The sequence below is a fragment of the Astatotilapia calliptera genome, chromosome 16, assembly GCF_900246225.1.
Source record: "Astatotilapia calliptera chromosome 16, fAstCal1.2, whole genome shotgun sequence".
Lineage (NCBI taxonomy): Eukaryota > Metazoa > Chordata > Actinopteri > Cichliformes > Cichlidae > Astatotilapia > Astatotilapia calliptera.
In genome coordinates, this window is record NC_039317.1 from 5702366 (window position 1) to 5774454 (window position 72089).

General features: G+C 40.2%; 4 protein-coding genes across 5 annotated transcripts; 2 read left to right on the top strand and 2 right to left on the bottom strand.

Moving 5' to 3' along the window:
- Window positions 1-1079: 1079 nt before the first annotated feature.
- Window positions 1080-15542, top strand: LOC113008136 (TGF-beta receptor type-2-like). The gene is made up of 9 exons (XM_026145316.1): window positions 1080-1242; window positions 7504-7660; window positions 9650-9858; window positions 10016-10764; window positions 12165-12302; window positions 12436-12577; window positions 13694-13821; window positions 14113-14262; window positions 15256-15542. The coding sequence occupies exons 1-9, from the start codon at window positions 1089-1091 to the stop codon at window positions 15388-15390; spliced, it is 1962 nt and encodes a 653-aa protein (XP_026001101.1). The 5' UTR covers window positions 1080-1088; the 3' UTR covers window positions 15391-15542.
- A 3078-nt stretch (window positions 15543-18620) lies between these two features.
- lmln (leishmanolysin-like (metallopeptidase M8 family)) lies at window positions 18621-28874 on the top strand. Of its 2 annotated transcripts, XM_026145709.1 has the most exons (16): window positions 18626-19090; window positions 20069-20172; window positions 20299-20329; window positions 20757-20839; window positions 21634-21751; window positions 22105-22283; window positions 22471-22576; window positions 22931-23025; window positions 23105-23222; window positions 23530-23637; window positions 23729-23916; window positions 24163-24295; window positions 24499-24658; window positions 25876-26006; window positions 27017-27227; window positions 27513-28874. In XM_026145709.1, the coding sequence occupies exons 1-16, from the start codon at window positions 18953-18955 to the stop codon at window positions 27611-27613; spliced, it is 2004 nt and encodes a 667-aa protein (XP_026001494.1). In that variant the 5' UTR covers window positions 18626-18952; the 3' UTR covers window positions 27614-28874. The 2 variants fall into 2 exon arrangements, with proteins under 2 accessions (XP_026001495.1, XP_026001494.1); XM_026145710.1 differs by lacking the exon at window positions 27513-28874 and having other exon boundaries at window positions 18621-19090; window positions 27084-27161.
- Window positions 28875-49204: 20330 nt separating this feature from the next.
- Window positions 49205-50131, bottom strand: LOC113008088 (olfactory receptor 11A1-like). The gene has a single exon (XM_026145245.1). The coding sequence runs from the start codon at window positions 50129-50131 to the stop codon at window positions 49205-49207; it is 927 nt and encodes a 308-aa protein (XP_026001030.1).
- A 16279-nt stretch (window positions 50132-66410) lies between these two features.
- Window positions 66411-67846, bottom strand: LOC113008051 (olfactory receptor 6N2-like). Its single transcript, XM_026145183.1, has one exon. The coding sequence runs from the start codon at window positions 67329-67331 to the stop codon at window positions 66411-66413; it is 921 nt and encodes a 306-aa protein (XP_026000968.1). The 5' UTR covers window positions 67332-67846.
- Window positions 67847-72089: the final 4243 nt, after the last annotated feature.

Consider the following 72089-nt stretch of genomic DNA (forward strand, 5'->3'; position numbering starts at 1 on the left):
CTCACTGAGCCCTCACATCACTGTGGTTTGAGCATAACCTGACTAATGAGCTGGAATAAACCTGTTAGTGCTCACAGTCTCACCCACCGTTTCTTCTTCAGATTGGTTTAATAGAAATGCAAAGTTCTGTGAAGAAACTTTTAAAACTCTAAACTGAGATAATAAAAAAATGAAAAAAATGGACAAGGATGAACAATGGTAAAAAGTAAATAAATAAAATGTATTATAATATACAGAACTTACCTAGAATATATTTTCTGAGACTAAGAAAAAAATCATGCAACATAATAAATGCATTACAATGAAAGTTTGATTTTGCTCTATTAAAAAAAGACTAGAAAAATAGTTTCATAAACATTCTTGGTGCTGTTTGGCCAAGAATTTGAATTAAGTAAGTAATCTCACTGCATTTAACAGGCTGTCAAAACAGGACTGATACGTTTGGATTTTTCCTGCTTTTAAATATGTAAAGTGTAAAATTATATCATGAACAATATCAAATCATTTTCTTTGATGCCCATTTATTTTCCTTCTGTAACAATAAGATAAATGCGAAATATTAAATTAAATTATAATTAATTATAATGAATGCAGTAATAACAAAACAGTAATAATAATAACATAAAAGAGCAATAAAAACAACATTTCCTGTTTTCAAAATTAAACTGTTGAAAATAATTACCCAAAAATTTACCATTGTTTAAATGCTCATGGACCTAACTGCAAATGAGTACAAATAATAAACACACGATGACACTATGTTTTTTTTTGTAATTTTTTAAAGAAATTACAAGGAAAGAAATTCTTAATGAAAAAGTGATGTAAAGTCATAAAAAGGGCATCTGCTTTAATTGTTTGTTTTTAAAATACGTTTTCAAAAAGTATTTACGATGATTTTTGTTTGCGGATTTTTTTGAAAGCAGGACTTTGCTGTAATGGAGTACTTTTACACTGAGTGAATACTGTTTCCACCGCTGTGTGTCACATGTGGAGAAATGAGACACAGAAACAGAGGCAGTAGAAGGGGGCGGGGCCAGCCCACATCTGGATGAAAAACATCTGGGCTCCCTCTCTCTTTCTCTGCGTACATGAGAGGCTCTCCGCTGACACCGGGGGCTGAAGACCGAAGCACCAACACACCGACTGACCGGGGTCCCCTGAGTTTCATCGACTTACTTTGCCGGAAGATGATGGCTCAGTGCAGGACGATTTGGACCGGGATCCTCGTCCTCCTGACTGCCTGTGAGTGCTGCCTGATTTCTGGGCTGTTTCTCTCTTTTCCTCGGAGCTGGAGGGCCGAGAGGAGGGCATGACAGAGAGGAGGGACGTTTTGTTTTGGAAAAGCTACTCAGATCCGTTATCTTGGTTGAAATGACTATACAGCACATGAAGAAATACTCATGTGTTATCAAGTGAGAGTGGAAGATTCATGTAGCAATAAAAGTTGCAACGAAGGTATCAGATTCATGTAGCTTAGTTGCAGTGTCAACAGAGAAGTACACAAATATCATTCATGTAATTTAGTTTATCAGCTTTGTGTATTGTCAGCAGTCCACAAATATTATCAGCTCCATCAGCAGATAAGATGCTAAATGTGACTGTCTTCTGATTCAAACCATGGATCCTGAGCCATTAAAGTCTCAGCAGCATTTTCCTGTTTATTCTCTTTTAATCTCTCTCTGATACTCTAAAAGTCCTGAATGAAAAATGTTACCTAAGTAAAACGTAGTCTAAAACATAGTCTTAATTTAAACATATTCATTTAAATGTACTCAGTACAAAGATATGACCCATGTGAATATTACAGATGTTATGTACTCCTGAACATTGTGTTTTACACTATTTTACTCTTGCTGGTTGGAGTGGATTTGATTTATTTCATGTGGGATTCTAAATAATGTCTGCACCATTTCATATTCAAATACGTTTCTCAACAAATCAGTTCGCTTGACTTCCTGGTTTTCTAAGTCATAATATCAATAATTCAAACTTCAAAAAAGGCGAAATAAGTTGTTAAAATATTTCAAAATAAAAGCATGAAATGGTCAGCATTTTTGTTTTGGCAGTTATCGAAAAAGATATCTTTTCTATCAACAATCAAATTCCATTTCAGCTTTAGTCTTGTATATATTATATTTCTTGTTAGACATGGTTCAATCTATAGCAAAACATGCAGTAAAACAGACAGTAACTGCCTTCAAAATGCAGAAATGGATTCTCTTCTTGAATAAATGTGCTTTCCACCATGGTCATTATGCATGCAGTTCCTGTTAAAGGGCAGCTTATTATCTCATATCTAACAAAGAGTGAGTGTATCTGAAAGTCCTCATGAATGGCTACACACACAGTCACATCTTGGCGCTGTTTAAGACATTGGAGAAGACACAGACTGGCACTAAAAGAAAGAGTGTGTTAATGCTTTTGGACACTTTTCTTGTACTTACAGAAGAAATTGAACAGAATACATATTTCAAAAAGATAAATTCCCAAACGAACAACAGTACAAAGGGAGTGCTGAAAAGAATCCACTTATGTGGGGATTTACAGACTTTTGTTTCTTTTGTGCACAAAATAATTCAAATCACATACAGACAGAATGTTAAACTGCATCTGACAACATGCTCCACAAAAAGCTGTCTAAGTCATCAGAGTAAAAAACAAAAAAGGCTGTTGTGTCAAATACAAATATCCTGTCACTTCAGTCTGATTTACTGCACATAGTGACAAATACAGCATCTCAAAGATGTCTCAGAGCACCATCCATGCATAAATATCAACTTTTCATTGTTCCAGTCTCTCATACAGCATGAGGTTGTTTTTAAAAAAAATTGTTTTATGATTTTACTCACATTTGAGGAGCTTTTGTTTGCATCCAGATTTACTGCCTGTGTGAAAAGTGCAAAATGCTGAAATGTAGTATTGAACCCGTTGGTATGTTTCTTTAAATTTTAATTCAATGATGGGAATAAAGAACATGAGCAGTACTAGTCCCCAATCATGGAAGGGATTAATAACAAAAAGGAAAAGGTAAAGATTATGACCAAACAATAGCGATAAAAAAAAAAATCCAGGCATATGAGGCAGGTTGGAGCAACTTAAAGTAGATCTTTAATTCAGTTGGAAGCAAGCATAAAACAATACTGACTTACAAGCTGATGTGCATGATTTAATTCGTTTATATGAGTCTCTGTTGTAGTCGTTCATTGTAATTTTTCTCTTAAATAATGTTTTGAAGATGAGAACACCAGAAACTCCCAACTCTGGAAACTACTCGTCTACTAATATTCTACTAAGTATTTATGTCGCCTCACTCAAATTCATCATTAAATTCAAAACAAACATTAATGGCTACTGGCTTCAACACAATCCTGTGGGACTCCTGCTTGTGTGTTTACTCACATTAATTAAGAGAAAAATTAGATGGTAAATTACGTAGCATAAATACTTTGCAAATCTGTAAACAATGATAGTTTTAAATTTCATAATAATGCAACAACGAAACAGTCTGTTATCTGGCTAGTTTCTCAGAGCCAAACTTGAAGTCTCTATGTTTATAGTCTTAGGACTAAGATAAGCCAGCAAGCTGCCGGCTGAATGCATCAGTAATTGGAACATTTAACCATGGATGCAAATGAAGGTATTTTACAAAATGTCAGACCTTTCTGTCAACATAATGTAAATAAAAATCAGTTTGTTTTGCGCGTGTTGCACATGAGTGCAACATGCATATGTGTATAAGCTTAAATCTCCTGTTTGTGTGTGTGTGTCTATCTGTGTGTGTGTCTTAAGTAAAGTTGGAGTTGTGATAGGGAGGGCCTCCTCCTCCTCCGAGTAGCATGGAGCGCTCACATTTCCCATGAGCCTTTGAGGGAGGAGTGTTGGATGCTAACTTGGCTCTCGATGCAGTTCACTTCTGGCTTCAATTTATTCCTGGAGGCACACACACACACACACACACACACACACACACACACACACACACACACACACACACACACACACACAGACATATACTCACATGTGTGTACTTCTAACTCTTGAGGGTCTTAATGCAGTCCAGGCCACCTACCCTAACCTCAACCATATTATAGCTGCAGAGGGTGGGACAAGTATTTAGAACTTTTGCTTTAGTAATTCAATCATGTAAATGTCCTGTTACCAGTGAAATCACGCATGCGAAGCTTTACATAATTAAATACCAAAAAATAAAAGCACTTACCATGCATGATTAGTTATTTGCATTATGGCTATAAATGCATTAATATATTTATGTATTGCGGCTATAACAGATGCTGCCTGTAACTGCTGGATACTGCTGGGTAACATTATGACATGATAATACACCATCATTTACATGTTGATGTATTTTTACTCCAAACTGTAATTAACCATTAAATAACATGATATTTACCTCTCAAATATTTGGGAGTGTGTTTAATATTGTGTGATATTTGTTGTGCTTATTCTACTTTGTTTTTGTAGGGTTACTGATATTTTAAATGGCCTTTTTAGGTATCCATGCTGTCACAGCTGCATGAGTATAAATGAATGATGGTGCAAGAAAGTGGTAGTAGCACTCGACCTGAAAGCAAACTATACTCTAGCCTACTTAATAACATTAGTTTGTTTTTTATTTTATATTACAATGATAGTATTATTAACATGTTATTAAAGTTAACATCATGTAATAGGTTTAGTTTTTGTATGATGTTAGACTTTGTATCTGAAAAAGTAAATTAACTGCAGACAGCCTTTGAAGACGGGTCCCTAAATTGGGACCAGTTGAAAGTTACTAACTTTCCACAAATGTCCACATACCCAGTCTCTAAAACTCGTACTGACCCTTACAAAGATAAACATTTGAGTACACGCAGAGCCTGTGATGCTGATTCAAGCTTTTTACATCCCAACTCTTTCTTCCTTTGTCTTCAGCCCAGTTTGGAAGAAACATCTGGAACTGCTTCGCCTTTGTGTGTGTGTGTGTGTGTGTGTGTGTGTGTGTGTGTGTGTGTGTGTGTGTGTGTGTGTGTGTGTGCGCGCGTGTATTTGTATGTGTGTTTGTATGTGCATTTGTGTGTTACAGAGTTAATGAACTGCTGTGTGTTTATGTGTACTACTCTGTATGTGTGTGTAGAGCATTTCTAATTATAATGCATTGTGGTTGGGTTTGTGTGTGTAATTGAGTACATGTTTACATAGATATCCATGCAACACTGGGATTTCTATTTGTGTATGCCTGTGTCGTTGAGAGGACCCATTTTAGCTTTCCATTTTATGCCACTTTATGTTGTTACTACACACTTGAATTATAAATATCATACCCTGTACTCCACTCTACTTTTTACTTAATAATTTTTTACTGCTTCTGTTACTTTAGTTACTTTGTAGATGGTATAAAGACAGAACCTCAATATATATGAATTAAACTGCGCTGCAGAATGGCTACTTTGCATTTACATGACTTTTACCTTCAGCAGAACGTTTTTACACAGCAGCATCATTAAAACTTTGACTCTTCTGGGAATGCATGATATCATAAGTACAGCATGTTTGTTGCTTGGGCCATTATATCTGTGTCATCTGGGTGGGATGGCAATCTGGCAGAGCAACACACGCATATGCAAGCTCAAGCATAGTGTAAAGATATTCACTTACTCTACAGACAAATACACAACAACCACATAGTACAAATACCAAAGCCTAAAACCGCACACAAAGAAATAAAGTCTGCTTATTTCTTTGAGAGACTGCTTGCTAACAGTTTTCAGCTCCAAAGGGACACACCCATATCCTGCTCTAAGTCACATTCACTTTATGTAATTCTGTACGTGGCAGAGCTGATGCAGTAGGATGTTTTGAACTTTACTATGTTGGAACCTCCAGCTAAAACCGAGAACACAGCTGTCTGTTGCCCTCAACACTTTCAGCTGTCATTATATTATCACATATCACAAGCCTCAAAGCTAATCTCCTCTGTGACCTAAGCAATGTCATGCTATATGTACGCAATGTTATTAATGAAGTAGGATTTTTGGGTTACCAGTCAGGCAGGGGTTGACACAGAAGTCACATATGTCTTTTATGTTTCATGTAAAACCTTTTTTACTCTGTGCCACACTGATCCATTTCCATAAAAGTCATAACACTGTGTAAAAAGGAATTAAAAGCACAGTGCAATGATCTCTTAGTCATTTGATGCAGATTGTTAACTGAACATGTTAAATGCAGAAATGTTGATTTGATTTGATTTGAAAACAGATGGTACATCCCAGAAATAATTGGAATTGTTACCAACAGGTGAGTAACACTAGCATCAAAGAGTGTTTCAGAAGTAAGGGTGGGAGGAGGTTAAGCAATGTGTGAGGAACTGTGCAGCCAAATAGTTGTATGTATGATATATAAAATCTAGAAGAATTAAAGGAAAGCTCGTTAAAGGATAATCCAATGAAATCCCCTTGTGAGAAGGGTATGAGGCTGGAAACCAGTACTGAAAGGCTTCAGCACGGCATTAAAATCAGACACACGCTCAGGAACACTTGTGAAAACAAAACGTGTGCGCACAAATGTAAGTTAAAGCTCTGCCATGCATTGCATATAAATGACATTTGTGGCCCATGGACTGATTTGAATGTCACATCCATCGGGCCAGAGATGAGTGACACCATTCACCTTGTGATCCATGGAGCACCAGCATATAAACAGTTTGAAAATGGTCTGCCTGTTTTAATTTTTATCCTAAGATATACTTTAGTGAATAAGTAGCATTTTTGTGCCTTTTTCAAATTGTGAAACCCGGATGAGATCACTAACTCCACTGCCTAAAACGTTTTATACCAGCGGTCCTCAATCCCCGGTAACGGTCCGTGAGTCGTTTGGTACCGGGCCGCGAGAGTTGAGGGTCAGGTGTGAAATTTGTGGTTTTCAGATTTTTCCTCATTAACTCGGTCTCCCTGGGTCTTTTCCCGTGTTGTAGTTGTGTCTTATTTTGAAATAAATGTTTACGCGTTGCCATAGCGACCAGAGAGCATTAAGGGACAGAGAGGACGACGTCACTCTCAGTGTTGTTGGCGCATTTCAGGAGGACGCTGCTAATAAAGTAACACAATTACACAGTGAATTTGCGTTTATTATTATATTTACAAAATACCACAGTTTTTGTCTTGGTCGTATCATTTTATTTTGTTGTATTCATCCGTGACACCTTAAAGGCCGGTCCGTGAAAATATTGTTTGACGTTAAACCGGTCCGTGGCGCAAGAAAGATTGGGGCCGGTGTTTTATACAACAGAATGGGAGTGGAAACAGGAAATAAACAGGGATCTTGTTAAAGCGTTGTGTTTGTCGACACCAACTTCATACTATATGTGTTTATACTAAACCATAAACCTCTGGTCCTGCAGCATAATTCCCACGGCTGCTACAGATGAGCTTTGGGATTGGCTGAAATGACTCATGTTATTATTTTTCCTGCTGATTTCTGATTCATCCTTTTCTTACCCTGAAGGTCTTCCAGTTGATGTCCAGTCTTTAAGCCACCTGAGCTTCAATTTATGCAGGTGGTGTGAGGTATCCACGCCGGTGTGCGAAGGCAACATATGCTCCAGCAACTGCAACTTGAGCTCTTTCTGCAACACCACTGAAGAGATCTGCATGGCCATATGGTGAGACCCTTTTTGAGTAACTTATATTCCTATAATTTGTTTTGTCTGTCTTCTGTGGGGAAACTTACAGAGCCTATGACCTAACCTGTATATAGGTAACTACATGAGAAAATAGACACATGGTAGTTTTTACCTTTCTCAGTTTGATGTTTTCTAGCTGACTGTTTTGTTATTTGTTTAATACAGCACATCCTGAAGCCTCTAACATCCATAGAAATGCTATAAAATGACCATGCCCACATTGTTATTCTTCAGCACTGTCCCATGAGTCTGCAGATAAGAGAACAGTACAGCCGAGCTGGTTCAATATGGTGTCGATCAGTATTATGAAACATCCTGAAGTGATTTCTCTCAGCGTGCTACTGTTGGACTTAAATGAAAACACACACAGTCTCATACGCACGAACGCAAACAAAACATGTGACCACAGTTTGGCCTTTTTCATAGTTGTTGGTTAATTTTTCTATTAGAGAGAATCTCTGTAGCTTCAAAACTTCACGCCAGCTTTCTGCTGCTGCTTTCTTCATGACTGGAAAGTTTTTGCTGATTGGTAGTTTTGTTTGGATAGCAGTCCTACACTGTGATCCCCTCACTACACCCCCCCCCCCCCCTCTCATTTCCTGTGCACGTGAGCCAGCCTGACCCTCCCAGCTCTCTGAAGGAAACCAGCAATAGAGAACTGACAGAAGAAAAGAGGAGAAGAAAATTGGTTTATTCAGGGCAAATATACACAGTCTGTAGACTCTCTGTCAGGAACACGGTGTTTGTGTGAACTCCACTTCACTGGTGTCATCTTTGCATCAGTGGTGCAAAGATTCAAAACTCTGTTTACTCACGTACTGTAGCTCAGTGAAGGTTTGAGGTACTTTTATTTTCTGCTTTACTCTTTGATGTGTTTATTGGATGAAGATGAAAAAATACTACCAAAAATGGTCAAAAGCAACAACAAACAAACAACCCTACAGATTGTTGAACAGCTGGCTTGTGAGCAGACTTTGGGATGAGCTTAGAGATTGCTTTTATTAACATTATTAATAATGCAGTAGCCAGTAGCCAGTATTCTATTATTCTCTTGTATTGTAAAAAAGACCCCGGACTCAGGCCTCTTCAAGCGTTAGTTTATAGAAAACTACAAGACATGAGAACATCACCATGTAGCTGTGGTCTTGTACAAGCCCAAATCGGGTGTAATAAACAAATCAGTGATTCTCTGAAATGATTGTTTTTCAAAAGAAAAAAAATGTTATAGTATAATAGCTTTAATAAAATTAGCTTAGATGCAAATTAACATTCCAGGAGTTAGTCTGTATGTTCTCCCTGTGCTCATGTAGTTTCCTAGCTTCCTTTCACAGTCCAAAGACATGTATATTAGGTTAACTGGTGATTGTAAGTTGTACATCGATGTTAGTTTGAATATTGTCTGTCTCTCTGAATTAGCCCAGCAGCAAACTCTCAACTCATCCTGGGTGTACTATACCTTTTGCCAGCTGGAAAACGCCCCAGCCCTGGCTGAACTGGATAAGTGGAGGAAGATGGGGTGCATTTTCTTTTTGGACAGTTACACATTAACATATTTAACAGCAGGGGTAATAGAAGGGCTGAACTTCCATCCACTTTCTTCTGCTTGTCCAGTCCATAGTGAGAGGGACTGGGTACATCCTCAACAGGTTGCTGGTCTGCAAGTCTCCTTGCTAGTCTCGTGACTGTCCTCAGTCAGTGCTGTCTTGATGACTGTATAAATGGCTTCAAAGATAAATGTATGAATGTAATAAATGGCAGAGCACAGAGCAGTGTTGACCTTCAGCTTTGTGATGCAATCCGTGGCTGTTCACAAGCCAAGTGGGCATGAAGTCTAAATCTGCTGAGCGTCAGGCTGGAAAGATGATGTCTCATCTCTCTCACATCAGCAGGATGTAAACTCCTCTTTAAGTAAAGCCAGTCACATGCATTACTTTCTAATGTTTCTAATTTTTTTGTCTGCTCTTCCAGGAGGAAGGCAAACAACACAATGACAGTGTACACAATGTGTCACCACCCAAATCTGCCACTGGATGGTATCAGTCCTGACCTGCTGCAGACCTTCACTTCCAGGGAGTGTCGTATGGTCCCACAGGCTGCAAATGACTCCATGATGGTCTGTGGATGTCAGGGTGAACATGAATGTAACGACAAACTTGTCTTCGACAAGGGAGCAAATGGTGAAGAGAAGGAGGAACGAGGGAGTGTGGGAAAGAATAAATGCATGAAAAGATAAATATGTGAATATAATGAAATCCAGCTAGGTGGATGAATAGATAAAACAATGAACAGGTAGCTAAATCAGTGGTTAACTGATAAAATCCTCTGTTCCTGCAGGATTCTTACCGCTCCAAAGTAAGGATGTGATCCCTGTGGTAGTGGTTAGTTTGGTGCCCCCTATTCTGGTGGCCATAGTTGCCATTGCTGCCTTCTATTTCTACCGCATACGTCGTCCTGACAAACCAGCTCCATCAGTATGCCCTGACTGGCCCACTAAACGCACCCCTGAGCTTTACCAGGCCTTGGATCTACCATGTGGGGGCCTGGGTGCTCAGGGAGAAGGTGGAGGAGGAGGTGTGACTGATGCTGAACAGGATGAGTCGAACACCAAGGTTCAACCTCTTAACAGTGACACTATCAGCGGTATGACCAGTTGGCAGGGCCAGCCAGCTGAACTGCTACCTATCAAACTGGATGTGCTGGTGGGGAAGGGGCGCTTTGCCGAAGTGTGGAGGGGATGGCTGCTCCAGGGCGAAAAAGGTGGAGTTAATAGCTATGAAACTGTGGCGGTGAAGGTGTTTCCGGATGTGGAGTACGCCTCATGGAGAAATGAATGCTCCATCTTTGCTGACCCCAAGCTACAGCACGATAATGTGATTCAGTTCCTAGCAGCTGAGGAAAGGGGCCTGTCGGGCCACACCCCACACACCTACTGGCTGGTTTTAGCCTATCACAGCCTAGGAAATCTGCAGGACTTCCTCACAGCTAACATATTGAGCTGGGAAGAACTTGTTGCCATGGCAGGCAGCATTGCTAAAGGATTAGCTCACCTTCATAGTGACACAACACTCAGTGGGCTACCAAAGGTAAATTTAACCTATTATCTTCTAAGATTTATTATTATTGATGGTCCCAACGAAGAGCTGAAGGGAATCCACCATGAAGTTTAGATTCAGTTCAATTCCATTTGTATAGCACCAAATAATAACAACAGTAGTCTCAAGATGCTTCAAAGGGAAAGGGAATGAGCCAGAATTTTAAACGACTTACTAACAATTAAACTACAATAGTGGTATCAAACACCGAAGCTGAAGACCCTATCTCCCATAGGAACCACAAGTAAGCCCACAGTCTGGGATAATATGTTGCTATAAGGTCTTTAAGATATTATTGAGCATGATTGTTCTAGAAAGAAATATAACTCCTGAAAATAATCAAATTAATTATTAGTCATCAAGTATTAACTTTGATTTTAGTACATTGCATGGATGAATTTTGAGTTGCATGGCTTTGATTAAATAAGTTGCAGTTATTCAAGGATTTGAACGCCAGCAATGAAATGTTTGTATGCTTTGTATGTTTATGAATTACCCCCTTTTTACATTACAAAGGTTTCAATGCCATTTACTAACTTCTAAAGCAGATTTAATGGAACAAATGCTGGCTGAGAGATTGCATTTACAAAGAAGCTGGTTAAAACTAGACTTGCTTAAGTGAAGCTTTGGCTCTATACGCACACCTACAGTCATTCATGAAATGCCAGATCAGATTTCTAACTTACGGTAGTCCTGACCACCGCACAGTACACTTAACCCACACTGGATACATATATGACTCAGGGTGATTATAGTGGTTATTATGCCAAAGGGAAGTGTGGCTAAAATCATTTGTTTACAACTCAGATAAACAACGGTAAAAAGTATACTTCGTCTTGGTTAACCAAACACAAGGCCTATGCTCTTTAGCTTCTTCTTCTCTTTTTTTCAATCTTTGCTCTACAGCTTCTTCCTAATATCCAAACTTAAGGACACAAGTGTATATTCTTGCATTGCCAGGTAGTAGACTGCTGTATCTATGTCAGTAAATTAACAACACATAATTCACTGAACTCATAGAGGATGATAAGGTGCCCTTGTCAGACCAAGGCCTAAGCATATAATGCAATTTAATTACTGTTTCCTCCAGGTTCACATAGATTTGGACAAAGCCATTTAAATTGACAAATGCTAGCCAAGAAAACTCTACCAGCATATTTTAAATCAATGCTGCCTATTGTGAATGAAATCATGCATTGTTTGAAACCTCAAAGCCTCATGATTCATTGTATGGATGTGGACCATGATACAGATACCACAGCAGCAATATTTTCACAAAACAGATTTATCTCTATCTGATATGAATATATATGAATCTCTAGGATTGATTTTGGGCACAGTTTTTGGCTCCTTGCTGAAGTTGTTGTTTTGAGCATTGCTTGTTTTTGTAGGTACCAGTGGCCCATCGGGACCTCAAGAGCAGTAACATCCTGGTAAAGAGCAGGAAAGAGTGCGCACTGTGTGACTTTGGTCTGGCTTTAAGACTGGACCTGTCCCTTACAGTTGATGACTATGCCAACAGTGGACAGGTAATCTGTGCATATCTGTGCAGTTTGTGTTTGAATATTTTTATTAAATACACCCATGACCCAAACTATTATGCCTACCTGTCTGATGTGCTGTTTGCATGGCACCAAAAAAAGAGTTTATCATTCTGTCTAGGTGGGGACAGCTCGCTACATGGCTCCCGAGGTCCTTGAGTCCAGGGTGAACCTGGAGGATCTCGAGGCCTTTAAACAGATGGATGTTTATTCCATGGCTCTAGTGTTGTGGGAGATGGCCTCTCGATGCAATGCAATTGGAGGTATGTGTTCTTTTCTGTGTTTCTGTAGATCAAGAGAACAAATCCTTCATAGAGAGGACCTGCCACCCCATGTTTTTCACAGTTTAGGTTAAGGCCCAAGACCATACAAAGATGTGATGCCAGTCATTGTGCAGTCCTATGTTAAAAAAAGAAGGAGGTGATCAATCAGAGTCCAAAAGGAGGCTATGACCACAGAAGTAAACTAAATGTGTTCTGCTGTGCTTACCACAAGGAGGGAAAAAAGTAAAAGAAAACAAAACAGATTCAGTATGCAACCTTTGACTTACTGATATCCAACCCATGGAGACTTCCTTTATGAATGAAGAGGTGGAGTTAGTTTAGTTTTTTGGAGCCCGTTTGTATGTTTGCTTTGACTGGAAGTGAACCAAAACCAAAGTCTCTGACTTTCTCCAGTTGCTTCACGGCATAGCACCCCCTGGCTGTAATGCTCAGCCTGCTTCCTGCACTTTCTTTGTTTAAAACTGATCTTGCGTGGCCCAAAGTGCTTTCCTTGCCTACAGCTTGTGTGGTTGATATAGTTAGCATATGTAATTTGATACACAAATATAATGACATGTAATCTTTCTAAATCTGTAGGGTAAAAGTGCTTAATTCTGCTTTGCTTTCCACTGTTTTTTTCAAACGGGGAAAGACTAGATCTCTGTCTTATCAAAAAAAAAGGGAAAAAAGAAAAAAAGAGGTGACGTGGGACAGATGTTCTTAGTTTTTTGCATGTGTCCAAAACCTCTTTGCACTCTTCACTGTTCTTTAGAGCTTAGCACAAAAACGGCGTGTTGACGTGTGCATAAAAGTGAAATGATGGCTACTGTCCCCGGAACTTGATTTAAGCATGACCTCCGGTTGAAGACTGAAATTTCGATCTTGGAAGTTTGCTCCAAAGTGTGGGGGGAGTGGTGCAGCTGAACTAAAGGTAGTCCCTGTGACAACAGCTGCAAGTTCAGTTACAGGTCAGACAACTCCCATTGCAGAAAAAAAAGTTTATGATAAATGTGTGTGTGTGTGTGTGTGTGTGTGTGTGTGTGTGTGTGTGTGTGCGTGCGTGTGTGTGTGTGTGTGTGTGTGTACGTGCATGCGTGTGTGTGTGTATTGCTGCAGAGGTAAAGAGCTATGAGCCAGCATTTGGCTCCAAGGTTTGTGAGCAGCCCTGTGTGGATAGCATGAGAGATCTGGTGTTGAGAGACCGAGGACGTCCGGACATCCCACTAGCATGGACGCAGCACCAGGTCAGTAAAAAAGTAAAAGTGCAGTAAAAATCATGTAGAGACACAGACAAACTGAAAGTTTAGGCTTATGGCCACTGTCAACTGCCCACTCACAATTCAGCCAATCATATACCAGGGAATTCATTTTTTACATGGTTTATTTCAGGGTGTAAAAACTCACAAATCAATTACAAAGATATTCAAAATGTGCCTAATCGTGACCAAATCAGATTGTAAGAGTTGCTTGTTACAAGCTTATAGTCATCACTGTCTTCAAATGAAGCCTTTGGATCTAACGCTGATCTTCTTTAGGGGATGAACATCTTCTGTTCCACCATCACTGAGTGCTGGGATCACGACCCCGAGGCTAGGCTCACGGCTCACTGCGTGGTCGAGCGCTTCAGCGCCCTGGAGCAGGCGGAAGATGACGACAGGGTGGGAGACGAAGAAGACGAGGAAGAAGTAAGTCAGGAGTAAGAAGACGAGGTGAAACTCTGGCAAGAGAATGAAGCAGAGAGAAAAATAGACTTGGAGACGCCTCATGCTCCGTCTCCTCGAGGAGAGGAGATCTCTTTTCTTCCAGATTGAAAGGGAGGACATGCCTGAGGTTCACTGCTTCACACTGGTTTTCCCCCTAACGAGTCTTCATGGTTCGCTGTGTTTGCATTGTCGGAGAAACACGTGTTTTTTTCTGCTAATCTTCAATGAGACACTGATAGAGAATGAATTGTTAAGTCACTAAAACTGACAAGAATCTAAACCACAGTTACAGTTAAAGCAGTTTTTGACTGATAGTTAGGATTATCTAATTTGCCACAATAAGGATATTCAAAAAGTCAATATTAGCAAGAGTGGACCACTTCATAGACATTGCCCCAGTTTGCTCAGATGGAAGTTTAGCTCAGTCTCAACAGATGGGAATGGACCACTGGTGCAGACTGGAACATCTCAACATGGAGAGGGATTTTACACAAACTTTTAAACTCACAGTCGTATAGTCTGGAGAATCTTTAGGTAGTGTTATCTTTCTCAAATAAAATGTGAAGAAAATAAGTTTTCCCACAAGAATATATAAATAAATAGAACAAAATGGTCCAACATATAGTATGACAAACCTTTATATGAACCAAAGAATAATTCATTGTTGTGCAATTTGGTTGAACTTGTGTAAAGCAAAAAATCTATACCAGCAACCCCATGACTGCACTGTTGCCATTTTATATTGACTTCTAGAGAGACAATCATAAAGAAAAGAATGGCCCCAAATTTCATGTTTTTTAGACTGTACATTTTCTGAGATATTTCAAGCACACCCACTCTTGGTGCCATTTTTACCCCTTTGCTTTGTCGTGTAGTGATCTGGCAGTGCGAACACAGCCGTTGTCACCCAACAGAGGGATTTTGTTTATTACGAATTTGTGTGTTTTCTCTTTGTTGCTTCCTGGATGTTTCCAGCAAAAGACCAGAGGAGACAGAAATGAACCAAAGACTGACTGTGCCTTAAACGACAGACCTACTTCTTCGCAAACGTTTGCTGAGGATGTGACACCCGAATCAGTCATAGATCTGCTGGCAGTTGCTGATCGCTGAACAGTTTGAAAAAGATTTGATTTGTTGGAGCTGGTCTCCATTTTGTCACGGTATTATTCTTTTATACTGGCTGTGACATGTGACTTATCATTGCTATACTATAACCTACTACTGTAGGTCATGTGACTATAACCTACATTTATGAATAAACAGGAGAGAAAAATCTTTTTCCTGGTTTTATGTTTGTTTGATAAAAAAAATCTTAAAAAATAAATTTGACTTTTTTCATCTACACAGTTTCATCCCTTGGTGTATTTTCTTCTTTTCAATTACTTCTCTGAAAGACATTACTATAAATGCTGATAATATAAACTTATCTGCCACTCAATTCTATACATCTTGCTATCACTGGTTTGAACCCCTTTTTTGCTGTTTGAGTGGCCTCATATGGATTTAAAATAAGATTCTCCGAGGTGCTGGAAACATTTCTCTGAGATTTTGGTCCATGTTGACATGACAGCTTAAAAATAACCTACACACCATTACACCACCAGCAGTAGCCTAAACCATTGATACAAGGGAGGATGGAGCCATGCATTTGCATTAATTACACTAAATTTCACAGCAGAAATTGAGACTCAGACCAGGGAACTTCTTTCCAATCTGGTGCTTGACTTTGGTGAGCCTGTGCAAATTGCAGTCCCAGTTTTCTGTCCTTTGCTGACAGGAGTGGCACCTGGTGTGGTCTTTTGCTGTTAGAACCCATCTGCTTGTGCTTTCAGAGATGCTCTTCTGCATACCTTGGATGTAACAAGCGGTTGCTTGAGTTACTGTTAACTTTCTATCAGTTTGAAGTGGTTTGCCTTTCTCCTCTGACCTCGGGCTTTTTGGCTTAAAGAACTGCCTCACACTGGATATTTTTTATTTTTCAGACCATTCTCTGTGAGCCCTGGAGAGGCTCTGTGGGAATATCCCAGTAGATCACCAGTTTATGAATTACTCAGATCAGCCTGTCTGGCACCACCAAGCATGCCACATTCAAAGTCACCTAAAATCACATTCTGATGCTTGTCTGTATACTTGAAGGCATTGAGTTCCTGCCGTGTGATTGGCTGATTAGATTTAGATTAGATCAGACATTTACCTTAATGAGCATGTTATATACCCGAGAGTAAGGCTACGGGACGTGGAATAACAATGGTATAACAGGGAAAAGAAAAAGCCAAGCAGAACAAATTGTGAAAAACTAAGTTTAAATTAATAAAGGAGTCAACTCAAAAAGTCGGCAACACCGCTATTTCAACTAAACAAACGACATCCACAAACTAAAACACACCAAGGAAAGATAAAGGAGATGGTTAACCAAATTAAAGGTTCACTTCTGCTACCAGTGGATACCAGCTACTCATTAGAAGCTCAAAGAAAACAAAGTTTCATTAAGACAAGCTGAATACACCACTAATGCTCACTAAGAGGGGTCCACACACTGACTGAGCTGCTCTTTAGTAGCCAGCTGTGCACTGGCTCCTCAGGAGGGATGGATGGCAGCTGAGCTCCTGAATGACAATCTAGTGTCTAAAAACCTATATGTTGAAAAACAATATAGTATTGTTCATTATAAAAAATAAAGTTTTAAAACTTTTAAAACCATTTTTATGGTGGATACAAAGCTAAGTAACAATGTTTCTAGCTTGTTTCTATCTGACAAAAGATATTCCACCTAAAGATAATGCACCATATATAATAAAAATGATTATTTGTTTGAATTATCTATGTTCTGTTTTAGCCTACATTTGTTTACACTGAAAAAAAATATGCCCATTAGCCAGCAGAAGTTGTTGTGTACCTGTGAATGTAAAGATGAAATCCATTTTACTACTGGCTAAAAAACAAAAATTTAATGTGATGATTCAGAAGTAAGTTCTTCCACTTTCTGATCATTTCTGAACCCTTTTTTAAAAAATAAATAAATGTTTGTTCAAATTTAGGAATGAACACTTCATACGCTATTTCATCCTAGTTTGTTTATAAAAGAATAAAAATCTGTTGATTCTGTTTGTTGTGGGAGACAAGAGACAAAGATCGAATAGGTTAGATTGCTTTCAAAAAGGAAAGGGAGAGTAAGTGTCGCAGGATTGTTAGAGATAAACTAACACAGACATTGATCAACAAACGTATAAAATATAAAATGTCAGAAAATATTGAAAATATACAGTGTGTATATCATCATATCCTTACCAAGCAATCCTTTTGAAGCCGGTGCTTCTGTAGATTTATGTTTTCTTATTTTTTCTTTTTTAACCATAATGAAAATGCAAATCTCCAACATCACAGAAGAAACAAATGAAAGGGAAGCTGAAAACCACAAAAACTTTACAGCAGCATTTTATGGGTTGGGCTGGGCACTGAGATGGTTTTGGAGCCGGCTAAGCAAAACAGAATTTTTCATTAAAGCCTGAAAAATACAATAACCATAACACATGAGAAATAAATACCTATTACAATGAAAGAAATGATCACTTAACATAAAAAAACGTACCAAATATGCATGTTTTTGGTGCTACAATTTGACTTAAAATGTTCCGTTAAAATGAAAATTTTAAGTCATTACCATGTAACACTGGAGTTTTCCACCTTCCTAACAGAGTGAAACAAGAGCTAATACAATCAAACAGACACAGGGTGGATTCTCATTAGCTACAGCGATCAGAGATGGTCTAAGTGTAAGCCATGATGGGCATTCAGATGTAATCACATTTACCTCATGTGTTTGATGTTTTGGTGCCACAGAGCGTGGGAACACAGCATCACATGGTGGAAAAAGTGAAAAGCTTTACAGACCTGCCTTAAGAAAAGAGGCAGGCATTAACTTTGAAGTGAAGGGAGCCATAATGAACCTAACCCATTTTCTTCAAATTTTTGGTTAAGCATGATGTCTTCACAATTCACAAGAATAATACCCAAAAGTTTTTCTTAATTTTTTTTTCTCCCATGTCCCTTGCGGGGCTCCGTAAAATTATGTCTCAAGTACATTTTTTAGACGGATTCTAACTTTTTATGGATTTGTGAATCTGTATCGCTGCTATAAATAATTAAACTTATGAAAAATATTGTATATAATAAAAAAATATTATACAAGCTTTTAAAGCAAATGCCTTTCTAAACTCACTAAAAAAAGATAAAACGTTGTTATTTATTTCCTTTGCCCCTTTGAGAGAGGAAAAAGATGTACCATATCTGTTGAATATACCTCATCCTACTAAAATATGATCTTTGGAGCGCTGTCTTCCTTCATTTGGGGGAGTGAATCATCTTGACAACAGACGATCTTCGGAGTGCACCCTCAGCTGACATAAGCTACAAACCAGGACCGCCGCAGCTGTCAGGCGTATGTTTATCCCCTCACCGGCCGGCGTTACTGCTTTTACTGCTCTTTTCACTTCGGGTATAACTTATTTGAATTTGTTCGCTTGTTTTTCATTTATTTTTTGCGGGATGTTAACATGTTTTGATTCACCGCGCAAGCGATGAACGAAACGAAAGTAGAAGGGACCGGACCGACACCGGCGAAGATTCTGTTGACTTCGGGCTGCCAAGCCCCTTTTGTCGGGCAGGTTGGAGGATGGAGCTGAGGTTAAGCCGGGATGGCAAGCCGTCCGTGTCCTGGCTCCTCCTCAGCCCAGCCCTTTTCTTTTCCCTTCTGGCCGTGCTAGTGAGCTGTCACGGTTCCTGCAAACACCGAGTCCCTTCTCCCAACGAGGTGAGCCTCGGCTGTCTCTGCCACAGCTTAGCTAAGCTAGATCTGTAACAGCAGAGGCTAAGCTAGCACGTTAGCTGCGTCGGCTATTTAAGATGGTATTAAATATTATACAGTGTAATAAGACTTTATCGCCTCGGTACGTGGAAAATGAATAGTTGACAATCCCCAGCACGATGTGAAGGACGTGTTTTTGTGATAAATACAACGAAAGCGTGTTGTTCAGTTGGTTCCTCACTAAGACTTGATGTGCAGTTTGATAGCAAGCTTACAGGCTAACAGTGATGCCACTGTGGTATACAAAGCTTGTACTGTGTTCACTGTACAGCTTCTGTCATGCACATTTAGACTATGAAAGCAGCTTTCAGATCACATGCCACTGTCTATAAATCAGTTTCAGCTGTTCAGCTTCAGCCTTTTCCCCTTTAAACAGCCAAAATGACATCTGGCTAGATTAATTATTTCTTAATTTATTAATTCAAAATACAGCTGCACTCTGTACCCCAAACATTGTATTCACAGAAGACAGGTATTTTTAACTAAATGTACACAAAACCCATTCACAGTGAAATGGACAGATTAGGTTTTTAATAACTAACTAAAAGGCGAGTTTGTGACTCTCAGTTTTTAGCCATTAAAAAAATAAACAGAAAAGCTTATTGGACGTCGTTTGTAAGGTGGAGCGCTTTACCTATTCTGAAGGTATTTCCAGAATCCTTAAAGGCTCTGATCACCAGCATCAAATATAATACTTGCTTCTGATTGAGAGGAAGTTGAACTGTGTTTTGAGCATTTCAGTTTCTCAGTTATCATAAACACATTTTTGTACTGCAATTTCTACTCTTGATAGTTGGCATATGTTCCAATACTATACCAATAATAGTTTTGTAAAACACTAAACACATCTATTGTTAGTAGTATTGGTTGATTTAGTTCTCCTCTTATAAATTGCAATTCTCATTTTCTGCTATCCTGTTTCAGATTGTCCACCATGTTTACTTGAAGCCTGAGCGTTTGACTAAGAGAAGCTCTCCAGAAGACCTTCAGCTGAAAATAAAGATCATCTATGACAGCAGTGTTGACCAGTAAGTGCTACAGCAACTCAAAGGATTAAAAAACAAAACAAAAAGCCAAACAGAGCAACTGTCACCATTTTTCTAGCATCCATATGCCAGGTTTGTGTGTGTAACAAGTATGCTCTCCATCCACAGACTTACTGCAGACAAAAGGAGACTTGTGAAGGTGAGGACACACCTGAGCACTTTATACAATAAATGTTTTGTAATAGTTAAAGTCTAACTATAACCTTGTAAAATAACACATTTCAACCACAGAGAAATTGGTATAAATAAAAGTGGAAATTAAGAGTCAACTTGTTGTGGTTTTCCCGATTTTGATTTTTAAGCAGTAAATAGGGTTTTCTGTTAAATCTTACATTCAAAGTCCAGTATCCACAAGAACTGCAACATGAGGACATCATCAGTGGTTTTAACATTCAGCCGTGCCTTCTGCTGTTTGTTTTGGTTCTCAGCTGTGAGGTTCAAGTGCAGCACTCGTGAAAAACATTAGCAGTAGTTGAAGTGATGTCGGATTGGGCTTTGCAGCATTGTTGGCTGTGATCAGAGGTGTAACAGATTGAAAATGTGTTACTCCATGTGTCCCTCTCTAGGATAAGCTCTTTCCTCAGGCCATCGCTTACCTGCAGAGGGCTTTCAGTGTCAGGCGCAGAGTGGGGCCTGTACTGCTCAGCAGGTATGTAGTCCCTGCCGTCACTATTTTAGCTACACATGTGCACAAATTTTCAGTTCAGTAATATAAAAGAAAGTATAAAACAATAGTCTAGAGTAATTTAGATTTTTAAATATGTTCCACATACTGTCATAAGAGGTTTAAAGGTATTTTATTTAAGTAAAAGCATTAATATCAAAGTGTGTGCATATGTATTTTATTTTATTTTTTAAAGAAAGAATGAAACTACAATGACATCACCCAGTGGTTTTGGGATTCTGCCTTTTGAAGATACAACGTTAGCATTTTGTTGCTTGCCATGTAGATTCTTTGGCTCTGTGATCAAATTTGGATCAGAGTGCAAAGTGCTAAGCAGTCAGCTAACAAACACTTGGTCAGAAACCTGCATCCACAAGTTGTGCGGGTGCAATGGGCAAACACAGATAGCTGACAACTGGTGGTAAGTGACAGATTAATAAATACTACAGTGTCACTCACCAAAAACTGTAGCACAAACCTCTTTAATTGGGCTGTTTCATGGATTAAGTCGTGTTATTTGTGTGATGATTTGAAGAAGAGTCACCAAACACACCAAGACCAGTTGACTGAGGCCTAGCAGGTGTCAATTAGCTCCAGTGTAAGCACTCCTATAAATCAAAGCACCCCCTTAATAAAATCCAGATGAGTAATTTAATCAAGTGCTGTGTGTTTATGTTATACTATTTAATTGCCAGAAAGTTGTTTAAATGTTTGTTTCTCTTGGATTTCTGGGAACCACATCTGTGGTTATATTTAATTAACTGTTTCTGTTATCTCAGACAATGTGCAACCAACCAGTACATGAGGAAGAGAGATGACCCTCATCGCTACTGCCAGGACGCCTGTGCAAACCTTACGCGATGTGGGCCCGTCATTGTACCACAGCACCACCTGCAGGTCAGAGCGTGCATAGATAGATTACTGATCACACACGACAAGGACTCTAGCCTTGTTAGCAGCTGTTTTCTGTTTTTATTTGGAACATATGAAGTGTTAATTCATTGCTAATTAACATTAAAATATTGACCAAGCATGCATTGACCAAAATGTATATAATGTTACTGCTGTAGTTGAATTCTACAGATAACACATAACCAGACAGTGCTGTTGACCATTTTCCCCATGATTTAAAAAAAATTCTGACCAACTTTTAACCGACAGTGTTTTTATGCTAAGATGTGAACACTGTTGTCCATCCTCACTGGTTCAGTGTGCTCTCTGCTCACTCCAATGTCGTGTTTCTCTTCTAGCAATGCAAGGTGTGCAGTGAGTCTGGGAAGTCATGTGGCCCTACAGGGCCCCCAGATGGGCCTGGAGTCGAAGGGTCCGATTTTGTGCTGTACGTCAGCGGTGTCACCACAGAACGCTGTGGGCAGGAGAACATAGTGGCCTATGCTGCTTACTGCCAGCTGGAGGCGGAGCTGGATAGGTGGGAGGATAAAAACCTTACTTAGTGTTAATTTAAAAAATAAACTAAAAATACAATCCAGTCTTTAAATAAAGTCTCATTTTTTTGCTTAATAAGCAATGAACTGTCATCTTGGTAACAGAAATAAATCAAACTGTCAGAATATCACAGTATAAACTAATGTTTGTCAGGGTGTTTTTCCTTTTAGACCTATAGCAGGCTACGCCAACCTGTGCCCTGCTATGATCTCCTCTCAACCTCAGGAGTTTGAAGGGATGCTGTCCACAGTCAAACATGAAATCATCCACGCTCTGGTCAGTACCACTTGTCACTGCTGTTGAGCTTCCCGTGGGTGAATTAGGTTCACACAGATTGCTCAAAAGACATTTTTGAACCATATTTTCGTAGGCAGATTTTTAACATTTGAATACATTTGGAGATGCTTTACTGTTGACCAACAACAGTTTGCCAAAGCTGAACTTAAAAGCTAAAAATTGATGTGGGTTTATTTTTACCTCGTGAGCATATTAATAAAAAATGCAAGATTTTGCCCAGAAGATGTGCTGCTATAAATATTCTTGTAATTTGGTGCTAAATAGACTCTTGTTGAGTAATTTGTGCATGTGTGAAATCTGTCACTGACTGGAGTTTCTCCTTACGTCCTCTAGGGGTTTTCAGCCGGTCTGTTTGCTTTCTACCACGATGATGAGGGCAAACCTCTGACTCCTCGTTTTGCAAGCGGCCTGCCCGCCTTCAACGAGAGGTGATTACACTATATGTAATGGTCATCTATGATTTCTAGTGTTCAAGCTCTAACTTCTAATCCTATACCTGTGCATCAGTCTGGGTCTGTACCAGTGGAGCGATGCCGTTATCAGAAGAGTTACCAGACTGTGGGACATCAGAGGAGGCGTGATGGTCCGACACCAAGTGCATGTCCTTGTCACTCCTCGTGTTGTGGTAAGAAGCTTCAATATTAAGAAAACTGGTTAGTTTCGTAACTCTTCTTCTGTTTATGTGAGTCTAGAAAAAGATCATGTACTGTCATTTTGCACCTCTTAGCTGTAGTTTTGACTGTGCTTATAAAAACAATTGTTTTACAAAGATTTATACACACCAGGAGTTGTTGAAGGAATGTAATATATAGGTCTGATTAGAAAGAGTGGACAAACTTGAACCTATGAGATTGTTATTGGAGGCCAGTTTAGGTGTTATAGTTGATGTCAAGTAATAACTAAGTAGTATGTGTCTTCCTTTCTGTTTCCAGGAGGAGGCGAGGAAACATTTTAATTGCCCCATCCTGGAGGGGATGGAGCTGGAGAACCAAGGAGGGACAGGAACCGAACTAAACCATTGGGAAAAGAGACTCTTAGAGGTCAGCACATGTTTTCTCGTGGCTTTTTGGTAGCCAGTAGTTTGGGCTTCTCCGTTGTGTTCATCCATTTTTTTTTTCTCATTCATCCCAGAATGAGGCAATGACGGGCTCCCACACTCAGAACCGAGTATTTTCTCGGCTGACGCTGGCTATCATGGAGGACAGCGGATGGTACCGCGCCAACTACAGCCTGGCTCAGAGGCTGGACTGGGGCCGTGGTCTCGGCTGCGACTTTGTCATGAAGAGCTGCAAATTCTGGATGGACAAGCAGAGACAGAGGTCACAGAAACATAAACTCTGTGTCAAACAGAGTTGAAGTTTTTTTTTTTGCTATTTTTTTCCCTCATGATCACAAAGCTCATGGTTTTAGTTTGAAGCTGGCACCAATGGTTGAAAAAATGACCAAGTTTAACACACTGAAAAAGGGGCATATGTATATGTTGCAGATAAATTCTGTACTGTACCAGGTACCCACAGTAATGGCATATCTAACTAGCAGCATTTATCATGTACTTGTTGTTGCAGAAGACACGCTGTAACTCCGTACTGTGACACAGTGCGAGCCTCTCCTCTGCAGCTCACCTGCAGACAGGATCAGCTGGCTGTGGCTGTGTGCAACTTGCAAAAATACCCACAAGAACTGCCACTTAAGTACCAGGTATGCAAGCCCCCCACCACTACCAATATTGATATGTTTGTGATTGTTCTGCTGAAACTAGTGGATGTGTTATTTCTTTTTTTCTTATATAAAATGCCTGACAAGGTTATTTATAGCTACCACACAGTGCTGTATGTGCATGTTACAGTAAGCTCTGCTGTGTTCAGTGAGTGTGCTGTGGGTAACTATATGTGCTGTGTCAGTATTTCGAGCGGATCCCTGACGTGGCTGCTGATCAGCTGTCGTTCTTTGGGGGTGCTGTGGAGATCGCGGACTACTGTCCATTTAGTCAGGAGTTCAGCTGGCACCTCAGTGGAGAATACCAGAGAAACTCCTACTGCAGAGTGTCTGAGAACCAGCCAGGTACTGCTTATACTGCTGTTTCTACTGCTGCCTTTAGTCTAGTGCTGTTTTAAATCAAACTCTGTGAACAGCTGTAGTACAGGGAGGGAGGTTAGAATAGTTTCCTAATATATTTCTTATTCTTCTGTGCCTTAAACGCAGGTCACACACACACACCCGATTATTTAAAAAAATAAATAAATAAATAAATAAAAATATGCAAAGAAACCACTCACTAGACTAATTACAGCAATTACCTTTACTCTTTCAAGTATTGAATTTCAAAAAGCGACTTCATATAAAGATGCATAAGATGATCCTAAAGCTCCTTAGGACTAGAACTAATCCTGGTTTGGACACCTTAAGGCCCTTTCACATAGGACACGGCACGTGCAGCAAGGAGTACTCACAGTCAAGTTCAACTTTGAACTTTGACCACTGTTTTCAGTGGCCAGATCAGACAGATGCATGGTGTTCATTTTTAAGTAATTTTATTTTTATTATAATTTTCAATAATTTTTAAATAATTTGTTAAAATCAAAAAGAGCTTGACAGAGAAGTAGCTCACCACCATTTAGCATAAATCCATAAGAACACATGTCTGCCCAGTTTCACTGTCAGGAACGTGAAACCTATTCTGTCATAGGTGTGACTGAGAGCTCATCAGTAAAGACGGTGGTCCCCACCCTTTTTTGCTCCATGGACCGGTTTAATGTCAGACAATATTTTCATGGACAGCCTTTAAGGTGTCTCTGATAAATACAACAAAATAAAATGATACGACCAAGACAAAAACTGTGGTATTTTGTAAATATAATAATAAACGCCAACTCACTGTAATTGTGTTACTTTATTAGCAGCGTCTTCCTGAAATGTGCCAACAACATGGAGAGTAACATCCTCCTCTCTGCCACTTAATGCTCTCTGGTCGCTATGGTAATGCGTAAATATTTCTTTCAAAATAAGATGCACAACTATAATACGGAAAATGACCCAGGGAAACCGAATTAACGATAAAAACCCCGAAAACCATAAATCTCACACCCGAGCCTCAACTCTCGTGGTCCGGTACCAAACGACTCACAGACCAGTACCGGTCCATGGCCCGGGGGTTGGGGACCACTGAGTAAAGACATTTGGAGGAATCCTTGTATAAAATCTGTTTTGATCTGCTGTTGTTGATGCTGTTTCTATGACATATGTGAGCTTTCTATCTGTGGTTTTCTCTGTTTGTTCAGACTGGTGGAGAAATTATGGAGCAGAGCAGTATGGACCAGACTCTGTGTGTCTGTACCAGAAATCAGCCTTTGTGATGGAGCAGTGCACTCGGAAGATGACGTACCCTGACTGGGGCTCCGGATGCTACAAGGTGCTGACATGTACATATACTTATGTATGTTTCTGTGAATTTTTAAGATCCCCTTTACAGCTCAGTGGAGAAGGTGACATCTGTAGGTTGAGACTTTTACCTTCTAGAAATCTGTAGATAGGGCTGTTCAATATAACGATATATATCGGATGATGATATAAAAACATCTATAGTTTCATTTTACACTATCGTTTGTTTCGTGGTGTCTTAAATAAACAGTTTACAGCAATATTTTTTTTCATCGTTTTGATGGTCACGGTAGTGGCTATATTAATTTCTTAAATTATTTCTTAATTTCTTTCTCTTATATTTAATGTAACCACACTACAGACAGACAAGGGGCTGTTTTTACGTGCTGTTATTTACAACGACGGTAAAACCATCCCGTGGCTCTGCGTGTTTGTTTTCCATGTACACCTTTCACAATAAAGCTCAAGATCCTGTTGAGACTTTTCAAAATAAACTGAATCACAGGAAAAAGTATGCAGAGAGTTTACGGATGAGAAGGAGGAAAAAAAAAAAAAAAAAAGAGCCGTCAGGTGCTAAAAAATAAACCTTAGACTCAAACTTTGAAAGAAAATGGTGGCCGTTACAACTTATGTCTTATGTCATGCATCGGTTAAAACACTCGAATCCAGCTACATGACGCCCAGCTGGAAAAACTTCATGCAAGTCGAGTTGCCAGAGATTCACAGAATTTACAGAAAATATTACATTTTTGTGATTTATATCCTTGTCAGGACGATAAATGTCTCATATCGGGATATGAGATTTTTGTCATATCGCACTGCCCCATCTGTAGATTTTAATTTTATTTATGTATGACAAACAGATTAATAGTTCAGGTTAAATAAATTAAATCCCTTTTTGTTGTCCCAAACTGCTTTAGTGGGCTCTCAAAAGGTTTTTATACAAAGGGAAAAAAAATCCCTAATAAACTTAGAGAAATGAGAGGAAAGTGCATGTCGCTGTGTGTTTTGGGTCTGTGTCACACCCTCTCTGTGCTGCAGGTGTCGTGCTCAGCTCAGGGCCTCATGGTGTTCGTTCAGGATCGTTCCTTCCTCTGTGTCCGTAAAGGTCAGCTGCTGAGCATCAGCGTACGCGTTAACGAGTGGGTTTACAACGGTGTCCTCATCTGCCCCGCCTGCACCGACTTCTGTGATGACTGCCCCCTACCCTACCATCTCCCACCCATCAACACCTCCAGGAGCAACCCAATTGGTCAGTCAGTGGACCAGCTGATTTAAATGCTTCTCTTCCTGTCCCATGGTGAAGCTGTCTGCCTTTTAGATTTCAACTGATGGTTGAATGAAGTTGTTTAATGAGTGAAGAAATGGGAAAAGATATAAATGAGAACAAAGTAAAGAAATCTGTGAGGAAAGCACTGAAAGGGAAAGATAAAACTTAAGATGTATGTATAATTAAATACTCAATGTGTGTAGAATATAATTCTGTTATGTAAAACAAACATGATTTGATAGATGTTATTTTCTGTCTTTCTTTTAGATCCATGCTCCAGTTCTCCAGGTTTGGCCACCACTCTGTGGCTCCTGCTGCTCAACCTGTTTCCTCTAGTGGCTGGACTGCTGCTCTGCCACTGCAGCTGATAAAACACACACACACCAAACACACCAAGGTAGCTGAACAGTCCTCTATACCATAGTCACTTGAGGACTTGGACTGCAGATGTTTTTCCTCTTTGTTTTACTCATTACCTCCTCCTTCCTTCCCTTCCGCACTTGCGTTCCTTTCTTTGCCATTCTCAGCCTGTTTTCTCATTTTGTTCTGTGACTGCATCCTCATGCATCTCTCAGCACAGTCAGGTATCCTTTTGCTGAAGGTCCATTCAGTTGTCCCTCACCAGATTTACATGCACTTAAGTAATCAGGTTATAGCCAGCTTTCATTTGAACAGGATTTATCTGACTGACACACACAGCCAAAACTCTGTCAGTTATCAACATGGAAAGCAGCTAAATGGCAGCTAATACTGTTATTTGTGGGCGAATTATTGGCAAAAAGAGCAAGTTGGATCGACAGGGACCATTTTTATGGCAGAGCAATGGAACATGAAAAATAAGCAGTGTAATTTGTCCTTTTCAGTGAGGCAGGGATTACTCACATTACATATACTCAGAATGCACTAACACCACTTTTTTATTATCAAGACCATGATACATATATGTACTTACAATACACCTATTATTGTTGTTGTTAATATTGTTATTATTATTATTATTATTATTATTATTATTATTATTATTATTATTATCAACAACAACAACCTCTTCAAAACAAAAGTCTAGCATGATAGAAATAAGTTTTTGTATGTAAAAAATAATGAATAAAAAGCCAAATATTTGCAAATTTTAGCATCTTGTATTCAAAGATCTGCTTATTTCTCATGTTTTCACACACAGGGTTTAGTGCAAAACGAGACATTGATCAGTATGTTTCATATGCTAATCGATTAATGAACAGTAATTTAAGGTTATTTTAGGATTAAGAATTTTAAAGTGATTTTATAATGAATCATTTATGTAATTTGAAATGAAATTTGTCAGCCCTTTTATAATAATTGACCAGTTGTTACTACAGCTTGCTTTTCAGATGGTCAGCTAACATATCCAAAGTTGTAATAGTGTAATATTGTTTTGTGTACACTTGAAATTGTATTCACAGATATTTTTAAGGACGTCATTGAATGTTTAACCAGGTTACTGTATATATGTTTAATATGTTTCTGATTTCTGCTGGAACCAGGTTGCTTGCGGTGATTTGGTTACTTAAGTGCATGAAAATGGTTAATTCAATTCAGCATGTAGAGTGTCTGCAGCATCATTATTCCCTAAAAAAACACATTTTAGTTCTGGACACTTGTTTATTTTCAATTTTTTTGTTCTTTTTTTTTTTTTTTTTTTTTACTGTGAGCTGTGGAAACCTGATAGATTCACATTGGTTTCTGCCTAAATTTCACAACTTTACTTCAGCTTTGGGATCATCGTACTTCGTCAGATTCCTTTTTCTTACAGTGTAGTGATGGAAGCGGGATGTCTGTATTTTTTAGCTGATCTCTTCAAACTAATTTCAAGATTGTGACAAACTGACTGTCGATCGACAATACCACAATGGTGCAAACTACCTGCAAACTTCTTCCTCTTAACTGAAACAACACGAGGCTCTGTGCAGTTTGCTGAACTCTGGTGGCAGCAGAAGGTAACTGTTCAAAGTTTTTTAAGCTTACAGGATCTTTTATGCTGAAAACTCTTTCTGTAAATATAAATATGAGACCGGACAGGAATATGGTGGAAGGACTTCCCCTGCCACCTCCTGACAGGTCACTTGAGCTTAAATTCATTACCTCATTTTCTTCTAAGAGTCATTTTATCCTTATTTAAGATATGTAGCTGTTCAGATGTAGGTATGGATCTTCTTTGGAGTACAGATTGATAATGTTGATGATCGTTTCTCTCTACATGATGAGCTCAAGCGTTTGCATTCAAGGCCTTTGCTTTTTGCAAGTAGAAGTTTTGCTGATGACGATGCTGTACATTCACTTTACTATAATTATTTTCCAACCTCACAAATATATAGGAATTTATTTGTTGTAAAAAGCAAATGAATTTTCTGTTGTTGTTTTTTTTTTTTTTTTTTTTTTTTTTTTTTTTTGGATAATCAGTCAACTCAGATTAACACCTTAACAACTCAGATTGTCAAGCCTGCTGCTGCTGGCTTGGTGGAAGGTCTTTACTGAGGAGTAATATCTAAAAAATGTTTCCCATAGGTTTCATTTCATTGTGTCCTCAGCAGGGCCAAAACCCAGCAACGTTTCCGCAAATGAGTCCACTGACATTTCAAAAGCACAAAGCTCTCAAATTTCCTCCTGAGTTCAAAACCAAGACTGGATTTGTCCTCGTTCCATTGGTCTTAAAATTACGTGACTGCTTATTTCTGTTAATTATTGGCCAAAAATTACAAACCAAATGGCCTGTTTACAGTTAGCTTAGGTGGTGATGCAATGAGCTAAACTAAGATTTGGCAGGAATCCAGTGGTGCTTAATATCATAAACCTGCTATGGAAACACTTTTACTGTTTAAATACAGATTATGTTTGGCTCTTTGTTTCTGTAATGACGGGGACTCTTTCTCTCAGCAGTTCATACATTTGTTGGATTAGCGATTGTTTTCAGTTTATGGCCCAGAGTGAGAAGGGCTCCTACATTTGTGGTTCATTAAACTCTTTTGCATGAGCCAATTGAGAACAGCCTCTGAAGCCACAATGGCAATGCTTTAGGATAAAAGTGCAAATTTCTGTTTGTTTGTTTTTTGTGGTGGAGAGTGGTGTGGAGAATGAATGTCTGAAATAATGATTCGCTCCTTTTTTCCAATGAATCTGCAATGTTTTGCTCTTATTTATGCAAAAACAAACAAAGACACAAAACAAACTCAAAATGACACAAAATTATTAACAAACTTATTATTAACAAATTTTTGATTACCTTAAAAAGTACGTTGAGACACAATTCTACCAGTTCAGTGAGGAGAGAAGAACAATAAAGACACAAAAATGACCTTCCATAGAAAACAAAAACCTATAAAATCACCACACAGATGCAAAATAAGCACATGAGCATGCTAAATGTCTCCAATAGTGGAAACGTGACCATGAAAGCCCTGAAAATGTTTTGAAATGAGATGCAAATTAAAATTGCAAAGAAACTGTGACTTGCACATAAATTTAAGTTAGTAGCGTGGGTACAAAATAATTTTCGGACCGTAATGAAAAGAAAATAATTCAGCACTCAAAGAAAATATAATCTAACATTAAACAACTTGGTTTAGTGATTGATGTTAATAATCTGGCTCATTTCCTCGACTAATGGAGCTCATTACATTCATTTAAGACTGACTTTGCATTTCTGTGTTTGCACTAAAAGAACTGGCCTTAATGTGCGGGGATGTCTCTGTCTGAAAGCTGATGCCAGGAGAGGTTTTATTATTATCTGAAGCCCACAAATGACGTTTGCCACCAGGTCGGTCATGCATGTGTGTCTGTGTTGTGTAAGAATGTTTTAATTGATAACACTGTCAGTAATGTGTCCGGGAACATGATTTATATGATGTAAGTGTTTCGAGTCATGCGCTGTAGAGTTTGTGTCGTTGGTGTTAGTCCTGTGCAGACCTGACCTCAGTTTACTTTGATCATGTTAAAAGTGAATTTTAGCTAAAACTGACTGAACTGTAAGAGTTTGTGATTTACTTTTACTTGTTTGAAATTACTGTTCAATGTGATGACTGAACTTGCACTAAGTTGAGGGGGGAAGAAAAAAATCAGATCCCACGTCAGTGTTGGTGAAACACGCAGAAATGTGATGCTTCTGTTTCCAGTTAATTTTATGCAGAAATGAGGCTGTTGAGAAAACAGCCGATCTTTTCAGTGAGACACTTTGTGTTACTAAAATGATCTTTGTTATATTTATTTTATTTTTTAGGAAAAGGGCTGCTTTGTAAGACAAATCAAGACTTTTGTCTCAGAATAAAAACTGTCTGTATCCCTGAAGACGTCTGTGTCTGTCATGCTTAATAAAATTACATTTATTCATTATATTAAACCAAACAACAGAAAGTTTAATGCTCCTAAAAGTTTGGAACTGAAACTGATATGTAAAACCAACCAGTGTCTCCACCTAACAGCCACAGAATTAAACAGGATTGTAGATTACTGGAAAATTATTTTTGACAGAGAAGGAATTAAGGCTATAGTGGGAATATCAAACACTAGGTTTAAAAAAAACTAACAAATTTCCTATTTGGTATAACTTGTTCTGGCTTATCTCACATGGTGATGAAATCCTTTAAAAGTTGGACTCAAAAGTTATTTTTTTTCCCCCACAGAATAATCAGAGAACAGATCAAACTAATGGTTGTTTCTGTTCCTCTCCATCAGAAACATTAAACTGGTGCAGTTGGTTGCTTTTCATATGGAATGACCCATCTATCGCCTGGATATTCTACTGTAAAATGTGACAGATTTGAACTCTGATGAACCCAACTGCTATCTGTCATTCAGTTAATTAATAAAACCCACGTAGCCGGTCATTGGACTGAAAGTTTATTGAACACAAAAATTACCATGCTTTACAATGCAGAAAGAGAAATATCAACGTAAAATATGCTGTACAGATTTTTACAGTCATTCACCAAGAGAAATTGAATGGCCTCACCGCTTAGAGCCTCACTCCTTTAAGGTATGTGTGTTCTGTCTTAAATCTTATATCACTGAGTAATATTATGCTGTACGTCTCTTACTAAAGTTAAATGCCATTTAAAAACCATCTCTCAAGATTTTCAGTACAAGAATAAAAAGAAAAAGGTCTATTTGGTCCGCGTGTTATCCAAGTATTTAAACCCACCAATTCATTCTCTAAATAATTCTGTTGGCTCAGGTTGGAATTAAGAGAGACAGATTAGAGCCGCTAGGTGAATGCTTACTGGCTAGTGGGTAGTTTGCTTGGTACATTGGATCCACAACTGTCCAAATGTTACGTGTTTGGTTAAAAACTGTATCAGTCCAGTATTCCTATGCCGTTTCCAAAAACATAGAAATAATTCCCTGCAAATTAGATTGGGGGGGGGGAAATATCTTATGAGTTATAAAACATGTTTGTTCAACTGAGAAATCCCTGAAAGTTAGCGAAATTTTAAATAATAAAATAGTAATAATTTAGCCTAGAGAAATTTTAATTTGTGTCTGCACTTACAGACTTAAGACAGGAAGGTTCATACTGTGGAGATCAGGGGAATTATTTTGCTGCTATTGTTAATAATCATCATCATTACCATTGCATTAATAATACAGTTTACAGTATTGATATTGTATTCAGATGTTTAAACATATTGGTACCCAATTAGCCTTTATTACAGGTGCAGTTATAACCACTTTAAACTGTTGAGTTAAATCAATAATCTTAAATGCTTTTGAATGCTTGTTATAATCTTAAATGTGTATGTGCTGATTCTGATAAAAGAAAGGCCTAACTCTGAGTACACTCTGTGCCAAAGTAGACAGGAAGCGCAGGCTTTTGCAGAGCGTGCTTGTGAAAGTGAAAGTTACTTTGAGGAGCTGATTGAATGATGCTATTTGAATAACCTGGTTATTCAAATTGTCTTTTATACTTTTATATTCTTTGATTAAGCTTTTAGTAGAGGTTCTTGCAGGATGTGGGCCTGATGTTTCAGACGATAAGCGTGTGTCCGGCAGCGACAGAAAGACAACTGGCAGGGAGACGAGGCGATGTTCTTTTCAAACTGTGTTAAAAGTCATTGTGGTTTTGATTTGATGTAAGCATGTATTGTATCTGATGACGCATGAGGGGGCGTTAACCCTGATGAATCAAAAGCAATCTGAAGTGTCTTTTGGGTGGAGATCTACAGCTGATGTTTTGCAGTGTACATCTCACCACGCTGCGTGTGTTCATTAAAATCATCGTTTGACTCCACCCGGCCAGATCATTGTTGTTATTGGATTACCTCCTGTATCCCTCCTTAATATTTGAACCCTTAACAATACCCATGTTTTATCATCTGGTTTACTTCACTAAAGAAGCAAAAATGCGAAGGAAGGCGATAACTGGATAAAATGTCATCCTCTTTCTCCTCAGCTTAATCTACTGAACTGAAGTCAGAGCTCTAACACATGAAATGTGTAAAACATGTTCATTTTTTCCTGTTTTCATCACAATTACTTATTGTTAGCAGATTAAACATGCGACCCTACTACCTACAGACAGCTAACAATGAGCTGGCTAAAACACAGCAGCAATAAGCTAATGCTATATTACCTAATGTTAGACTCAAGTGTCCTAAAAATCACATTTTCCCTCCAATAAACAATTTGATTACATTCTCACATTGTATGAGAGTTTATTCGCTAAGAGTCTGAATTTAACAAAGTTAGCTCCACTTCAAAGTGTCACTAACAAGGGCAGCACTTATTGACAGAGAAGTTCAGGATATCTTGAACAACACTGCAGTATCATTTTCAGACAGAAATGAGCTTCAGTGACTCATCGACTCATATTGGACTCAACCACAAAGTTTTGCGTTTTCCTCCATAGATGTCGATACATATTGCTACTGCTGAGCTAAACAGCGGACTGACAGCACACACTCACTACAGATAAATGGAAACCACCTTAGTTGGGATTGTGTATTTGAACTGGGAGGGGTACGAAAACAGAAATGGGTTGAATGCAGTCTGCTATGTACTGACATCTAGTGTTGAGATTTTGCACACTGTAACTTTAATCTTGATTAATATTCACAATAAAAATATTAATCAAACATTTTGAAGTCTGTATGTGTTTCATAGTGTCTAACTGTCCTGGTACATTTAAACCTAACAATTACTACATGATGGAAACACGTCATGTTATCTCTTTTAATAAAGTTTGTGTATGTATACACAGGTCATGCTGATATTGAACAAAAAACACAAAGATCAGATGTTAATCAGATTTATTTGCTCTCTTTCCTTCTTAAACATGTTTTTAATGTTAGTTATGATTCAGAATTGGTGACTGACCCTTTCTCACTGTCCCTCTTCCCTTCTGTTTTTCTTTTTCTTCATCTTTCTTTCTCCCTTTCCTATCCCTCAGTCATGTCTGTCCCGTCTGTAACAACTGAAAATAAAATAAAATAAACAATAACAACAAAGGACGATCAAATGGACCAATACGGCAAGGCAGTGATGATCCATATGGCAAAGTAATTCTGACAGCTAAAGAACTAAATGGAACAGGCAAAAAAAGAATTGGTGACTGAAACAAGTATGACACATACGGACATCAGGAAATAAAGACACAATAGATATAACCTCGGTAAATGAAATTGGTGTACACTAGGCCAAAGCAATGGTTTTGACTGGAACAGTGTTAACCCCCTGGGTTTGATGTCATTAATCAAATAAAATTTAAAATAAGTAATTTATTAAATGTTTGAACAGAAATATTTAAATCTTTATTTAGTTCACTAATTCCAATTTTAAATAACTGACACATTTAATTATTTAATGGTGTATTTAATTCATTTATGTATTTAATTTTGTCACTCCTTGCCCCCTAATATTAATATTAGTTGTAAATAAGAAAACACACAAAGACAAAAAAGTACCCCAAATTGGATTAAAGTCATATTTCACCAATATCTTTTCCTTGGGACCCAGTTTTTAAACACCTGAAACCTTTGACTCAGATATAATGTGTTGTGAGACACGTGTGGCTCCTGAGCCACTGTGTGTGAATCACAGCATTCGGTAATGTCCATGACCCACACATTGGATTCCAACTCACTGTTCATCTAAGACCTGAAGTCAGGATAGCTGTCATAATTTATTGACAGCTCCATTACATGTGTGTGTCACAGGTCGTCTAGAAACCCGACATAACCACAGTTAATGCCTTTTATGCATTCATCATTTGCTAGAAGGTATTGAAAACTGAATAACCTGGCGCAAATTTGTTCACGTTTGCTACCTCACGGTCCGATTTTGAGTGCGCATGCATTGGCACCATCTCCTTCCAGGTAACAAGGAAATTAAATCATTCAGATGGGTTCCTGATTGGCAGAGCTAACTCGAAAAAAAAATTACTCTTTTTTTTTTTTTTTTTTTTTTTGCCTGTCCCGTTTGGCTCTTTTGCCATCAGAATTGTTGTCTAAAGGCAAACAAAGATGCCCAACGGATTTACTTTACCAAATTGACCATCCCAGCCTTGCCGTAATGGTCCATTTGATTCACCTTTTATTGTTTATTTTATTTTCACTTACTGAATACGGGACAGACTTGACTGGGGGAAAGAAGGGGAGAAAGAAAGAGGGAAAGAGAAACAGCTGAGAAGAGGGACAGGGGAGAAGGGCAAAAGACAAAAACCAACAGAATGAGCAGAAAAAAAAGAAAAAAAAAGGCATATATCAATCACCTGGATCACCTGCTGAGAAAGAAAAAAGAAAACAAGCAGAAGAGAACAAGAGTAATAGAATAAACAACATCACAATGATATATGGGAATATGACAGTAAATACTAAATATTAAACATTATTGTGCAGCACATAAGATCAACAGAACACAGTGTGCTTTGAGGTAGGAGCCAAAAAGGGTGTAGTTTGTGGGTGTGATCACCCGTGTGTACACCTGTGAGCAAAAAAAATTACTCTAAATTTTGCGTTATGGATAGCTTTTTTTCTCTAAAGAGTGATACATGTGCCAGAAATGGCTGCCCCTGCTTCCTCCTCTGGATGCTTCTGAATTGAAGATTCACTTGTCCTCCTCCAAAAGGTCCAGGTGGTGGTACCAAATGAGAAGGAGGGGAAGAGGGACTTTAGGAGAGTCCATATCAATAAAAGCTGAGCAGGAGCTAAGAGCATGAACTATGAGAGGCTGAAAACAGAGCAGGAACTATGAACTAGGGGATTCAGAGCTAAGAGGGAAGTGGCAAATAACATGAACTGTGAGGGGACACTACACAGCAAATCCAGCATGTCCAAATTAACACTGTCGGATTTGATTTCAACACTATTAAAGTGTCTATATGGGTCCACACCAGAGAGTGTTAATTTAACTCTTTTTGGAGAGTTGGTACGTTAACTCTGATTTAGTGTTAAACACCAAATCTGTCTGGAGTTGATCATTTAACACTTGGTGTTAAGAGTTTATTTATTAACCCTCAAAGAGTATTTTAGTTTAACTAAGAGTTATCTTCTAATTCATTCTAAAAAGCGGGAATTTTACTGTTCTGAACTTCTAGAAATTTCTTTTGGAAATAAACATTTACTAAAAAGATGCAATGGTTTTTGAAAAACATTTATTCTGAACTGTGCACCACAATTTCAAAACATTTTCTGAAAGATGTAACAGTATACATGTTCTCACTTTCATTAGAATTTTGTTTATCAAAAGGTCTGACATGGTAAATGCAAATAACAGCGTTCTCATCACTTATTTCTTCAATACAATATGCATGTCCTTCATTCATCCCTTCGTGGAACTTCAACGCACTTCTGCTCTCCCCCATATTCCATCTTCACAAGCATATCCTGTGCGGAGATCGAATAAAAATTAGTTGACACTAATTAATGGCACAAATAATCCAGTAAACAATTGCAGCACAGTAAAAAAAAAAGGAATCCTCTTTGAGCCATTACTTGTGTAAAGTATTTTCCCAAAAGACAAAGACACAGGCAACAGGTAATACTGAACTAAATGTAAAACCTCAACCTTTTTAATTTTTACCTAAACCGTGTGCACAAAACTCTGGAGGGATCTATGCTAACGTAGAACCCAGTCAGGACGTCAGCTACTGCTGTTTGCTCGTTTTTTTTTTTATGGGCGATCGTTTTCAGGCTTCAAGTAGCACCATTATACCAACATTTCACATTCTAGACATTGTTTTAGGTGTATTTGACCAAACGTTTGATTGAAAATTCACATGCAAGCTTTTTTTCAAGGCTGTGGTATTTGCCCGCAAACAATACCTTTCAGCTAGCTAAAACAGAATATTATGCTATCACCGAGCAACATGGCTAATGCCTTTCACACAGCTTTGTCTCAACTCCAAAGAGCCACAGAAGTAAAAGCTCATAATAATAATTGAAACAATCTTTGAAAAAATGACTTACCAAGCATGGCAAACAACTCAAATATGTAGAGCAAAATGTTCTGAAACGGCTTCACCTCAGCTTCGATTGGAGCCGTGCTGGGGGCGGAGTCTGTGAATTCACTCTATTGGTGTCATAGCCCCTCTAGGAGTTCAGAATTAAGAGGTCAAGAGTTAATGTTTCCATTGTAACACCTCCAGATTTGACAGAGAAACACTCATTTTTAACACTCGATTTTAACTACTATCATTTTACACCTCAGAGTTACATTAAAAGAATGTGACTCTGCTTAGAGTAAAATTAACTCTACTTTTGCAAGAAGACTATTAACACCAAAACATTTAACACTTTTGAATTTGCTGTGTATGAAGGCAGAGTGCGGGAACTTGATGGGGGAAACTGTGGCAGGTCATGGGCACTGTAACAAAAGGAGAGGAGAGTCAGGGGATTCAGAAGCACAGAGAATCGTTTGTCCAATTAATTAGCCATGATGCCTTACTTAGTTGCAGGTGGAGAGAAGTTGGAATTTTGGACTCCCCCAGACCTCTGTCTCACACCTTACCCTTCAAGCAGTAGTACAGGGAGGCAGACAGATCAACTTTTACTGATATTTTTTTTAAACAAAGACAGCTATACACAGTGTCACTGACCTGTGAGTGCAGCTCTTCAGTCTCCTTTGTTATTTGATCCCGTTTCCAGACTAGACCATCAACTTGCATGATTATTTTGCACATTTTTGTCAGCACTCGGATTGGCCTTGGTATCAGAGGCTGCTATTAAATTCTCTTTGTCCTCGCATTCCGGAACTTTGGCGCATTCCGGAATTCCGAACATTCCGGAACTTTGGCGCATTCCGGAATTCCAAACATTCCGGAATTCCGAACATTCCGGAACTTTGGCGCATTCCGGAATTCCAAACATTCAGGAACTTTGGCGCATTCCGGAATTCCGAACATTCCAGAACTTTTGCGCATTCCGGATTTCCGAACATTCCGGAACTTTGGCGCATTCCGGAATTCCGAACATTCCGGAACTTTGGCGCATTCCGGAATTCCGAACATTCCGGAACTTTGGCGCATTCCGGAATTCCAAACATTCCGGAACTTTGACGCATTCCGGAATACTGAACATTCCGGAATTCCGAACATTCCGGAACTTTGGCGCATTCCGGAATTCTGAACATTCCGGAATTCTGAACATTCCGGAATTCCGAGCATTCCGGAACTTTTGCGCATTCCGGAATTCCGAACATTCCGGAACTTTGGCGCATTCCGGAATTCTGAACATTCCGGAACTTTGGCGCATTCCGGAATACTGAACATTCCGGAATTCCGAACATTCCGGAATTCCGAACATTCCGGAACTTTGGTGCATTCCGGAATTCCGAACATTCCGGAACTTTTGCACATTCCGGAATTCCGAACATTCCGGAACTTTGGCGCATTCCGGAATTCCGAACATTCCGGAACTTTGGCGCATTCCGGAATTCTGGAACATTCCGGAACTTTGGCGCATTCCGGAATACTGAACATTCCGGGAATTACCGAACATTCCGGAATTCCGAACATTCCGGAACTTTGGTGCATTCCGGAATTCCGAACATTCCGGAACTTTGGCGCATTCCGGAATTCCAAACATTCCGGAACTTTGGCGCATTCCGGAATTCCAAACATTCCGGAACTTTGGCGCATTCGGGAATTCCGAACATTCCGGAACTTTGGCGCATTCCGGAATTCCAAACATTCCGGATTCGAACATTCCGGAACTTGGCGCATTCCGGAATTCCGAACATCCGGACTTTGGCGCATTCCGAATTCAACATTCCGGAACCACATTCCGGAACTTTGGCTTCCGCGATTCCGGAATTCCGAAACATTCCGGAACCTTGGTGCATTCCGGAATTCTGAACATCCGGATTTTTGCGCATTCCGGATTCGAAAATTCCGGAACTTTGGCGCATTCCGGAATTTCCGAACATTCCGGAACTTTCCGACATTCCGGAATTCCGAACATTCCGGACGGAAACTTTGGCGCATTCCGGAATTCCGAACATTCCGGAACTTTGCGCATTCCGGATTCCACATTCCGGAATTCCGAAACATTCCGGAACTTTGGCCGCATTCCGGAATTCCAACATTCCGACTTTGGCGCATTCCGGAATTCCGAACATTCCGGAACTTTGGCGCATTCCGGAATTCTGAACATTCCGGAACTTTGGCGCATTCCGGAATACTGAACATTCCGGAATTTCGCGAACATTCCGGAATTCCGAACATTCCGGAACTTTGGCGCATTCCGGAATTCCGACGAACATTCCGGAACTTTGGCGCATTCCGGAATTCCGAAACATTCCGGAACTTTGGCGCATTCCGGAATTCCAAACATTCCGGAACTTTGGCGGCATTCCGGAATTCCGAACATTCCGGAACTTTTGGCGCATTCCGGAATTCCGAACATTCCGGAACTTTGGCGCATTCCGGAATCAAACATTCCGGAACTTTGGCGCATTCCGGAATTCGCATTCCGGAAACATTCCGGAACTTTGGCGCATTCCGGAATTCCAAACATTCCGGAATTCCGAACATTCCGGAACTTTGGCGCATTCCGGAATTCCGAACATTCCGGAACTTTGGCGCATTCCGGAATTCTGAACATTCCGGAACTTTGGCGCATTCCGGAATACTGAACATTCCGGAATTCCGAACATTCCGGAATTCCGAACATTCCGGAACTTTGGCGCATTCCGGAATTCCAAACATTCCGGAACTTTGGCGCATTCCGGAATTCTGAACATTCCGGAACTTTTGCGCATTCCGGAATTCCGAACATTCCGGAACTTTGGCGCATTCCGGAATTCCAAACATTCCGGAACTTTGGCGCATTCCGGAATTCCAAACATTCCGGAACTTTGGCGCATTCCGGAATTCCGAACATTCCGGAACTTTGGCGCATTCCGGAATTCCAAACATTCCGGAACTTTGGCGCATTCCGGAATTCCGAACATTCCGGAACTTTGGCGCATTCCGGAATTCCAAACATTCCGGAATTCCGAACATTCCGGAACTTTGGCGCATTCCGGAATTCCGAACATTCCGGAACTTTGGCGCATTCCGGAATTCCAAACATTCCGGAATTCCGAACATTCCGGAACTTTGGCGCATTCCGGAATTCCGAACATTCCGGAACTTTGGCGCATTCCGGAATTCTGAACATTCCGGAACTTTGGCGCATTCCGGAATTCTGAACATTCCGGAACTTTTGCGCATTCCGGAATTCCGAACATTCCGGAACTTTGGCGCATTCCGGAATTCCAAACATTCCGGAACTTTGGCGCATTCCGGAATTCTGAACATTCCGGAACTTTTGCGCATTCCGGAATTCCGAACATTCCGGAACTTTGGCGCATTCCGGAATTCGGAACATTCCGGAACTTTGGCGCATTCCGGAATTCCGAACATTCCGGAACTTTGGCGCATTCCGGAATTCCGAACATTCCGGAATTCCGAACATTCCGGAATTCCGAACATTCCGGAACTTTGGTGCATTCCGGAATTCCAAACATTCCGGAACTTTGGCGCATTCCGGAATTCCGAACATTCCGGAACTTTGGCGCATTCCGGAATTCCGAACATTCCGGAACTTTGGCGCATTCCGGAATTCTGAACATTCCGGAACTTTTGCGCATTCCGGAATTCCGAACATTCCGGAACTTTGGCGCATTCCGGAATTCTGAACATTCCGGAACTTTGGCGCATTCCGGAATTCCGAACATTCCGGAACTTTGGCGCATTCCGGAATTCTGAACATTCCGGAACTTTGGCGCATTCCGGAATACTGAACATTCCGGAATTCCGAACATTCCGGAATTCCGAACATTCCGGAACTTTGGCGCATTCCGGAATTCCGAACATTCCGGAACTTTGGCGCATTCCGGAATTCTGAACATTCCGGAACTTTGGCGCATTCCGGAATTCCGAACATTCCGGAACTTTGGCGCATTCCGGAATTCCGAACATTCCGGAACTTTGGCGCATTCCGGAATTCCGAACATTCCGGAATTCCGAACATTCCGGAATTCCGAACATTCCGGAACTTTGGTGCATTCCGGAATTCCGAACATTCCGGAACTTTTGCACATTCCGGAATTCTGAACATTCCGGAACTTTGGCGCATTCCGGAATACTGAACATTCCGGAATTCCAAACATTCCGGAATTCGGAACATTCCGGAACTTTGGCGCATTCCGGAATTCTGAACATTCCGGAACTTTGGCGCATTCCGGAATTCCGAACATTCCGGAATTCCGAACATTCCGGAACTTTGGCGCATTCCGGAATTCCGAACATTCCGGAACTTTGGCGCATTCCGGAATTCTGAACATTCCGGAACTTTGGCGCATTCCGGAATTCCGAACATTCCGGAACTTTGGCGCATTCCGGAATTCCGAACATTCCGGAATTCCGAACATTCCGGAACTTTGGCGCATTCCGGAACTTTGGCGCATTCCGGAACTCCGAACATTCCAAAATTCCGAACATTCCGGAACTTTGGCGCATTCCGGAATTCCGAACATTCCGGAACCATGGCGCATTCCGGAATTCCGAACATTCCGGAACTTTGGCGCATTCCGGAATTCCGAACAGTCGTATTCCAATTGACTCCAGGAAGTCAGTAATGTGTTGCCGGCAGGCAATGTTGTGCTGGGGGAGTCTGCCGGGCGACTCCTTTTTGATAACGGGGTCTCATTTTTTGCCGGGGAAGATGCGCTCTTGACCTTCTTCATAACTACACCCACGCTCGGAGCACTGGTCGATGTAATCTTGGAGAGCGTTTTAAACTCTCCCCACTCTTCTTTGGCTCTCGGAGGAGGTGGGTGCATGTCTTCCCTGCTGCTGCTTCTATGTCTGTGTCTAGTCTCCTCTAACTCTAACCCTCAAAGAGTCTCAGTCTTGTTCTGTAAAACCGGAAAAAGTTGTGGATTTGATCAACTGGCCCCGTAACAAAATTGAAACCCTCCTGGGCCTGGAAGAGTCAGATTGTCCTGCTGAGACGTTTACTGTCCAATACTCGATGGTTGGTTGCGTCCTGTGTCTGGCGACACTCTCAATTGAGGACATTGAATGACATCTACCAATTCAGAAACATGATAACAGAGTTCTGGATGATTGGAGCTGGCTTGGACCTGGCTTATCGAAGAACAAGAACCAGCTACAGCTGTTCAAATTTCCACAAGGATGGTCGACATGATAGACTAAGGGTGTTGTACTCCAGGCCTTGAGGGCCGGTGTCCTGCAGGTTTTAGATGTGTCCTTATTGGGTGTTTTATTGTGTTATGGTGTGATGATATCTGTGCATTCCTGGATTATCCCTTTGTGTTACACATTTCACTGTTTTTTCCTTTGCTACCTCACCTGGCCTGTCTCCCCAATGTGATGTTTGTGTATTTTATGTATGGTCAGCAAGGTCTGTCGTCTCAGTTGTGGGCAATTCATCTCATCTCATCTCATCATTATCTGTCCTCCAGGGAGTTAATTATGGTTAATTAGGTTAATTATGATAAGATATGGTTAATTATATGACAGTTGATTGGTACATTTGGAACAATGGGACCTTGAAAAAAAACCTTTTGTTAAATTCTAAGCTACCATTTGCTCTTCTTTCTGCCTCATCTCCTGCGTCTGATGTCACCTGCAGCATGAGTCACTTACCTTTCCCGTCACCAGTGAAGCTAGTTTTTTTTACTTTTGTATTGGCAGCATTCTGGCTCTGTTTTACTCTTCTGTACCACCTTTAGGAGTCAGTCCAGCAACAGGTAAACACGAGCAAGACCAGGTACTTTTCTTTCAAAAAATATGTTTAATGAAAATTTTAATTACGGCAAGGCTGTCAAAAAACTGTCTTATCCTGGCTTATCTGACTCCCCCATTACATAAGAACATAATTACAGTGCGCCAGAAGCACAAAATACCAAAAAGTGCACTCTTATCCTCAAGAGCCTGAGTCTGCGCCTGAATCCGTTCTGTTTGACATGGAAAGAGTGGAAAACACACACAATCACACACACACAAGACAACACAGGCTGGCAGTGGGTCAGAACGACTTCTGCGTGCAGCAGAGAAACGCTAAGACCATGGAAGGGTTCATATGTTCTATCATCAACGATGAGTATGGGCAAAACAAAAACAATCTTTATAAATGTCTTGCTTTTCTTTTAGCTTGTTCTCGAGGTGTTGTTTTTCTTTGATACGATGCTGAAAATGCTCTTGTGAGAATTTTAAATGTTAATTGCTTATATTTAATTATTTTTAACAGTTCTAAATTCAACCAAGTATAAAGTCCCTGCTCTTTATTAATATAAATCATGCAAGCTATGCACCAGCCACGCCCAAGTCATACAAACTTCATATTTGAAAAACAGCTCTACAAAGTCAAATAGCTTAAATTCATCATTCATTCCTCAACATTTTCTTCCATATGAGATAGTTCAACTTATGAATTTCTTATTTCTTGTTTTAACTTGATTTGAGTCATAGGGGCTATAACCTTATTGAAGTCTCCAATAAACCGTCTATAAAAAATTGGCCAATCTTAGGAACCATTGCAGCTCCTTCTGAGTCTGGGGCTTGGGCCATTCCACCACAGCCTTTTTCTGGGCCAGAGTTGCCCCTGCTCCACTATGATTCCAAGAAATGACACTTGTATGTGAAACTCGCATTTCTCGCCTTTGACGAAGAAATGGTTGTCCAGGAGATTTTGCAGGATGAGACCTAGTGATGGGATTTCCGGCTCGTTTTAGAGAACCGGCTCTTTCGGCTCCCAACCGGCTCTTCAGGTTGTTTTGTTGCTTTAATTAATTTATTATTAACAACAATATAAAATTCTGTACAAAAGGAATTACTAATGTAAAAAAAAACTCATGGTTTTATTTATATATGTTTATATATAAATATATATGGGGGCCCCTAGAGACAAAGCACGTACAAACTCCAAAAAAATTTCTAGCGTTAACTGAACTTCCAAAACAGCTACCTAGATCACTTAAATTACAAAATTGAAAGCATATGTGTATTGTTTGTGTATTTATACACAAGCACTCATATATATTCAGATAATTTAAAAAAATGTTCATTTACCTGTTACTACCACACACCAAATCCGGTCGTTGGTACTTCCTGGCTTGTGTAGCCACTAGGTAACAAAAGCTCAACACTGCACCTTGCACCCTGGAGCACTTCTGTTGTGTTTTGTAGGTGTTTTGGAGTTTGTACATGTTTTGTCTCTAGGGGCCACCGTAAATATACTTCACTCGACATAAAATGTAATAAATAAATCATATAATAGAAAAACAACTATTTACATTTCAACTTTTAACTATTTAAATTTTCAGCTTTTTCCTTTTAAACAAATTTAAAGTGAAACAACACAAAACACTGCAAACCACAACACAATTAAATATAAATGAAAATATGAAAACAAAAAGAAGATGCATATTCTCTGTCATATGGGCCTGCATGAATAAACTTTCTGAATCCTTTATCATCTGCAACTGAAAACAGTTGTGGATGATTACTATACCTTTCTAATGTGACGTTGTTGTCCCTCGATCTCTTTCTCTCTCTCTCCCTCCCACTCTGTTCCTGTGCTACTGCAAGTGTAACTACCGCCCCTCACCTCTTTTCCAGGCGCAAAGCACAAGGCTCGCATGCGGAGTGAAGCGGGAAAAAAAGTGCAAGAGAGAGGGTGAGAGAAAGAAGGAAAAAACCACGGCTCCCAATAAGGAGCCGGCTCGCGTCGTTCACGTCAAAGATCCGGCTCTAAGAGCCGTTTCGTTCGTGACCAACACATCACTAATGAGACCAACATGCTTCATGTGGTCAGAGAGATTCTTAGGAAAATTAAGAATATCATCCAGAGAGAGGAAGACAAAGTGGATAATGAAATCTCTCAGAATTTCATTTTCCAGTCCTTGGAATACGGCAGGAGCATTGGTGAATCAGTGAATTTGTGAACGACAAGGCGAGATACTCGTCTGATACCTCAGATACACAAAGTGGTCTCCTTTGCATATCCTGACTAGGTGGTGGTTACACAGGTCCAGGTTAGGGAAAACAGTGCCCCCCTGCAATAACTCAAAAGCGGAGGACAACAGCGTGGTACTTGTTCTTCACCCTTCACACGAGTGAATGTGGATGGCTGAATGATCTCTACAGCTAGTGAGTCAGTGATGTAGCACTCCTTTGCCTTCCTATCAGGTTTTAAAAGACTATATAGCCAACTGGTGGGCAATGGAGTGCCAGGGAAGAAATCTATAGGCACAGGTATCTTCAGGCAAAACATAAAGGTCAGGCTTATCTGTAAACTCCGAAGGCTCAATAGCAAAAACACTTTACAATAAAGAAGTCAGGTCTTATAGAGTTATTGCCCAGGTGCATTTGATACACACTGGCATATGAGAGGTCATTGTATGTATACTTTTCAGCAAAAGGGTTTTTGATACAATACTGCTGGCACAGTGATCTGGGTTTCCCCCCCCCTCCACATACATTTTACCAAGACCGTTGAATAGAACTTCCTTCATATAGAAAAAAGATTCTATATGATCATAAGAAATGCCGCATTTCTGCTGTAGTCAATCTCAAAATCTTCTGGATTGTGCAAAAATCCTGATCCACCCCTGAAAGTAAAATACAGCAAAAAATAAGAAAAATCTAAGATTCAGTGGCACTAAGTCCTGTCATTCTTAAAACTATTTTCACCTGTTTAGCAGGATGGATGTTTGCCCAGTGCTGCAGCAGTCATGTCAATGGGGGATCCGGTGGTTTCTCTGTGAATTTCACATTCCCGTGACGCAAATGTATTTGTCACTTTTTAGGGAATCATACTCAAAGTAATGTCAGTAATTCCAAGTTTTAAACACTGCATGGTCATACTCTCTCCCCCACTCCATATTATCCATTGTTGATCTACACATGTCTGTTGCTGCCACAGACATCGCAGGCTCATATGTTATTGTCATGAGACACTTTCACAAACAAAATCCCTGTTTAGTAACGCAGTAACGCAAGTAACAGTAATCTAATTCCTTTTATTGCAAAAGTAATCCCTTACTTAACTTGTTACTTGAAAAAATTTATCAGATCACAGTAATGCGTTACCTTTAACATGTTACTGCCAATCTCTAGTTATCACTATATTCACGTCTTTTTTCAGTTTTCATTTTTAGGTTTAAGTTTTTGTTGTGTGCATGTATCCAAGCGTATGCAACATTGGTATCACACATGAGGCTGGGGGCCCAGAATCGGTCTGGCAAAGACGCCATTCCGGCCTACTGGATGATTTTAGAAAATGTGAAAGGGGGCAAGGCATTCATATTACCCCAAAGTATTGAAGTAATAAATAAAAGATTTTTCAATTTTTGGCATTTTACTGGCTTAATTAGTGCAGTGAAGAGAGACAGGAAAGCAGGGGAAGAGAGTTGCCTGTTCATCCCAGTGATCCATAAATAAACAATTTAATGAGGAAAAAAACTTCATGTTCTTTCACCTACTATTTAATCTACTCTAAAAAAATGCCATTCCTTTTTGTTTCAGTTTTGTTTTGTTTTGTTGTTGGTTTTTGGAAGTAGCCTGGATAGAAACAGTAACTTCCACATCTACAGCCAGTTTAAGATTTTAAGCAAAATCTGGGACTCTCCACTGAACTGAAGAAGTAAAATGTCTTCAAGGAACTTAAAGAAGTCCAGTTTTCCAAGCTCCTTAGATTGGTTTTGCAGATGATCACAAAATAGCATTTTACAGTCAGGAAATCCCCCAAATCTTAATCCAGTTGAGACAGTCAATCCTAATAATGCAAGTGAACAAACAAAGAGCCACAAACTGTGATCACCTTGGAGCTCTGATAAGGCAGGAATAGATGGCCATCAATCATCATTTGGCCACAGAGAATTTCAGAAGTTATGAAGAAGAATCATCACTGTACACACTGCATAAATTTGATTTCTTTCCCAATTAAACTCTTTAATCTCATGAAATGCTTGTGATTGTTCTTCATTATGCTGAAGCAGAAATCAAGTGAACATCATGCTGTATAAGAAAAATTCAAAAGGAACAAGTTAAATAAGTCAATCATAAGACATCACCAGAATAACAGCAGCAGAAACTTATTTTAATAGTTTTGCTGCCCGCTAGAGGTAAAGTAGGAACCAATTTTCTTTTGTGCACTGTCCACTTTCTGCTGTGACATAACAAATTTCCCACGTGTGGGACTAATAAAGGTTATCTTAGGTTTGGAGGTCTGGAGTGATTGACCCAAAATTGGTGCAAATTTCACTAGTCTGTATAGGTGCTTGATGTTAGGCACCTGTGGCCATGTAAATGAATGGAACACCTGTAGTCAATGATTTTTATGGGTTAATATGTTAAAAGTATTCACTTAATGTGTGACTGAGGATGGACATTACCGAGACAATTTCAAGAAATAAATGACAAACCTTTGTTAAGGTGCAGCAAATGGCAGCACAAACATGAGCACAAAGAAAAGTACTGGAAACACACAGGGAAGATAAGACTGTTTCAGTGAAGGCAAGAAGGCAAGCGCTATTATAATTTGCTGCATATGGAGTGGATGTTAGCGAGGAGGATAGTAGGAAGAGGGAGCCAATGCTGGCCCAGTCTTTTCAGGCTGTGATGAATACTGCCATGACTGCCCTATTTCCATGGCTTGGAATCCTGATTTAGGTGTGATATATGAAAGCACATGACATACCAGAGGATATATGGAATGTTAATTTCACTGGTGATATTTCTCTGGTTACCTATCAATGATAAATCATGCATTTAAACAAGGCAAAGTTTTACTAATATTACATGAGTTGTAACAAGTTGTAACACCTGTAAACTGTAACTTTATGGCAGTCCAAAATACCACTAAGTTGGACACCAAATCTACTCATAGCAATATTTAAAAATGAAGGCTACAAAGACAGTTCTCTGTCTCATACACACAGTTTTGCGCACAAATGACACGTAACTCTATAAAGTAATGTTATATATATTTGATTTCTGACTGAATAAAATATGTCTTGTAATAATATCCTATGTTCAGCATTAGCACATTACATTTGTTGCAGATACTATTTAGTAAAGATGTGTCTCTAATCATGTTTTTAATTCCTCTTCCGGCCCTGCACCAGCTGCTGCAGCAGTAGAACTTGTTCACATTATGTTTAATCAGAATCAGAATACATTAATAACCCTAAGGAAATAATATAAAACTAGGCTTGTAAGAATAGGCAGTATTCCTTAAGAAAAATGAAAAAAATAAAAATAAAATAAGCGTCAGCAACAACTAAATCCAAAACAACAACAATAACAAGATAGTTTTAGCTGTGATTAGGATGTCTGTGAGTGCTTGAGTAGTCGAGTATGAATGGCTATATTTACCTGGAATAGGCATTTAGGGTCACTGCTGCTACTTGCATGCAAGTACAATTGATTTCAACTGTATCAGTTTGTAAGTTAAAAAATGAGTATTGACAGTCTTGATACATTAGTTTTTTTTGACAGCGCAGAACAACCTTTTGAGGTGTTTAGAAATCTCCTTCATTTTTAGTCCATATATAATTGGATTGAAAAGGGGAGGATACATTACAATTTGCAAAGTCAATATGGAGTGTACAATCTTTGGAAAATTAGACTCCAGACCAGAAACAATGACATCAAATGCACACAAACACAAATAGCTGATCAAAACTATCAAGTGGGGCAAACAGGTCTGTGCAGCTTTTCTCCTGACTTCTTTACAGCTTTGATAGGATATCACAAGGATCCTGGTGTAAGTGAAGAATATGAAAACCGCAGGGAGAATTGCAACATTAGATAGTACAACCATATCATATACAGTTTGTGCTTTTGAATACACACATAGAAGCTTGTAAATTGTATTGTTGCAAAAAATTCCAGTGAAAGTAAAGTTACAGATTTTTTTATTGGCTATTAATACAGCTACCACTGCAACCTGAGAAGAGGGCACAATCCAAGCTAAGGTTAAAAAAATGCTGATAGTATTTTTTGTCATGATCATTGGATATTGCAGAGGTTTGCATATAGACACATATCTGTCATAGGCCATGGCAAACAAGAGTAAAAATTCTGAACCACCCAAAGAGTAAAACATAAAAAACTGAAAGAGACAGACAGAATAAGATATGATCTGTCTTTTAGATAAAAAGTCAGTCAAAAGCTTTGGATAAATAACAGTGCTTAACATAACAGAGTTCAATAGCAAAGCTGCAATAAAAATGTACATCGGCTCATGGAGACTTTTCTCAACCACAATGAGGAATACAATGGCGAAATTACAGCAGAGTATCAGAATGTATAAAGTAAACATGATCATAAAATAAAGATATCTGTATTTGTTCACTTGGAAAAACCCATCAAGAGTTATGTATGACACATTTAATGCCAGCTCCATTAAAATGATGAACCAAAATTTTAATAAAACTCATGTAGACTGGTTGGGCAAACTTCCACACATCCTCAAATATCCTCAAGAGGATAAAGGGCTGGTCCAGTGTTCCACAACCATGATGAAAACAGCATTGTTCCTCGTGTATCCGAGGTTCAACTAACACACTCTCCTGTGCAGCACCCTGGCATAGACATTTCAGAGAGGCTGAGAAGTGTGATCCCCCTGTAGTTTGAGTACACCCTCTGGTCCCCCTTCTTAAAGATCCACTATCCCAGCCTGCCATTCCAGACGTACCACCCCAGATCTCCATGCAGCACTTTAGAAGAGTACCAACCAGGACAGTCCTCCAACATCCAGAGCCTTCAGGAACTCAGGGTGAACCTCATTCACCCCAAGGGCTCTGCTACTAAGGAGTGGTTTTACTTCCTCAGTGACCTCACCTCCAGTGATGGATGAGTCGTCAACTTTGACAAAGTCAAACCCTTCTCCAGTAAACTGGTTCTGAATCCCAAGCAGTACGTTGAGGTGAGGCTGACTATAACTAGATGTTACTTATCAACCTTATACACCAGCTCAGGGTCCTTCCCCACCAGCAAGGTGACATTTCATGTCCCAGTCTTCAGCCTTGGTAGCTGGGTATCAGTCTGCCAGGGTCTCCACCCTTGGTTGCTGCCCAGCAGACATTACACTGGACCCCTTCCTGTGGGTGTAGGACCTACAGAAGGGTGGGCCCATGCCCCTTCTTTGGGCACCCTCCCTCCCCAGGACTGGCTCCTGGACGAGGCAAACAAATGCCTGCAAACTTCAATGAACTGAAGCAACACTGTTAAGAACAGTGAGCCAAAATTCCTCCACAATGATGTGAAAGATTTAAAGAATGACGATAGTCATACAGAAACTGATTAATCCCTATCCTCTCTGTTCAATTAATTAATAGCATTGTGTTAGGCATACAAAATCTGCAGTATCATTCATTTTATTAAATATTCAGTTAGAGCTGACATGTTTCTTTACACTGCCACTGACATCCTTCTTGGTTAAGTCTGTTTTTTGAAGTATGTGACAGTTATCTCAAAAAGTTGACTCTGTTCATCTGGACAGAATGTCTCAGTGGGAGCAACATTTTGTCACTCATCCAAGTGACTTCGTGGATGAAATGTTTGTCCCACTGAAAACGTTACGTCCAGATGAACAGAATCAACTTTTTGGGATTTCCTTACCTGGATGATTGAGCATGCATCAATATATGTAACAGTTTGTGTTGTGTTTTTTTTGTATTGTTTGAGCCAGTGTGCCAATTGAAGGACCCTTTGGTTTCATATGTCCCAAAATGATGATTGATTGATTTATTTGTTTTATTGTTTCATGATCTAAAACACCATTACTGTGAAAACCATTTTTTATTTTTTAGAAATATATAACATTTAGACCAACAATATATGTGAAACAGTACTCTGTGAATTTAAACATTGACATTTTAAAAATGTTCATTATCTACAATCTTTTTCTCCATAGATATTAGTTACTTACATCAGGAACACTGAGCACAAAAAAACAAGGGAATAAACACCAGACAAGACAAACCCTGGGAGAGGAAATTAACATTTGTTATTGTATTGTTTCCCTAAAGAGTTGTCTTATGGTTCTTGAGAGTTTGCTGATGTGCATGTGTGAGTGAGGGGTGGAGAAAACATTATAAGAGAAACATTAATATGAAATTACTATTAAATTTAGACTTATTTTTGTACAGTGTTATTAAAATATCCCCCTTTCATACATTTTTAATCACAGTGAAAGGAGAAAGCCATCAATATTTGTTACCAGATTGCATGAGTTAAACAAAACCTCCGGGATAAACAGGTCTATACAGCTTTAAAAAAAATCTCTAAAATTTCAATATCAGAATAAAACAACATAAAAATCATACATAAAGAGTAGTATTCCACCAGTGACTGATGACTAATAATGGTGTCAGGAATGTCACACTCAGAAATGCAAGTTTGTAAACTGTTGACCGTCCGAATGGGGTCTGGAATGTGGGGCCTCCCTGCTGCTGCGGAGTTGGGGCGGTCTGCTTCTCCCCACCGCAGGGAAAAGGCAGCTGCCCCTCTGTTGGTCTTCCTTGGTCTCTTGTGTTCTGGGGGCCTCTGAATGTCTGGAGTTTTGATCTCCTCCATACCTGCTTCATGCCCTGGAGGACGGAGCTGTGGCTCCCCACACCTTCTAGCAGATCATTACATGAAGGAACCTTTTAAAAACAAGCGCGCTCATGCTCACAGGTGTACACACGGGTGCTCACACACACAAACTACACCCTTTTTGACTCCTACCTCAAAGCACACTGTGGGCTGTCGATCTTACGTGCTGCACAATAATGTTTAATATTTAGTATTTACTGTTATATTCCCATAGATCATCGTGATATTGTTTATTATGTTACTCTCGTTTTCTTCTGCTTGTTTTCTTTTTTCTTTCTCAACAGTTGATCCAGGTGATTGATATATGTATTTTTTTGTCTGCTTATTTAGTTGGTTTTTGTTTTTTTGCCCGTTATCCCCGTCCCTCTTCTCCGTTGTTTTTTCCCACTCTTCCTTTCTCCCTTTTCTTTTCCTCATTCAAGTCTGTCCCGTATCTAGCAAGTGAAATAAAAAATAAATAAAATAAACAATAAAAGGCGAATCAAATAGACCATTTCGGCAAGGCTGGGATGGTCAATTTGGTAAAGTAAATCCGTTGGGCATCTTTCTTCGCCTTTAGACAATAATTCTGATGGCAAAAGAACCAAACGGGACAGGAAAAAAAAAAGAAAAAAGAAAAGAAGCAAAGCTAAACCAAGGGAATTGTGGAGGACTATAAATATCTTGGAGTATACACAGACAAACTGGATGGGTTAAAAACACCACTCCACTTTAAAGGAACCCATATGGAAAAGAAATAGTAAAAACTTATATGATTTACTCATGAAAGTGGCCACTTTCTCATTACTTTCACATATAGTTTTAGTAAGTATCCAAAACATACACATTTCATTATATAATTTTTCAAGGGATCTTATATCTGTTTTCACTCTTGTATGCTTTTCATACAAGTTTCACCCAAGACAGATACAAACTTTATAAGATTTATATCTTTTCCATATGGGAAAGGTCAGTATCGTCTCTATTTTCTGAGGAGGCTGAGGTCCTTCAACATTAGTGATGTGTCAAACGAAACGGCTCTTAGAGCCGGATCTTTGAAGTGAACGACGCGAGCCGTGAGTTTTTTTTTCTTTCTCTCGCCCTCTCTCTCTCTCGCCCTTTTTTAAAATATATATAAAAAAACACCCAGCACGCCCCTGCGGGCGGTTTATCCTTCAAGCTCGGGTCCTCTACCAGAGGCCTGGGAGCTTGAGGGTCCTGCGCAGTATCTTAGCTGTTCCCAGGACTGCACTCTTCTGGACAGAGATCTCCGATGTTTTTCCCAGGATCTGCTGGAGCCACTCGCCTAGCTTGGGAGTCACCGCACCTAGTGCTCCGATTACCACGGGGACCACCGTTACCTTCACCCTCCACATCCTCTCGAGCTCTTCTCTGAGCCCTTGGTATTTCTCCAGCTTCTCGTGTTCCTTCTTCCTGATATTGCTGTCATTCGGAACCGCTACATCGATCACTACGGCCGTCTTCTTCTGTTTGTCTACCACCACTATGTCCGGTTGGTTAGCCACCACCATTTTGTCCGTCTGTATCTGGAAGTCCCACAGGATCTTAGCTCGGTCATTCTCCACCACCCTTGGGGGCATCTCCCATTTTGACCTCGGGACTTCTAGGTTATACTCGGCACAGATGTTCCTGTACACTATGCCGGCCACTTGGTTATGGCGTTCCATGTATGCCTTGCCTGCTAGCATCTTGCACCCTGCTGTTATGTGCTGGATTGTCTCTGGGGCATCTTTACACAGCCTGCACCTGGGGTCTTGCCTGGTGTGATAGACCCCAGCCTCTATGGATCTTGTACTCAGAGCTTGTTCTTGTGCTGCCATGATTAGTGCCTCTGTGCTGTCTTTCAGTCCAGCTTTGTCCAGCCACTGGTAGGATTTCTGGATATCAGCCACCTCCTCTATCTGCCGGTGGTACATACCGTGCAGGGGCCTGTCCTTCCATGATGGTTCCTCGTCTCCCTCCTCTTTCTTGGGTTTCTGCTGCCTGAGGTATTCACTGAGCACTCGGTCAGTTGGGGCCATTTTCCCAATGTATTCTTGGATGTTCGTTGTCTCATCCTGGACTGTGGTGCTGACACTCACCAGTCCCCGGCCCCCTTCCTTCCGCTTAGCGTACAGCCTCAGGGTGCTGGACTTGGGGTGAAACCCTCCATGCATGGTAAGGAGCTTTCTTGTCTTTATGTCAGTGGCTTCTATCTCCTCCTTTGGCCAGCCTATTACCCCAGCAGGGTACCTGATCACGGGCAGGGCGTATGTGTTGATGGCCCGAATCTTGTTCTTACCATTCAGCTGACTCCTCAGGACTTGCCTGACCCTCTGCAGGTACTTGGTGGTTGCAGCCTTTCTAGCGGCCTCTTCATGGTTCCCATTTGCCTGCGGGATCCCCAGGTACTTGTAACTGTCCTCTATGTCTGCAATGTTGCCTTCTGGTAGTTCAATCCCCTCAGTTCTGACTACCTTCCCTCTCTTTGTTACCATCCGACTACACTTCTCCAGTCCGAACGACATTCCAATGTCATTGCTGTATAGCCTGGTAGTGTGGATCAGTGAATCGATGTCTCGTTCACTCTTGGCATACAGCTTGATGTCATCCATGTACAGGAGGTGGCTGACAACTGCTCCGTTCCGTAGTCGGTATCCGTAGCCAGTCTTGTTAATGATCTCACTGAGGGGGTTCAGGCCTATGCAGAACAGCAGTGGGGACAGAGCATCTCCTTGGTAGATCCCGCACTTGATGGTAACTTGTGCTATGGGCTTGGAGTTGGCCTCTAGTGTTGTACGCCACATCCCCATTGAGTTCCTGATGAAGGCTCTTAGGGTCCCATTGATCTTGTACAATTCTAGGCATTCCAGTATCCAGCTGTGGGGCATTGAGTCATAGGCCTTCTTGTAATCAATCCAGGCAGTGCACAGGTTGGTCAGTCTGGTCTTGCAGTCTCGGCTGATTGTTCTGTCTACCAGTAGCTGGTGTTTTGCACCTCTGGTATTCTTGCCAATTCCTTTCTGTGTCCCGCTCATGTATTGACCCATGTGCCTGTTCATCTTAGCCGATATGATGCCTGACAGGAGCTTCCATGTAGTACTGAGGCAGGTTATTGGTCGGTAGTTGGAGGGGACCGGTCCCTTCTTGGGGTCCTTGGGGATCAGGACCGTCCGGCCTTCAGTTAGCCATTCCGGGTGTCTTTCGTTAACTAGTAGCTGGTTCATTTGTGCTGCCAGACGCTCGTGGAGTGCAGTCAGCTTCTTCAGCCAGTAGGCGTGAACCATGTCGGGCCCTGGTGCTGTCCAACTCTTCATACTGGAGACCCTTTCTTGGATATCTGCCACTGTGATGGTTACTGGACCCTGTTCAGGGAGGTCGCTGTGGTCTGCCCTCAGATCCTCTAGCCACTGAGCATTGCCGTTATGGGTTGCATCCTTCTCCCATATGCTCTTCCAGTATTGCTCCGTCTCCAGCCTTGGTGGTGCTATTCTCTTATTGTTCCCTTGCCACTGAGAGTACACCTTTGCTGGTTCTGTGGAGAACAGCTGGTTTATTCTCCTGCCTTCTATCTCTCTGGTGTACCTCCTCAAGCGGCTGGCCAAGGCTGTGAGTCTTTGCTTGGCAGTTTCCAAGGCCTCAGGTATGGACAGCTTGCTGTATTTCTTAGGCACCTTATTTGTCGCACCTTTCTGCAACTCCGTTAGTTGGCTAACTTCCCTCCGTGCTACTTTGATCTTGCCCTCTAGCCTCCTTCTCCATGGAGGGTACTGCCCCTTGTGGCTGTTCAACTTGTAGCCAAGCATCTCACTGATCACTGCTGCCGTATTGTAGATCAGCTTGTTAGTGTCGGTAATCGTGGTTGTAGGTATTGCCCGTAGTGCTGCATTAACATCATCTAGCAGACCTTCTGAGGGTACTTCACGTAATCTTGGTAACCGGCTACGGGGGATCCAGGTTTCAAGCTTGGCCATGATCCTATTTTTCAGGTCAGTTCCTCTGGCACTCAACGATCCTTCTCCTATCGCACTTGGGGCTATGTACCCAATCTCGGGTGGGGGTGATGATATCTCCCCCCTGACCTGGCGTCCTGACTCCTCCTTGCCGTAGCATTTGTGTTGTACCTCGTCAATCTCTAGCTGTGAGAGCAGTCCCTTCTTTCGAATGTTGGAACACTGAGCTACTAGTTGTTTCGCCGTCATTGTGGATGTTGGGTATCGAAGAATCCATAGGTCTCTCATCCTATTCATGTAGCCCCTTCCGCCGGGGTTACTTGCGTAGTAGCATTCCAACAACGCCCTGTTTTCATCCCTTGCCCACCGATGCCTTCTTGTTCCAGTAGCCCACTTTTCGTCAGGGTGCCCTGGTTCCTCAACACCTGACGCGGACCTTGTTGATCCGGGCGACGTCCGAGCCGGCATGCCTTCATATTTATCTGTCTCGCTCATGTCTGCGGTAGGCTTGCTTAGCATAGGGGGTCTAGCCTTAGGACCCTTACTGGATACAGACGCCCCAGGCAGGAATCGAACTTGCGATCCTCTGTTCCAAAGGCGTGTAGTTTAACCACTACGCTATCCAGCTGCTTATATATATATATATATATATATATATATATAAATAAAACCACATTGTTTTTACATTAGTAATTCCTTTTGTGCATAATTCCATATTGTTGTTAATAATAAATTAATTAAAGCAACAAAACAACCTGAAGAGCCTGTTGGGAGCCGAAAGAGCCGACTCCTTTTAGTGAGCTGAGCCGAAAGAGCCGGTTCTCTAAAAAGAGTCGGAAATCCCATCACTATTTAAAATCTGTCGGACAATGCTCAGAATTTTTTACGAGTTGGTTGTGACCAGTGCTATCCTCTATGCTGTTGTATGCTGGGGCAGCAGGTTGCCAACAGATTAAATAAACTGATCCGCAAGGCCAGTAATGTTGTGGGGATGGAACTGGACTCCCTTAGGGTGGTGTCTGAAAGGTGGATGTTGTCCAAGATAAAGACAATGCTGGATAATATCTCCCACCCACTCCAGGACGTGCTAGCTACTCACAGGAGCACGTTCAGTGAGAGACAGATTACCAAAAAGCACCACTGAACGACACAGGAAATCATTCCCGCTTGTGGCCATCTCCCTGTACAACTCCTCCATCTAATACACTGTAAACACTTTATATTTATTGTTAATTTTTGATATTTATAATTGAATGATTTGTATATCCACTTTTCTTGTTTTTTACTTATTTTTTGCTCTGGTTTACATCCCGAAATCCTCTAGTCTTATAGTTTACGACAGCGGATCACTTGTAAACATCGGTGCCAAGGTTGCACATCTAATCTTGGACACTTTTAAACCCGACCCTTCCTGGCCACCAGAGATTCTACGCGGTGCGGAGAACAACAAAAGACGGGCCGCTCATCCGCGCGGACAGAACGGCAGAGTCGAACAAAACCAAAGGTGGAGGAGTGTGTTTCATGGTAAACAGAAAGTGGTGTGATGCCAGGAGCATTTCTACTCTTTCCAGCGGCTGCTCGCCACATCTGGAGTTCCTGAGCATTAAGTGCCACCCTTTCTATCTGCCCCGTGAGTTCACTTCGGTCATCGCCACGGTGGTCTACATCCCACCCCAAGGGGACACAGGTATGGCTTTGTCCGAATTACATGATGTGCTGAGCTCGCTTCAAAACAAGGACCCGGGCGCAGCCCTCATTGTAGCAGGAGACTTTAATAAAGCGAACCTCAGACAAGTCATGCCAAACTTTTACCAGCATGTCTCGTGTACAAACGAGAGGGGATCGAATTTTGGATCACTGCTACACGCCATACAAGCAGGGCTACAAAGCTGTCTCACACCCGGCTTTTGGGAAGTCTGACCACAACGCCATCTTTCTCATCCCCCAGTATAAACAAAGCATATGGAGGGAGGACGTGACCACGAGGGAGGTAAAACGGTGGACTGCCCAATCAGAAGCTAAGCTACAGGACGCACTCAACGACGTCGACCGGGACATGTTCAGAGCATGCGCAGTCGACATCAACGAGTTTACGGAAGTAGCAGTATGCTTCGTCAATATGCTAGTGGAGGAGATTATCCCCACTGCGAGAGTCACCACATTCCCAAACCAGAAACCGTGGATGGACAGATCGATCCGCACTGCAGTAAACGCCAGGACTGCCTCCTACAACGCGGGTCTCGCCACTGGCGATATAAGCGCCTACAAAGCGGTCTTATACGGCGTGTGGTGCGCGGTGAGAGATGCCAAACGCCGGTACCGGGAACGTGTGGAGTCCCGCTTCCACCAGGGCGACACACGAAGTATGTGGCACGGACTACGCACCATTACGGACTACAAAGTCAGGGACACTGCGTCGATCAACGCCGACTCTGCATTCACCAACGAGCTGAATCAGTTCTACGCCCGTTTCGAGGTTAGCCAGGCGGCTAATGCTATCTACCGCCTGACTACCGAGGACAGTGACGTCATCAGCGAGAGACCGGTGACCAGCATCGCGGAGCATGACGTCCGAGCGGCACTGAGGAGAGTGAACACAAGGAAAGCGGCGGGGCCAGAAGGCATCACCGGCCGTCTGCTGTGCTGACCAGCTAGCAGGTGTGTTCACTTACATCTTCAACAAGTCCCTGGCGAAGTCTGTGGTCCCCACATGCTTCAAAAGATCCACCATCATCCCTGTGCCCAAGAACAGCAAACCCTCATCCCTGAACGATTACCGGCCAGTTGCACTGACCTCGGTAGTAATGAAGGTGTTTGAGAGGCTGCTGAAGAACATCATCTCCTCCTCCATCCCAGACACCACAGATCCGCTGCAGTTCGCCTACAGATCCAACAGATCCACAGAGGATGCCATCGCCCAGGTCCTACACACCACTCTCAGCCACGTGGACAAGAAACAGGGTAACTATGTGCGAATGCTGTTTGTTGATTACAGTTCAGCGCTTAACACAATAGTGCCCTGCAGACTGTTCACAAAGCTCAGGGATCTGGGACTTAACAGCCGTCTGTGTGCATGGGTATTGGACTTCCTCACTGGCAGAACTCAGGTGTTGAGGGTGGGTAGATGCGTCTCTAACAGCATCACCATCAACACAGGAGCACCTCAGGGATGTGTCCTCTCGCCACTGCTCTACTCCCTCTACACTTCAGACTGTGTGGCCACCCATGGCTCCAACACCATTGTGAAGTTTGCTGACGACACAGTGGTGTTGGGTGCCATCTCCAAGAACAATGAGGCGGCCTGCATGGATGAAGTGAAGAATCTGGCATCATGGTGCCAGGACAACCACCTCCAGCTGAACGTCGGCAAGACCAAGGAGCTGGTGGTGGACTTCAGAAGGGGTCAGCACAGAGACTACAAGCCCATTATCATCAATGGAGCTCCAGTGGAGAGGGTGCAGTCCCTCAAGTATCTTGGTGTCCACATCTCCTCAGACCTGACATGGACTGCCCACATTCAGGTCCAGACCAAAAAGGCTAGGCAGCACCTGTATCACCTACGACAACTGAGGAAGTTCCGGGTCTCTCCAAAGATCCTCAGGATTTTCTATACATCCTCACACAGAACATGACATCGTGGTTTGGGAACAGCTGTGTGAAGGACCAAAAAGCTCTCCAGAGAGTGATCTGCAGGATTGCTCTCCCCCCGCTTCAGGACACCTACACCAGGAGATGCCGAACTAGAGCAGCGCAGATACTGAAGGACTCATCCCATCCTGGCTACAAACTGTTCCAACTTCTGCAATCTGGTAGAAGGTTCCGCATCATCCGGGCAAGGACAGAGAGACTCAAGAGGAGCTTCTATCCCCAAGCCATCCAGGCCCTAAACACACACACCCGCCCTCTCACATCATCTATAATTGACTGAGACAGGACTCTCTTCCAGACACTCTAAACCAAGGCACAATGTACATTCCAAATTCCTTTATTTTTAAATATGTTTATATTGTCTATCCTGTAAAATAGTCAGATGTCTATTCATATTAATGTACAGAATTCACCTGCTTGCTGCTACTACTGCACATTCACCCAATGTATATACTATATATATATATATATATATATATATATATATATATATATATATATAATGTTCTTCCTCTATCCCCCCCCATTTTTGCACATGTCGAGGAGCGTGTCAGGCTACATTTCACTGTGTGTTATACTTGTATAACTATGCATGTGACAAATAAAGAACCTTGAACCTTGATATATTAGTGCTATTTCTTAAATTTGTATAATCTGTAACTTATTGTATTGTTTAAAGAGTTTGGTCTGTTATTGTTACTGTAACCCACATAATTTCCTTAGGGATTAATAAAGTATTTCAGATTCTGATTCTGAAACCACAACATGTTGTGGATATAATGTACAGGTAAACAGAACCTTTTTAACATTATTATATCCCCAGAAAATAGTCTGCTGTGTTTTGACGATTGTTTTTTTTCTACTTCCTCATTTTATTCAACTTCAGTTGTGTGCTTTTTGTAGCAATTTTTTTTCTATTTGCAGGTGTTTTCTTAAGTTGTATTCCATTTGACCTCTCTGGGCCACCATACATAAAGTGTTGTGACAAAGAGTATGGGCTGTGATGGACAGCTTTGTTATGCTTAAGTTCAATCGTGAAATTCCATCACAACGAAATATTTTACTGTCAACTGTTAGTGGTATTACAACAAGTGATAGGCCACGTAAAATCACAGAGTGGGGTCAACGGATGCTGATGTGCATAGTGTGCAGAGGTTGCCAACTTTCTGCAGAGTTAATGGCTAAAGATCTCCAAACTTCTGGTCGTCAGATTAGCTCAGGAATATATTCCATTAAACCTCATTCACGATTTATGATCACTGTTACTATTAAGAATTTATTTTTCTTTTCATTGTTATTTCAATTTCTGATTAATCAATTAGTTATGTCCTCCAATGATGCACCACGCATCTCTTCTCCACTTCTTTCATACCCAGTGTTTTCATATACCACTACTGCATCCCATTAACATTTGTCTTTGTGCGTTTTTTTTTATATCTTTCTATGCTCTCGTATTTTTTATTTTCTCTTTCTCCTCACCCTCAACCAGCTGTAGCAGATGGCCGCCCCTCCCTGAGTGTTGGGCAGGGAGGTGATTTATTTTTGAGCTTCTAACAAAGCTCATGCTATCTTATGTCCTTGAGACCTCCCCTCATCTCCAGAACCAAAAACTTTGCTTGGTTCTTTTTTTCCATCTGCAAGTTTCCAAGTATAGTCCTAAATGTTCCAGGCATAACTTGTCCTATATCTAGACTACTTGCTTGGCATGTACTGTTTGAAAGTATATGGTATGGTCTTCTCTTGTACAGAGAAGGTTGTGTGCATGTATGTGGATACGTGCATGCATGCTTACCTGTGTGTGTGTGTGTCCATCTGACAAAAGGGCATGTACCTGAACTCAGTTATTTATACTAACTCGTCTATTCCACATACATTTCTAATGACAGATCATTTCTGGCCAGGAAAACCAAGAGTGTGCAAATGTTGAATAAACCACAGAAAATTGTATGCAGATTAAGAGAGTTTATTTTGTGTGTTGAAATGCTCTTTGTGGAATCATAGGTCAGTCTGATCACTAACGTTTTCAGGGAGAAAACTTTTAAATCAGTCAAATTTGACTGGAACACAACATTGTCAGGGTTCCTGGGTCGGTGACCCAGTGTTTTCAGTTTTGTCACGTTTAGGTTATGTTGCCACATCAATGTTCTCACTTCCTGCTTTTCCTGTGTCAACTCGTCTCTTGTGTTATTAGCCAGATAATGTTCAGCTGTGTACTCACCGGTCTCTCATTATCATCCTCATCAGTCTGTGTATTTAAGTCCTCTGTTTCCACTCGTTCACTGTCGTGTCATTGATGTTATGTTGTCGTTCCCGTTAGTGCTCAGTTATTCAGCCAGCCACTCAGTCTTTCTGTCAGCTAGTCAGTTCTGCCGTTCCTGCTTTGTTCATTCACCCGCTCCAATAAATCCTCATCATTTCTGCACCGTGAGTCCTGCGTTTGGGTCATCTCTTCCACGCCTCCACACACAACCCCTGACAAACATGAGGCATAATCATTCTCATTATATTTCCACACTGTAACCACAACAATTCATGTCCATGAAAAATAAAAACATTATGTCACAAACTGCACTGAAACTGCCAAATGCTGCCAAACCTATCATCTTTATTCAAAATTACTGGATTATTTTTTTACTATGATGGTTCCTTTTACAGGATGTTCCGGTTGCCTTTTTTACTCTCTTGATCAATGACTGCAGAAAACATTATGCCTTATAATCAGTGTTGGGTAAGTTACTTTAAAATAGTAACTCAGTTACATTACTAGTTACTTCTCTCAAAAGTAACTCAGTTACTTCAAGTTACTCGTTACTTTCGAAGTAACTAGTTACTAGGGAAAGTAACTTTGGTTTTACCCAGAATTCTCTTATTAATGTGTTGCTTCCCTAACTGGATACCCAGCAAGGATGCCAGTCTTCTAGCTTGCTTACATGTTAGCACTATCCAGCCACAAGTACACTGTGCCACCTAATGGCCTGAACCTAAAATAGTTAAAATGGCAGTGTAGTAGTGTGAGTGCAAGTCAATGATGAAATGAATGAAACTAAATTAGAAATTAACAAAGTTTGTTTTATGTGTCACTTTTTTTATCTGTGTGTTTTAATCTATTTCTAATGTTTCAACCCTCTACAAATGCAAACTCATCATTCTCGGGTTGTTACAGCAGTGTCTAATCATTGTACGTAGTATCACTAGGAAGAAGCAGTGGATCACAAAACACAACATACAGTGTGTTGAAACTTTTGAAAGATATTTATTTTTGCCATTTAAATGGACAGAAAGTATGCTTTTAGCAGTGCCAACATTAAACTGTACCTCAGACAATTTAGGACCTGTAGGTATCAAAGTAGGTATCAAAGTGCAAAAACATGTAGTGCAAAAAATGATTTAACATAAACACGGTGAGGTTTGTCCATTCTTTGTAAAGTTAACTGAACTTAACTTTGTAAACTTAACTGCTGAATTCCACCAACTGGAGACCTCATGTTCAGTAATAAAAGTATTTTCAGAGAAAGAGAAGAGAAATAAAATTAATTACAAGTATGTTCAGCCCCACAAACAGAAATAAAATAAATAATAACTATTTTCAGCTTCATAAACAGTCAAACCAAAATAATATTGCCTCCATACAGGCCATGTAGATAAATAAAATATAATGGTATTTTAAGTGCTTCAGAAGCCCAAGTTTCACTTGGAAATAACCCTACTTTACCTTGTAGAGCACCACTGAAGGCAACACATCATCATCATATGAGCACTACTCAACTTTGGTTTCCATCAAACCAACGATTGTACCTCAAGAGGAGAAGCTTCTCAAACTTATGATCAGACAACTTGTTCCTCTTTGGAGTGAGAATCAGGTTTCCCAGGCTGAAAAGCCTTTCAACTGGGGCACTTGAAGGAGTAGCTGCATTAAGTTTAAGAGAGAGTTTCTTTATCATTGGGAAATGATTCAGAGAGTCTAACCCTGTTGCTCCTGATTTGAGGTACTCGGCTACCTCACCTTCAGCAGTGGCATATATGTCCTCATTCTCTTCAAAGGAGAAGAACTCATCCTCTTTGCTAGAACCCGCGTGCTGTGTTGTGTTGGTGGCGCTGGTACCTGGTTGTAGCTGATCTTGCTCAGGGAGAAGTTTTCGACACTCTACCAGCAGACGTGCCTTTGCGAGGTCCTTCCGCGCCTGGTCATGTAGCCAACGAAGCTTAAATTTTGGTAGTGTCACAGCAGCCAGCAAAGCATCTTCACTTCCAAGGACATGTGCAAACCTTGTTTTGACTGCCTGTAATAACGACACAGTAAAAGTGCAAAAAACATTTTTGCATGTGAAAGTATGCATTGTTTCAACATTAAATATTAACAGCATGCTGTAGTTTTATATAGAATGTATTTTAATTTGTAAATAGTGTGTATTTTACTACGTTGTATTTATTTTATTTATTTATTGGGGTTAAGTATCTGTAACTGTAACAGCATTCACTTGCATGTGAACAGCACAGCACAATATAAAAAGCAATTGAGTAAAACATTTCATTAAAGATAAACACAAATGAAAATATCATCTCTTACCTGGACAACTGTATCTGGTAGCCCAACAAGAATTTGCAGACCATTTTTTATAGCCAGAGTCTTGGTCATTAGCGATTCCAGTGTGGGTAGGAGTGTGCCATAAAAACAATGGTCTTCTCCTTGAAGAATGTCCAGTGCCACAGTAAGTGGTTTCATGACTGCACAGTACTCTCTGATACACTGATGCTCCCTCTCATTGAAACATTTCAACTGTAATGTGGTTGAGATTGTGTGCAGCTCCACCACAGGTATCTTTGAAATTCTCTCCAGAGCATAATAGAACGAGTTCCACCTTGTTGTGCAAGGTACTAGTAGCTTCTTTGCAATAATGTCGTCCACAATCTCAGCAGCCACTGTGGAACGACTGGCCTTGTTCCACAGCCCTGCACATTTTGTGGTGGCACTTCTGTAGATGGTTTTTGTTGCAGCTTCAGACAATAGCCACTTCTCCACATCAGTGCAAGAGATAAGATTCATTGTGTGCGATGCACATCTCTGATGTGGCGGTAAAGAAATTGCATCATCAGCATCATCAGCAGCATTCTGCAGCACATCCCCAATTGAAACAAAAGTCACCTCATCCTCCTCAGATTCAGAGTCATCTGACTCAGGTGCTGGCCGGTACACTTTAAAAGCCTTGACAAAATTGGAGCCATTATCCGTTACAGTTGATGTGATTTTAAACGATAGGACATGAGATGAGTTAATGTTGTCCAGCTCAGATGCAATACTGTCATACGTATGTCGACCCATAAATCGCCTGCATGCCAGCGCTGCTTTCTCACGTTTCATGTTTTGTGCATTTATCCAATGCGCGGTCACACCAAGAAAACTTTTATTATGCACAGTCCAAATGTCTGCTGTTGTGGAGATGTATTCTACCATGTCAAGTGTATTTTTGAGCTCTGACTCCATGTTGGCATATTCTTGGTCTAGGAAACTGGAAAATGTCTTTCTGGATGGTGCCTTCCCAGCTCTCCCTCGCACAGGTATATGACTAATCAGTTGTCTGAAAGCATGGGACTCAACCGTTGAGATGGGTTTCATGTCTTCCACAACATACCTGGCAATCAGCCTGTGTAGCTGGGGCTGGGTGATGGACTGTGCAGCAGGCTGTCCGAAATCAAGCTTTCGTTGTTTTGCTGGAATAGCATCAACGGAGCTAGAGTCACCGACGTTGCCTTCAGGTTCTTTTTCAACTAAGTTGGTAGATGCATGCTGTTTCTGAAGATGTTTCATCAGATTAGAATTGCTAGTCTTTGATGTCGAAAGAGTTTTAGAACCTCCACAGAGAGTACAGTTCACGACAATATTCCTGTCTTTTTCCAACACAAAGGAGAAATAATGTGAATATTTCCAGGAGAGAAAACACATGCCTGGACCATCTTCGACTGCCGCCATGATTGTAGCTTACGTCACAGTGTCACGTGCCCTTTTTACGTCCAGCACGGAAACTGCAGTCGTGGTGCTTTCCTTTGTACTCGGGACTCAGAAATTCGGGACTGCAGATGAGCTGCATATGTGTAGTAGTAATTTGTTTTTGTAGAGAGCTAGCAAAACAAGCGTTTTCGAGGGCGTCGCCATATTGGAATCCAGACTTCTCCAACGAGGCTAACCAGAACACCGTTTACTCGAGTGTGACATTATTCCCAGGTTCGTGTTCCGATTTCCGAGGTAAGTTAAACGCAACACACGAAGTAACGAGTAACGACCCTATCTAAATCCCAGTAACGAGAAACGCGTTCCTGATTTTGGCATAATAACTAGTTACCGTGCTCGTTACCGCAATAATAACGTAGTTACTGTAACGCGTTACTTAATAACGCGTTAGTCCCAACACTGCTTATAATGCACCATAAACCTACTTCTTTTACCAGTGTGTTGCACAATAAATAAATTACTAATAAATTAGTAAATAAATGTACAATGACACTACATTATTTCATGTGTCTAAGCAACCTTTTAAGGTGATTAGAAATTTCTTTCATTTTCAGTCCATATATGATTGGATTGCAGAGAGGATTATAAGTTATTATTTGGAGTGTCATTACGAAACGTGCAGTTTTGGGAAAATCAGATTCCAGTTTAACAATGACAACATCATAGGTAATCAAAACAGAATAGTTAATCAAAACTAGCAGATGAGGTAAACAGGTCTGAACAGCTTTTCTTCTGATATCTCCACAACTCTGAAAAGCAATTATGATTATCTTTGTGTATGTGAAAAGTATAAAAAGCATGGGGAAAAGTCCGAGATTCAACAGAACAATTACACCGTATATTGATAATTCATTTGAAGTCACACAGAAAAGCTTGTTAAGTGAATTATTACAAAAAATTCCTTTCAAAGTAAAGCTACACAGTTTGCTATTAATATTTAGTGCAACTGGCACTACAATATAACAAGCAGGTACCAGCCATGCAAAACACAGCAGTAAACTGACAGTAGTTGTTCTCATGATGGCTGGATATTGCAGGGGTTTACAAATAGACACATATCTGTCATAGGCCATAGCTGACAATAGTAAGAACTCTGAAGAGCTTAAAAAGTAAAACATAAAAACCTGAAAAAGACAAGCTTGGTAAGATACGATCTGTTTCTCAGATAAGAAGTCAACCAAGAGCTTTGGGTGGATATTACTGCTGAAAAGAATAGAGTTCAATAACAAAGCTGCAATAAAAATATACATTGGCTCATGAAGATTTTTGTGTATAACAATAAGACATATGATAGAAACATTAAAGCATATTAACAGAATATAAGCTGTAAGCATGATCACAAAATAAAGATATCTGTATCTGTGAATTTCCACATGCCCACCAAGTGTTACATATGTCGTATTTAAATCAGCATTCATTAAAATGGTTAAAGAATAGCTATAACTACTCAGCTTCCTACACTGTGCACTGAAATGCAAACTGTGTAACTGTCCTTAGAATTCAGAAAGTCAATCATTCAGTGCTAGTGGCATGGTTTTATCCAACACAGGCACCCTCCATGGATCTCATTAACCTTGTCATAAAAGATTTCATCAACATTACGAAACTGGTGGCTAAAAGACTTTTACGATAATTGCTGACAGGTAGGAGCAATTATGAATGTTTCGGTGGGTCTAAAACAGCAGTCGGGCTAAAATTGTAACAAATATTTGGTGTTGTCAAGTGAGGCAGGATGTTTGAAAAAAAATTGAAGTGCCTCCTGGTTTATCTCTCATTACATGTGAAAGAGGGTAAAATGACTTAACATGCAGCCTTTTGTCTCACTCACCTTCCAGGGCATTGTTTTTTTTTTTATAATTCAAGTATTTATTAGATTTTGCATTTTATAACAGCAAATACAGAGATGCAACAACCAAAAGCAAGAAGCAAACAAACAAAAACAAACAAACAAAATAAATAAATTTAAAAACAACAACAACAAAAAAAAAAAAAAAAAAAACACAACAAAACAAAACAAGTGAGGTTTTAACATATGTTGTATTAAACTCAAATGTCCAAGTCAGGTAGACATGTAGTTGCAAAAATTGTCCCACTGTTCCAGCGCAGCTTCTGTCACATGATGTATTTTTCCCAGCATCTTTTCGCATGCAACATTCCCAATCATTCTGTCTTTCCACATTTTAAGCGTTGGAATATGAGAGTCCTTCCAGTGTTCCAAAATGACACGGGCACATGTTACCAATGCAGTACTTAACACTCTAAACTGGTGTTTACTTAATTGCGGCACCTCTCCTTTGTCTCCTAGTAAACATAATTTAGGTGATCTGGGTAGGTTACAAAGTGTCCACCCCTGCAAATAATTCAGTACAGTGTTCCAAACTGGAAAAACCAGCGGGCATTCCCAGAGGGCATGTATCAGAGTACCTTTGTTTTTTTCGGCATTTCCAACACAAGTCATCTCTACCAATCCCCATTCTATACAGCCTTGAAGGAGTATAATGGTATCTGTTAAGAATTTTGTATTGAATAAATTTTCCCCTGGCTTCCCTAATGTATAATCCATTGTTCGACAATATAGAATCCCATGTATCTTCATCCATTGTACGCCCTAGATCCCTTTCCCATACTTTTTTCAGGCTCTTATTTATATTGTTTTTAATCCATGGGCAAATATTATACCATTTCGCAGCTGTGCACAGAAATGGGGGTAGTAGCATGAAATTCTCTATCGAGTTACTTTCACATGTTATTGTAACTCCTCCTTTTAAACAGTTTCTTATTTGCAAATACTTCCAGAAATGACTGTTACCCTCTAAACAAAACTTTTTTTTAATATCCTCATACGACATGAAAACACCCCCTTCAAATAGGTCACTAACAGTTCTGATACCTCTTCTCAGCCATTGTGTCCAGTAAACAGTCTGCTTACCAATTTTAATTTTAGGATTATACCACAAGGGGGCATACTTCTGTACATATGGCACAAGTTTGTATTTCTTATGCACCTCCAACCATACCATTTTCGAAAATTTCAAAATAGGGTTTTGCGTCTTACCGTGATTATTCACTTTTTGTGATAAAATATCAATTGGTGTGAATGGAGATGCAAGCTCTTGTTCTATTAAAATCCAGTCTACATTATTTTTCCCTGCCCAATGTTTGCCTAATCTAGCCATTTCAAAAGAGATACTATAATACTCTATATTGGGCAGGGCTAGTCCCCCTTCTTTCTTAGATTGGGACAGTCGATTTATGTTAATACGGGGTTTACCACCCTTCCAAAGAAAATCTTTTATCATATTATTGTAGCTTTGCAACATCCGTCGCGGGATACACATAGGCAGCATTCCTGTATAATAGTTGATGAGCGGTGCCACAACCATTTTAACTGTGTTCACTTTTCCCCACAATGTCAAATTTAGTTTACTCCATTTACCCAAGTTTTTATTGATCTTGTTTAATAATTTTCCCATACTGTTAGCCATAATATCCTCAATATTGGGGTCCAATTCAATTCCAAGATATTTCATTCCCTTGTCCACCCACTTAAAGTTAAAGCCCGATATTAAGTTATGACTGCAAGCCTGGGAAACTGGCATCGCCTCTGATTTATGCCAATTAATTTTGTACCCCGAAAACATTGAGTATGTATTAATCACCTCTAATAGTTTTGTGATAGAATTAGTTGGGTCTTGGTTTAATATCAGCACATCATCTGCATACAGGAATAATTTGTGTTCTCTGCCTCCCCCAAATACACCTTTAATCTCTGCATTTTCTCTGATTTGAATAGCTAATGGCTCTAAAAATATTATAAATAGCAATGGGCTTAAATTGCATCCTTGACGTGTTGATCTGGAAATACTAAAAAAAGGGGAAAGTACCCCATTTGTAAATACAGCTGCTTCTGGACCAGAATACATGGTTCTAATCCATCTGCAAAAATTGTCACCTATTCCAAACTTTTCCAGGGCTGTGAACAGAAAGTTCCACTCCACCCTATCAAAAGCTTTCTGTGCATCTAAAGATATAGCCAATACAGGATTTGTGTTATTTCTATTCAGCCACAGCAGGTGTAGTAATCTCCTCATATTATCAGAAGCAGATCTATTCTTGATAAACCCTACTTGATCTTGATGAATAATTTGTGGTATCACAACCTCCAACCTTGTTGCTAAAACTTTGGATAGAATTTTGCAATCCACATTGATTAAACTTATTGGTCTGTAATTACCTGGATCAGTTAAATCCTTGTCGCCTTTTGGAATTAGTGATATTACTGCCTGATTAAAACTTGCAGGGAGTCGTCCAAATTCAAAGGCTTCATGTAATACTTCAGTTAGAAAAGGACATAGCAAATCTATAAATTTATGGTAAAATTCTGCTGGGAATCCATCTATTCCTGGTGACTTCCCAGCTTTCATTGCACAGATAGCTTCTTTTACTTCTACCTCAGTTAGTGGAGTTTCCAATTTGTCCCTACCCTCTTGTGAGATTTTTGGTATTTTCATTTTATCAAAGTATGTACTCAGCAGATCCATACTTACTTTGTTATCGGACGTGTATAAATCTTGATAAAATATTTGAAAAATTGTGTTAATCTCTGAAGAAGATGTAACTAATTTATCATCCTTTTTAACTGCCGTAATAACATTCTGATTGTCCATTTGCTTAAGTTGTCTGGCTAATAGCCTGCCTGTCTTTTCACCATTCTCATAGAAATTAGTTTTAAGACGAAAGAGGGCATACTCTGCTTTTTTGTTATAAATTTTATGAAGATCATATTTAAGCTGGCAAATCTCTTTAAATTTATTATCATCAAATTTTCCTGCTAATTGTTTTTCCAATTTACTTATATTTTCCTCCAAAGTTTTTATCTTTTCCTTATCTTCTCTATTTTTCTTAGAACTATAGCCTATGCACTTTCCACGAATAAATGCCTTCAAAGCATCCCATACAATAGCCAGCCTGTCCGTAGATCCAACATTCACCTCTAAAAAATATCTTATATCCTCTTTTAGGGTTGATACAAATTTTTCGTCCTGCAATATGCTTGAGTTTAGTCTCCACCTACCCGTTCTGTTCTTTTCAACATTTAGATTTATGTGCAATTCTACTGGTGCGTGATCTGTTAAAGCAATCACACCAATGTCACAGTTTACTACTAAATTGACACATGATTTAGAAATCAAAAAATAATCTATTCGGGAATATGTCTTATGCGAATAAGAGTAAAAGGTGTATTCTCTTTCCATAGGGTGAACAAGCCTCCAAATATCTACCACACTGAGATCTTCTTTTAAAGCATCTATCGCTGTCCCAGTTCTAGTACTTGAAGTTGCATTAATGGCACTTCTATCAATATATTCATCCATCACATTATTAAAGTCTCCACCTAACAAGATCTGGCCCTTCATGTTCCCTAGCATCTTGTTAACCTCATCCATAAAATTAGGTTCATCCCTATTTGGGGCGTAAATATTGCACAGAACAACCTGAACTCCATTAATGAGAGCCTGCAGAGCCAACACTCGCCCGTCTTCATCCCGGCTTTCCTTCAATAACACAAAGTTTAGTCTTTTATTAATGAGTATCATGACACCACGACTCTTGCTTGATCTTGAGTTATGAAATACTTTCCCAACCCAATCCCTTTTTAATTTCAATGCTTCATTTTCATTTGCAAAATGCGTCTCCTGGATGTATGCAATATCAGCATTATGAGACTTGAGGTAGCTAAGCACTTTTTTTCTTTTGACTGGTGTGCCACAGCCATTTATATTCCATGACACAATATTAACGTCCACATTCCCCATGACTATGCCATGTTAAGGTATCTATAAGCCTTATATCTTCCAACCCATAACCATTTAACCTGTGCTGATAACCCTGCTTGAACCAGAACATAAGTTTAAACAAGAACAGTACCTCACCTATAGAATCTCTACCAAAAAAATAAAAAACAAAAAACAACGAACATAAAAAAAGAAATAGCGCCGTCCAAAAAAGGAACATGACAGCGCAAAAGCCCCGTGGGCAAAACTGTCTCTGGTCCGTGATGGTCCCGTGGACAGTGAACTGCTGTCCTCCTTCTGTCCCGTCGACACCCCAGGGAGCCCGCCCCCGTCTTATGAAATTATTAACGATGCGCTCCCATGCACGTAATTTAGCTTATT

Coding starts and splice junctions, on each gene's coding strand:
- LOC113008136 (XM_026145316.1), top strand. CDS start 1,089: ATGAGAGGCTCTCCGCTGACACCGGGGGCTGAAGACCGAAGCACCAAC. Junction 10,765..12,164: donor CACTCAGTGGGCTACCAAAG/GTAAATTTAACC, acceptor TTGTTTTTGTAG/GTACCAGTGGCCCATCGGGA. Junction 12,303..12,435: donor ACTATGCCAACAGTGGACAG/GTAATCTGTGCA, acceptor CATTCTGTCTAG/GTGGGGACAGCTCGCTACAT.
- lmln (XM_026145709.1), top strand. CDS start 18,953: ATGGAGCTGAGGTTAAGCCGGGATGGCAAGCCGTCCGTGTCCTGGCTC. Junction 21,752..22,104: donor TACCACAGCACCACCTGCAG/GTCAGAGCGTGC, acceptor TTTCTCTTCTAG/CAATGCAAGGTGTGCAGTGA. Junction 23,917..24,162: donor ATGGACAAGCAGAGACAGAG/GTCACAGAAACA, acceptor TTGTTGTTGCAG/AAGACACGCTGTAACTCCGT.
- LOC113008088 (XM_026145245.1), bottom strand. CDS start 50,131: ATGGAGCTGGCATTAAATGTGTCATACATAACTCTTGATGGGTTTTTC.
- LOC113008051 (XM_026145183.1), bottom strand. CDS start 67,331: ATGAATGCTGATTTAAATACGACATATGTAACACTTGGTGGGCATGTG.